General features: G+C 34.9%; 4 protein-coding genes and 1 long non-coding RNA gene across 5 annotated transcripts; 3 read left to right on the top strand and 2 right to left on the bottom strand.

The window, feature by feature from the left end:
* Positions 1 to 16,710: 16,710 nt before the first annotated feature.
* LOC115956244 lies at positions 16,711 to 20,281 on the bottom strand. The gene is given in 3 exon segments (XM_031074677.1): positions 16,711 to 16,842; positions 16,968 to 17,161; positions 20,230 to 20,281. Coding segments are annotated over 3 exon segments (378 nt in total).
* LOC115958451 lies at positions 19,996 to 21,284 on the bottom strand. Its single transcript, XR_004084536.1, has 2 exons — positions 20,999 to 21,284; positions 19,996 to 20,546 (listed from the first exon to the last, which is right to left on the bottom strand). It is a non-coding gene; the product is annotated as an uncharacterized LOC115958451 (long non-coding RNA).
* A 3,418-nt stretch (positions 21,285 to 24,702) lies between these two features.
* On the top strand, positions 24,703 to 29,214 carry LOC115957277 (adenylyltransferase and sulfurtransferase MOCS3). The gene is made up of 7 exons (XM_031075488.1): positions 24,703 to 25,396; positions 25,499 to 25,577; positions 26,234 to 26,272; positions 26,453 to 26,561; positions 26,984 to 27,102; positions 28,323 to 28,439; positions 28,592 to 29,214. The coding sequence occupies exons 1-7, from the start codon at positions 24,855 to 24,857 to the stop codon at positions 28,973 to 28,975; spliced, it is 1,389 nt and encodes a 462-aa protein (XP_030931348.1). The 5' UTR covers positions 24,703 to 24,854; the 3' UTR covers positions 28,976 to 29,214.
* Positions 29,215 to 40,304: 11,090 nt separating this feature from the next.
* On the top strand, positions 40,305 to 51,819 carry LOC115955075 (aminopeptidase M1-like). Its single transcript, XM_031073125.1, has 20 exons — positions 40,305 to 40,613; positions 41,849 to 42,247; positions 42,542 to 42,687; positions 43,404 to 43,506; positions 43,736 to 43,922; positions 44,005 to 44,098; positions 44,281 to 44,434; positions 44,554 to 44,658; positions 45,405 to 45,521; positions 45,623 to 45,736; positions 47,705 to 47,887; positions 48,040 to 48,322; positions 48,419 to 48,540; positions 48,620 to 48,714; positions 49,581 to 49,758; positions 49,842 to 49,956; positions 50,042 to 50,109; positions 50,200 to 50,274; positions 51,253 to 51,330; positions 51,524 to 51,819. Exons 1-20 carry the CDS (start codon positions 40,410 to 40,412, stop codon positions 51,728 to 51,730), a joined length of 3,027 nt encoding a protein of 1,008 aa, XP_030928985.1. The 5' UTR covers positions 40,305 to 40,409; the 3' UTR covers positions 51,731 to 51,819.
* A 4,446-nt stretch (positions 51,820 to 56,265) lies between these two features.
* LOC115956242 lies at positions 56,266 to 59,457 on the top strand. The gene is made up of 6 exons (XM_031074676.1): positions 56,266 to 56,379; positions 56,985 to 57,050; positions 57,135 to 57,646; positions 57,822 to 58,220; positions 58,402 to 59,068; positions 59,206 to 59,457. Exons 1-6 carry the CDS (start codon positions 56,266 to 56,268, stop codon positions 59,455 to 59,457), a joined length of 2,010 nt encoding a protein of 669 aa, XP_030930536.1.
* Positions 59,458 to 72,089: the final 12,632 nt, after the last annotated feature.

The following is a 72,089-nucleotide window of genomic DNA, read 5'->3' as shown; positions in this document are numbered from 1 at the left end:
TTCTTCTCCTTGCACGGACGGACTTAATAATGGGGCAGTAGTGAGATAGTCCTTCAGGTCTTGGAAGGCCCTTTGACATTCGTCCGTCCATTCAAATGCCTTCCTGAGGACTTTGAAGAAATGTAAACATTTGTCTGTGGCTTTCGAAACAAACCTGTTCAAAGCGGCAACTCGTCCAGTGAAGGATTGGACTTCCTTGATATTCTTCGGTGGCTCCATGTCCAATATGGCTTGAATCTTGTCTGGATTCGCCTCGATTCCTCTTTGTGAAACCATGAACCCTAGAAACTTTCCCGACAATACTCCGAATGCACACTTACTTGGGTTTAATTTCATCTTATATCGCCTAAGTGTTTCAAAGGTTTCCTGTAGGTCGTCCAAATGGCTTCCCTCGTCTATGCTCTTCACAAGCATGTCGTCGACATAAACCTCTACATTCTGTCCTATCTGTGGACGAAACATGTGATTTACCAACCTTTGATAAGTTTCCCCTGCGTTCTTCAAACCGAAGGGCATCACTTTGTAGCAAAACAAGCCTTGGTTGGTAATGAAGGAAGTCTTTTCCTGATCAGCTTCGTCCATCTTGATCTGATTATATCCTGAGAAGGCGTCCATGAAACTCAGTAACTGATGGCCAGCCGTAGAGTCCACCAACTGATCAATGCGTGGCAAAGGATAACTATCCTTGGGACAGGCCTTGTTCAAGTCAGTGAAATCTACGCACATTCTCCACTTGCCATTTGCTTTCTTCACCATCACAACATTAGCTAACCAATCCAGGTAATAGACTTCCTTAATGAACTGTATCGTGGTCAGTTTCTGAACCTCTTCCTTGATTGTCGTATCTCGCTCAGGGGCAAACACCCTCTTCTTCTGACGAACAGGCTTAAAAAAGGGGTACACATTCAATCGATGAGTTATTACACTTGGGTCGATTCCCGGCATGTTGTCATGGCTCCATGCGAAAACATTGATACTCTTTCTCAGGAACTGGATGAGGTCTTTTCTTGCCTTCTCCTTCATACCTGTTCCAATTCTGGTGAATTTCTCGGGATCATCTTCTTGCAAAAGAACATTTTCCAATACTTCTGTAGGCTCCGCAACAACCCTTCTTTCCTCAATGCTCATTGTTTGCACCTGTTCGTCCAGAGCCATTATGGCTAAATAGCATTCTCTAGCTGCCAACTGATCTCCTTGTGCTTGCCCTATCTCGTACTCTGTAGGGAATTTGACTGATAGATGGTAGGTAGATGTTATCGCCTTCCAACTATTCAGAGTTGGTCTTCCAATAATGGCACTGTATGAAGACGAATAGTCCACCACGAGGAAATTGACTTCCCTAGATATCTGATGCGGGTATGACCCTACCACTACTGGTAATGTAATGGTGCCTATGGGCTGCACCTTCATTCCTCCGAACCCTACCAATGGTGAGCAAACTAGACGAAGTTGATCCCGCCTAAGCCTCATCTATTGGAAGGCTGGGTAGTACAATATGTCTGCTGAGCTTCCATTGTCAACTAACACTTTTCTGGTTGTATAATCTGCAATAAGCAGAGTAATGACAATCGCATCGTCATGCGAGTGATGGATCCTCTCAGCATCTTCGTCGGTGAAGGATATGGCCGTCTCGTCCATTTGTCTCATCCTTGGTGATCGTCCAGAGAGCTGGACGTTTTGCACCACTTTGAGATACGTCTTCTTCAACTTGGAAGATTGCCCCATCGAGTTTCCTCTAATGATAATCCTTATCTCTCCTAGTGGGGGCCGGGACAATTCCTCCATTTTTCCTTTCAACTTCTCATCTCTATGATCCCTTCCAACGAAGTGCCTCAGCTTTCCTTGTCTAATAAGATTCTCAATCTGCTGTTTCAGGTCATAGCATTCATCTGTGTCATGCCCATGGTCCCTGTGGAAGCGACAATATTACTTTTATTGCGCTTATTGAGATCTCCCTTCATCTTCTCTAGCCATTTTAAGGAAGGGTCGTCTTTAATTTGCATGAGCACCTGATCAAGTGGAGCGTTCAAGGGCGTATAGTTCTAGCTTCTTCCCAAAGGACCCGTCTTCCTGTTATCTCATTCCTTCTTATCTTTTGTTCGTCCCTTCTTTGGACGAGGGCCTTATTCTGATTGGCGTGCTGGGTGCGCTTCCATCCTTTCAGCTCTTTTCCTCTTCTTAGCTATGATCGCATCTTCTACATTCATGAAGTTCTAAGCCGAATGGACTAGCTCAGCCATAGTTTGAGGCTCCTTCTCATATAGCTTGTGGATAAATAAATCAAAATTAATCCCGTTGTGGAAGGCCGCCAACAGAAGCTTGTCGTCTACCTCGTCCACACTAAGGGCTTCTCTGTTGAAGCGAGTGATGAATGACCGCAGGCTTTCGTTCTCCCCTTTCTCTATGGTCAGCAAGCTGGACGAAGAACGCTTGTGTCTTTGTCCCCCGATGAAGTTGTTAACAAACAATTTGCTTAACTCTTCGAAAGAACCTACAGAACTTGGAGGTATTTTGTTGAACCAAACTCGAGCCGGGCCTTTAAGGGTGGTAGGGAAGGCTCTACACATGATTTCATCAGGGACCCCTTGAAGGTGCATAGTTGTCTTGAAAGTAGCAATGTGGTCAAATGGGTCACACGTTCCATCGTATGAATCTAGGAAAGGCAGTTTGAATTTTGATGGTAGAGGATGACCGTTGATGGAAGCCGTAAAGGGAAAGTCAGTTCTGTAGACCAAATCTTCTATAGGATTCGTCCTCCTTATGTTCTCTTTCATTTCCTCCATGACTTTCTTCATTTGGTCCATTTCTTCTTTCAAGTGTGGTACCGTCCATGAAGTGGTGCCTCTTAACTGACTTCCAATCTCAGGATTTTCTCTGTCGCCATGACCTTGTGTTTGTCCTCCTCCTTTACGTTCCTCACATGTTTGTCTTCTCTGATTGATCTCCATTCTTAACTCTTGGTTTTGGCGAATCAATTTCACCATTGCAGCCGCCATAGATTGCACATGCTGAACAAACGTCTACATGACTGGTGCGGATTGGCAATCACGCTGGGGATCACTTGAAGCGCCTCTGCTTCCCTGACAGCCTGGGCTAGTAGCCCTTGACTTGGTCCTGACCATCCTAACCCTTTGTCGAGGAAAAGAAAGTTGCAAAACAATCTATTCCCATAGACGGCGCCAACTGATATCGCTCCGAATCAGTAAGGTGGAAGATCTGGCTTCGGTGGGCTACTAAAGTGGTTGAAGGCCTATAAGAAGCAAACACAGTCAAAGAGGAGACCGAAGAAGACCGGCTGAACCCCCTCCGATGAAAAAGTTAGCCTCGCAGAGAAGGAAGTTCCAAGTATTTGGGAATAGTGTTTCAGAAAAATCTTACATCTGTCGGGTTCAAACCGGTCCTTTATATAGGGATCCTGGGGACGATTATTTGTCCAATAATCTCCCCAAGATTTGTGGAAGCCAACGAGTCCGGAGTTAACTTCCTCAACGGCTACTGAAATTGTAACCGCTAACGGAAGTTAGGATTCGTTGAGATAGTTGCGGGTTTAGTAACCGCTACAGAGAGTCGAAAGTTCAAAGTATTGCGTATTCGTCCGTCTGGTGGAGGATTATTTGGTCGTCCATGGACATCTGAAGGTCTTCCATGGACGACCTTCACCATGGACGATGGAGACTTCACTGATCAAGAGTACTATTATTGTCCATGAACACTTTTACTTCTTCTGGGGTGATACTTGGTCGAACTCGCTCAATTGGCTCTGGACGAAACCTTTGGACAAACCAGAGTTAGACTAATTTTCTGCTCCCCTATCATATATATATAAATATAAAAAGTGAGCATAACCAAGGAGAAAGGGAGGAGAGAAAAAGAGGGGGGGGGGGGTAAGGTTCAACAAATCACTAACTAGCACCAATAAACCTAAACCTATGCCCAGTGTTTATCCTTTTTACTACAATTTACCAAGCATTTTTCAAAACACATCATCTAAACAAAACTTTATCCACCATTCCTCTCTAGTTAGGCAATCTATTTTGTAGAACATCATCACCATCTTGAATTGCTTCTCTCATCTTGCCCTCGGTTGTAAGTAATATGTTAGGAATATGAAAATAATAGTTGTAATCCCTAATTAGTTAGTTAGTTAGTTAGTTAGTTGAGATTAGGATGAGTTAGTTAGGATTTGAGCACATGTAGCTCATTTAACACATGGTCTAATTCATAGAGCACATGTTGAATTAACTAGCCAATTATCTTGAGCCATGTGGGCCAATGACATTAGAACTAGTCTCCTATAAATACATGATTGTAATTCAATATTAGATATCAATGAAGAATAAACCAATTTCTAAGTGCATTAGTGCATCTCTCTTTCTCTTAATCTATGGATGGTGACTACCTCGAGAATATGTCAGAAGAAGCGTTACAGCTTCTTGAAGGAACAAGTGAAAAGTTTTAGGTTGTTGAATCAACAAAAACTATCCTTGACAGTGAAGATGCAAATGACAGTGAAGATGCAAATGACAGTGAAGATGTGGCTGATCTTGAAGAGTTTCTTGATTTAAAGGAATTGTTGAGTTTTAATAGTCGATGCAAAGGTCCTATTACGGTTCAGGTTCAGGTTCACAGCACACCTCAAACTCTAGTAGAGACTATAATTGCATGTCCAGTTCAAGACCAAAGAATACTGGGCAGGCAACCGAGCCTCGTTGTGCAAAGCCTGAGTGTGGAACATCAAAAGAAGGTCTCTAAATTCTACAACGAACTTCTCATTTCCTTAGCTTCATGCAAAGGAGTTGAAGTTGATCTTGGCTATGATTGCTTTGATGGCCAAATTTATCTCATGCATGGCTATCTTGGATACGTTTATAGTGGCCAAGTTTTTATCATACGTGGGTACCACCATGCTTCTATAAGGTTCTGTCTTGGTGGCAAGCCCAATTTGCTGTTCCAAGAACGTTCTTTGGTTACATTCATGGAAGCCGACACCTACAATTTTCCTTCCCAAGACTTCATATCAGTAGATGGTATCCTAATTACTCAAAAATGTTTTCTTGGAGGTAGTAGTGCGATAAATTTCAGTAATGTGATCTCCTATTATCTACACATGAACGATTTCAAGATTATTGGAGATATGCTTCGATTTGGTTCCCATATTTCGCTACTATTGTCAAATGATGAATCTAGTGAGTTGGATCCAAAGATAAGTGGGAGCCACCTTGGTATGATTGAGAAAATACATCTGAATTTTTTTTCTAAATAACAATAAATATTAAAAAATTTAGTTAATTGTCACGTTTCAAAACAATGTTGAAAACTAGCATCTCGAGTTTCTAAAACTCGAGTTCCAAGATAAAAATCGAGTTTTTAAGTCTCGATTTATAAGTGGATTAGTTTAAAGGCGAAAAAAAATTAAGCTGAAAATCGAGTTTTAAAGACTCGATTTCCATAAATTGAATAAAAACGCCGCTATAGGTCTATAAAACGTCACTATAGGGCTTAAAAACGTCACTATAGGACTCCATAAATCTGTACTTAAGAAATTTTTTTTCCTAGAAAAACGCCACTATAGGGATTTAAAACGTCACTGAAAGGTTTAAAAACGCTACTATAGGTGAAATTTTTTTCGCATGAAACTCGAGTCTTAAAGACTCGAGATCTATGCGGCATTTCTGTAATATGGATCTCGAGTTTCTAAAACTCGAGATGCTACTTTCTTTTATTGTTTCAACCGTTGCCTAACTTACTATATACAATTCTAGTGCATTGCTGTTTTGCACATTACCTCAAATACATCTTCTAGAGCCTGGTATTAGTATAGTGGAGTTGATGCCTATCTTTGAAATTGATGCTTTGGAGTTACTTTGGCGGCCAAATCCTCAAGATTACATCGAGGGCTATTCGACAATATATTTCTTTACTCCTATTGGTCGTTGTACTATTGAAGTTGCCAACCCTTATATTCATAGCATAGATTCTTGCGTACTAGATGTAAATAACAATCCATTAAGCTCTATGGTGCAAGGGTTTGATTGTCCAAAAATTCAAGAATCAATGTTCCACTGGAAGTGTCCCTTTGTTGATCCGGTTAAGAATGAGATCGCTATGCTCAATTTATGGGCCTTGATTAACTGTTTTGTAGTCGGTGTGTTCGAAGTTGAGAATACCTTGGAGTATTGGTTTAGTGGCTGGTCTCCCCTCATGAAGATGTCAACTAAAACAACACCTTGTGGACAAGGTGTTTTCAAAGGGAGAGAAATGTTAGGAATATAAAAATAATTGTTCTAATCCCTAGTTATTTAGTTAGTTAGTTAGTTGAGATTAGGATGAGTTAGTTAGGATTTGAGCACATGTAGCTCATTTGACACATGGTTTAATTCATAGAGCACATGTTGAATTAACTAGCCAATTATCTTGAGCCATGTAGGCCAATGACATTAGAACTAGTCTCCTATAGATACATGATTGTAATTCAACATTAGATATCAATGAAGAATAAACCAATTTCTAAGTGCATTAGTGCATCTCTCTCTCTTAATCTCTCTCTTTCTCTATGGAGGGTGACTACCTTGAATTAAGTCAATTTACCTCTAATCCCTATCCATTCCCCTATAATTCCCATCAATCTCCATTAGGAACGACCGGGTTCCTAACATAATACCTCTCTACTTTCCCACTAATGCATACAACACTTTCTGTTTCTTTTCTAGTGTTATGCTCATTCGCCCTAAATGAGTGACAACAACAACAATAACAACAGGAGTAATAATTTGTTCCTAGTAGGGTTGTAGGTCAAATTAAAGAGCAAAATAAGCAAGGTTCAGGTAGTACAAAATTTTCATTGATATGAAGGCTTTAAAACCAACAAAGAAGCATTTTATTTCAAGTCATTTAATAATAGTACATTTCTATCCAACAAAAACTTAATTCACTAAAAATTTGATTCTAATATGCTTGGGAATTGGGATGATAAACAAAATTGTGTTCTGACTTCTGACATCGTTCATAAGTTCAGAACAGGATTTGGATTGCCTTGACATGTAAACTTTTGATATGACAAAAAAGCATATTTAGCCAGCAACCAACAAGAAAAGGATAGGAGAGAAACGCTGATAAGGATAGCATATGATAGTTATATTATCGGGGGTGTCAATAAAAATAACGTTAAATCTCTAACTAAACAAAGACTTTAGAACGTAACGGCGTTGTTGATTGTCAAAATCAAGCTGGTTTCTGTTTTCAAGCTTATTGAAACAAAAAATTTCAGGTAAAAGGCGTTTCAATTTTTATAGATGACAAAGTTTTCAAGAAAAAAAAATTAAAAATCCCCGAAAGTGAAACATAAAAATACATTTAAACATTATCAGGGAGGGGACTGGGGAGAAATCATTATTAATTATTGCACACTTTGTAAATGACAAAAGATTTAAAGAAAAAAAAACCAACATTCGAAAATTCCCAAAAGTGAAACTTAAAAAGACATTTCAACATTATTAGGGAGGGAAAAAACATTACTTATCATTAAATAAAGGGAAATGTTATGCTTTAAGGGCATTTGTTAATGAACCATTTTAAGAAAGTTTTTATGGAAAAAAAAAAAATAGGGTATGTTTGATAACTATTTTTTCCCCTTATTTTCTGTTTCCAAAAACAAGTTTCTATTTTTGAGACTAAAAAACTTGTTTGGCAACCCAAAATGGATAGAAAACAAAAATTGTTCTCAAAACTCAATTTGTGAAGGAAATTGAAAACAGACAAAAGGCTGTTTTCAGTTTCTAGTTTTTAAAGCCAATGAAAACATGAGTCTGATTTAATGAATCCATCACATTTAATGAGTTAGAGCCAGAGTTCGAATCCTAGTAACAACATTTTAAAGTATTTTCTATTTTTTTTTCAAAAAAACTTTTTTTTTTTTAATTTCAACTAACCAAACATGTTTTTTATTTCAAAAAAAAAAAAATTTCTTTCTATTCCCAAAAACAAGTTTTTGAAAATAGAAAACAAAAACTGTTATCAAATATAGCCTTAATGTTTTGACAACTTTTTAATTTTCCATAAAAGTGTTGTAAAAACTTTTCTAAAATGGTTGGTTAACAATTGCCCTAACGGCACCTATTAACATTGGCGGCTCCACGTTAGAGCCAGGGTAGTCACAAGACCACCCTGACCAGGAAAAAAAATTATTATTATATATAAAATTTAAAAATTTATGATTTTTTACCCTTAAAAAAAAATGTGTGACTACCCTAAATTTTTTTAAATCCAATGCAATTAAACTTTGGACAAATTTTAGCAACAAATTAACTTGGTTGTAGTCTAAGGTTACAACTCTACTCAATTTTTTTTTTTTTTTTTTATTGGATATGAATTTTAACAAATCCACAATTAGATTACATTTTTTTACTTATATCACCCATGCTTGCAAAACTTCAAGAATATAAAAAATCAATAGCTTATTTCATCAATCAATTGTATAAATTTTGAGTTTTTGTAGTCTAAAATTATAAGCAAAAAATAAGTTTATGGATCAAATAATAAATAACATCCTATTGGCATGAAATTTGACATTTATTTTAAGAACATAAAGAACATATAATTCAACGGTTAGATTTTCAAAATATGTAGTCATGTTAATTTATTTAATGAAATTTGTAATCTTACGCTATAACTAAGTTTGTAGTCAAATATTATTCTCAAACTTTGTTCTTCTTAATAATATATTGAGCCCTTACAGACAAAAAGAAAAATCCAAGAAAATTTTCTTTTTTATATAAAAAGCGGCTATGCTGCTATAGTGCTTCGGCACTGTGCAAGCATTGTAGCCGAAGCACTGTAGCAGCAACATTTTTTTTTTTTTTTTTGTCTTTTCTTTCTTCTTTATATACAGTGCTTTTGGTTTAGTTAATCGGCATAGGAGCTACCGTCCCTAAAGTTTTTTTTTTTTTTTTTTAATATTTATGTAAGCTGGTATATATATTGTTATACTAATGCAACAAATTTCACAATATTTTTACAATCATTGACCGGCACTATAGCTACAGTGCCCAAAGTTTTTATTTTTTTTTAATAATCGATTTGTATTTTTTTTCTTTTAAATATTTATGTAAACTGGTATATATATTATTATACTGACACAACAAATTTCACAATATTTTCATAATTATTGACGTGTCAATTTCTTACAAGTCAAAATAAAATAATAAAATATGAGACTGTGACCAACCGCAGTTAAAAATAAATATTTTGAGAAAATGTTACAACACTTATTATGTAATGCTTTTGTTTTATCGCGAATGCGCGTATGCACGGTAGCTATAGTGCTTTTGGTTTAGTTAACTGGCACTGTAGCTACAGTGCCTAAAGTTTTTTTTTGTTTTTTTTCCCTAGTAATTGGTTTGTGTTTTTTTTTAAAAATATATATATTTATGTAAGCTGGTATATATATTGTTATACTGACACAACAAATTTCACAATATTTTTACAATTATTGACGCGTCAATTTCTTACAAGTCAAAATAAAATAATAAAATATGAGACTGTGACCAACCACGACTAAAAATAAATGTTTTGAGAAAATGTTACAACACTTATTGTGCAGTGCTTTTGCTTTATTCAACTGAGTTTTTTTTTTTTTTTTTGGTAGTAATCATTTTTTTTTCTTTTAAATATTTATGTAAGCTGGTATATATATTGTTATACTAACACAACAAATTTCACAATATTTTCACAATTATTGACGTGTCAATTTCTTACAAGTCGAAATAAAATAATAAAATATGAAACTATGACCATCCACAACTAAAAATAACTGTTTTGAGAATATGTTATAATACTTATTGTGCAGTGCTTTTGGTTTATTCAACTGACATGGTAGATACAATGTCTAAAGTTGTTTTTTTTTTTTTTTCTTCAGTAATTGGTTTTTTTTTTCTTTTAAATATTTATGTAAGTTGATATATATATTGTTATATTGACACAACAAATTTCACAATATTTTCACAATTATTGACATGTCAATTTCTTACCAGTGGAAATAAAATAATAAAATATAAGACTGTGACCAATCACAACTAAAAATAAATGTTTCGAGAAAACGTTACAACACTTATTGTTATCACAATATTTTCACAATTGTTGAGATCTCAGTTTTTTATAAATCAAATAAAAAAATGTTAAGTCTACAACATTTTAACATTAATTTCTACAGTGCCTAAAGGATTTTTTTTTTTTTTTTTTTTTTTCAGTTATTGGTTTGTGTTTTTTTTTCCTTTTAAATATTTATGTAAGCTAACATATCTATTAACTATATAAAAGGAGCCAAAGGCTCATGAATAGTGTTTTATTGGTTTATTCAATTAGTGAGGTGCACTTTTTTTTTTTTTTCCTTCAAGTATGCCAGGTGGTTTGAGTTTTGTTTTCATTTTTGTTTTTTAAGATCTTTATATGTTTATTTTGTACTTGCAATGTAATTTTACATTGTAAATACACAAAAGTGGTTAATATTATACACATTTGCACAAAAAATGGTAAATATTGTACAAATTTTGTAAATGTGTACAAAATTTGACAATTATTTTTGTGTCTACAATATAAATTTACATTGTAATTAAGTACAATGTATAAATAGAGATATTGTGAAAATGTTGTGACGCATGTGTCAATTCCTTATGGGTCAAAATAAATTAAAATAAAGTAATAAAATATCATACCGAGATCTAGCACAACTAAAAATGTCGTAACATATTGTTGTTATTATAATATATTCACAACTAATGAGGTGTAAGTTATATGTCAAAATAAAATAATAAAATATTGAATTGGGATCTGTCACGGTCTTATACAAATGAAATTAACTTTTTATGACATAATTATCAAAATTCTTAAAATTAATGTCCCTTTTAATTAATATAAATCTCTATGTATTTTAAAGATCAAATGATTTATATCTTTATTTTGTGATACAAATAAAATTAAGAATGGATCCTAATCACTACTTTTTTTTTTCATGGCTAGCATGTGCCTTGCACGTGCTGCCCTAACTAGTTAATTAACTAAAATTTTTAAAAAAGATGTAACTTGCAGCATTGATAATGAGACTATTATGCAATGATTTCAAAATAAAAAAATTTGTAGAAGGAAATTGTAAGACTTTATTTATTTGGGTGTTTTTCCTTTTTCTTTTTTTTGCTTTTATTTTTGGTTGTTGTCAATATATGAATTTATTTTTTTATTAGATTTTATTTAATATATGTTTCTTCATGACCACCCTGAGAAAAATTCTCGGTGCTGCCATTGCCTTGTTAACATGACCCTTAAAACAAAGCCTAATATTCTGAATACTACTCTAATACCACTTTTCATGTTATTAACCATAGCAAAATAACATTTGCAATTAAAATAGGAATAACAAAAAAAGCTAAGAAATTGCTACTTGGACTATCACTCTTTTTAAGAACAAAGAGTACAGTTGTTAGGAAGGGAGTTAAGCTGCATCGACCTTAATCAGCTATCAATTCATTAAGACATACATAGTTACATACCAAGGCTCTTTATGAGAATTGTGAGTGGAACTCTGATACTAAAGCGAAAAAAGTAGGAAGCATAGTCTCTACATAATACAGCTAGTATAAAGACAACACAAAGGGATGGCATGCATCTTTGATTGTCCAAATCAAGCTGGTTTTCTGTTTTCAAGCTTACTGTAAACAAAACCTCCAGGTAAAAAGGCATTGCACTCAGCAACAGTTTTCAAGAAAACAACATTAAAAAAAATCCCCAAATTTATAGAATAGAGGGGAAAAACATTTCAACATTATCATGGAGGGGAAAAACGTTACTTATTTTTAAAAAAAACCTAATACATAGAATAACCTTCTTATACCACTTTCATGGTTACCAAACACAGCAACATAACTTTTGCAATTATAGTTGGAAATAACAAAATAGCTAAGAAAGTGCTGCTTGGAATGTCACTTTTAAGAAAAAAAGCATGCTGTTATTAGGAAGAGAGTTAGAGTGAGTTTGGTTCAGCTTTTTGAAACTAAACTTTTTGAAAAAGTGAGGTTTTCAAAAAGTACAGTATGAAACTGGGCTTTTTGAAAAAACTAAGTGTTTGGTAAAAACTATTAAAAAGAGTTTTTTGAAAAAATTGAATGTTTGGCTAATACTTATAAAAGTGGCCATTTGAGTTAAAAATTACCAAAAATGACAAGATATATATAAAGAGAATTATTTGTTTTAATTACCTCTCTTAATGCAAGTTATGGACAATATTTTCACAAAAATTTCACAAAAAAGTTTATATGACAAGTTGTTAATGGTAGGGAAAAAAAAAATAATGTCACTAGTAGGCCTAGATGAGAACTAATAACAACTTACTATATAAACTTTATTATGAAATTGTTATAAAAATATTCTGTCAATAGCACTATTTTTTTTTCCTAAAGAAAAATAGTACTAATTTAAAAAGTTTAGAGATATAATAAAATGTCACAATATTTTTACAATACTTTTTCTTTTTAGTTGTGGTCAATCCTAGTCTAATATTTTATTAATTTATTTAATTTTATTTTGACATATGAAATATTTGATACCTCAACTATTTTAAAAATTTGTTGTTTTTTAACACAATTATAATTTTTAGGAAAAAATGCAAAACGAACCCTCTAACTTTCACTATTTTTCATTTCAGTTCTCTAACTTTCAATTTTTGTCAATGCAAGATTCCATTAAACCTCAGTTATGGGCTGCCATTAATGTCACTTAAACGACATTTTCCCTTTTTTTTTTTTAATTTCGGAATTAAAAGAAAAAAAATCTGTAAAAAAAAAAGAAAAAGAAAAAAAGAAAACATTTAGGGGAGATCAGAAAAAACCCACCTTGGGAAGGAGGTTCTCGAAGCCTGTGGTTGACGTTGATGACGATTTCGAGCTCAATTTTGAGGGCTTCAAGGATGATGACGAGTCCGATATTGATGAGAAAGATAAGGTCCTCGGTTTTGATTTTTTGCCTACTTATAAAACGATGATGTACCCTTTCTCCATACAAAGGTCATGCATTTTTGCTACCTCTAGCTTTGACCACTTGGCACACCTCTCAGGCTACTAATCTCCATCGCCAAATATTGAGCAATTGAAAAAATAAATAAATAAAATTTGTGTCTGCCCTGTTTGTGTATTAAAGTAGTGGAAATTATTGTTGGTGGTTGTAAGTGCTTGGGTGGCCTTGTGTGAGTTTGAGGGTTGTCTCTAATTTCTCTTCTATGTTTTCTAGACTTTTGAAAGTGGGTGTGTGTTGGGAATTAATGATGAGCTACTTGGGTGTTGGTATAAGTCCTGGGAATGTCCTAGTGTCTCATAACATAAGCGTGAAGGTAGTTGATAGGAGAGTGAGGGTGGCAGAGTTGGTGTTAAGGTGTGTGATCTGTGGCCTTGGAGTTCTTGGACAACATTGACGACAATTTCAGGGGCCCTTAGATGTTTTTTTTTTTACAATTTTTTTTCTTTTAATTTCGAAATTAAAAAATTAAAAAAAAATAAAAAAAGGAAAACGACATCGTTTCAGTGACATTAGCGGCAGTCCATAACTGGGGTTTAACAAAATCCTACATTGACAAAAATTGAAATTTAGAGGATTGATTGACAAAACTAAAAGTTAGAGGACTGAAATGAAAAAAAAAAAGAAAAAGGTGAAAGTTAAAGAGTCAGTTTTACATTTTTGCCTAATTTTTATTTAGTAAATTTCCATACATCAAATCCGCGTGTCCCACTCACTACCTTTTTTTTTTTTCCTTCACTTTTTCCTCATCCACCCGTTTCTTCCCCCATTCCTATCAAATGTCTTTTCTTTTCCTCCACTCACTATCTTGTCTCTTCTTTAGGTCTTCTTCCTCACCCAAAATGCAGTTCTTCTTCTTCACCCAAAAGACAAGAAGAAAGAAATATATTACACCAAAAAAAAAAAAAAAAGGAGAGAAGAAGCCACGACTACTGAAGAAGAATCACGTAATAGAAGAAGAAGCCTATAGCAATAGTGGGTTTATGGGTTTATGTTGGAATTGAAGAATGTTAAATAAATTATTAGCAACGCGATGTGTTATACCATGTTATATATACTAGAGAGGATGTGGAAGAGGAAACATAGAATAGGGAACATTAAGAACACGAGGGTTACGTGGTTCAGCCTTAACGGCCTACATCCATAGAGGAATCCCTTAAGAGCTACATCTTTATTGTGTAAGAGTGTAGTACAATAACCTGTGTTACAATGAACCCTAACATAAGTATATATAGGCGACTAAACCCTAAACTACTAGTACAAGCAGGAGTGGGCTTGGATCTATTACATTGGACTAATATGTCTAATATATCTCTAATACCCTCCCTCAAACTCAAGGCGAAAGCTCAATGAAGGATTAAGGTTAGATAAGTATGAGAATATCACTTGGAGATGCCTTGAAGAATGCCTTTGAAGAAACCACAATGAAGAATGTGCCAATTGACCAATTTCGAAGTTTCAAATAAAGAACGGAGTCCAAAATCAAAATCTACGTGAAAAATTGAGCAATATAGGTCCTTTCAGAAATTTTTGACTTTTGGTCAAAGGTCAATGCAAAAAGTCAAAGTCAACAGATACTAGTCCAGGTTTTCGGGTCGGGTCACAGATTAGGCAGTAGAGCCGCTGACATCATCCTATGATGTGTCACTGGCGTGGCCTAGGGCGTGAGTGGCATGTTGACGTGGAATGAGGACGTCACCTGACGACATCAGCATAAGATTTTCGGTGCGTGACGGCGTGTATCGGTGCATGGTGGCGAGACAAATACTCAGGCAGCATGTGTGACGTCGTTTGATCACCAGATTCTCAGGCCAAGTAGATCGGGGGATGACAAGGCCTTTTTGGCGGCGAGTGTGGCTGAGATCCAAGCTAGGAGTCAAGAACCTTCGGCGGTGCGTGTGAGAGTTCCAAGAGTTGTTGTCTGTGAGTGGGGGTACATGCGGCTGCCATTGGAGGTCGGGTTCCTGGGTTTTGGTCGCGATATGCCGTGGAGCACGTATGTCTTGTTGGTTTTATCAAGCAAAGGCTTGATGTGCATATCTGATAGGGAGAGGCACGAATTGCTTAGGCTTGAGGATCTGGACACAGTAGTGAGCCATGGCAGCTATGAGATGTCGTGGTGTCTAGATTCAGCAAAGAAGCATGTGTGACTTCTGATGGTGGTGTGCACGTGATATTCTTCTTTACTTGCTAGAGATGTTTTGTTTGATGCCAAGAACGAAGTTTGGCTCTGATACCATGTTAAATAAATTATTAGCAACGCGATGTATTATACCATGTTGTATATGCTAGAATAGATGCGGAAGGGAAAGTATAGAATAGGAAAATTAAGAACACGAGGGTTACGTGGTTCAGCCTTGACGACCTATATCCACGGAGGAATCCCTTAAGAGCTACATCTTTATTGTGTAAGAGTGTAATACAATAACCTGTGTTACAATGAACCCTAACATAAGTATATATAAGCGACTAAATCCTAGACTACTAGTACAAGCAAGAGTAGGTTTGAGCCCCTAACATAAGTATATATAAGCGACTAAATCCTAGACTACTAGTACAAGCAAGAGTAGGTTTGAGCCTATTATATTGGGCTAATATGTCTAATATATCTCTAACAAAGAAGAAGCTTGTAGCAGTAGAAGAAGAATCATGGTTTTTTTTTTTTTTTTTTTTTTTTTTTTAATAGAGATCTTGGTAAAATTGGGATTTCAAAATAAAAATAAGAGTAGTTTAGGGATAATGCTAAAAATGACCAACGGTACATTTCAAACTTATTTGCGTTTTCAGTAAAGCTCCAAGATCCGTTTTCAAAACGCGATACTCTTTTGTATTTGGAAAAGCTGTATTTTGATAATGTGCGTTGGCAATAATTTACCAAACACACATTTTAGATTTTGGGCTTAGAAACGCGCGTTTTGGGCTCTAAAAGTGTAAACAAACGCACACTTAAGCTGCTTGACTTTGATCAGCTGTCAATTCATTAAGACAGACATACCAAGGCCCTGTATGAAAATTGTGAGTGGAATTCTGATACTGAAGCAAAAAAACGTAGAAGGCAGAGTCTCCCCATGATATAGTTACTATAAATAGAACGCAAATGGATGGATTGAAAAGATGGCAAAAAAAAAAATTTACAATCTAGCTAAATTACGTGGTATATGAAAGCTTCAACTCATTTTGTACAAACAAGGTTCAGTCTGTCTCCCAGCCATAATGAACAGTTTAAGAACCACCCAACAGTTTAAGAATAGCCCAAAAAATCTATCAACATATAGGAAAAAAAAAAAAAAACAGACACATATAAGATATATGATTTTTGGAATTAAAAATCGCAATCCACATACTTGCTGCTTCTTAAAAAAAGAACTCCATATAATGACACCTATTTTATAAATGACTTTTCATAGTGGAGATAGAATATCAAAGGCAATACACAGTGCATGAGAATTAAATGCCATATTGAACCTTTTGTATGCATAATGCCATAAACAGCAATTCATAAATCACATGCTTATGACTCCAAAGTAGGATAAAACGATATTATAGGGTTTACTAAAAGATGCAAATGATGCAACTGAGTTATTTATTAGAATTTGGAACCAAAAGCCATACGAAAACATTGAACAACTAACCTATGAAGAATGTTGGTGGCTGCTAAGAAGAATCAGTTGCAAGACCCGGGAGATGATTTACAACCAATGGGGGACACAACGCTCGATGGTTTGCCTCTTTCTGTTTGCGAGCCTTATACATCTCTTTTGTCTCAACTACAACCAATCTTTTCACCTTGAAATGGAACACAACACAACAACAATTTATTCCACAATGAACATAACCTACAAACCATATACAAAAAAACATGACAAAATAAAATGATTTCATTGCCAAACTAACTAAAAAAACACACCTGCTCAGTGTAGCATTCCCCTAAAAGTGGGCATGTTCCAGCGCATGACAGTGCGATTGCATTTGCGGAGACACAATGCCTCTAAAGTGCGGCGGTGAAGCCTCCTAGTGCCTGGAATTCCCCTCACAAGGGTTATATACACATTGGGGCTCCATTCAATTCGGGCACATGCTTTGAAAGCTTTGAAAGCATTCGTTTCTATCCACTAACACTGCCTAGTTGTAGCAACAACAAACACATTAACTAACTAACCTTTCTTCTTAACAGAAAAGAAAACATAAAAATGGAAATAATTGCTTCAAGAAGTGCATAAAACTTTTGGTACCAATATTTGATCAAACAGTAAGAGAAATTCTTGAGGGATTAATGAAACCAAAGAAATATGAAACAGCTAAGTATACCTATAAGGCAATGCAATTAAGCTGTAAACTAGTAGCCGGAGCTTTCAATTTCTAAGTCTCTAAGAAATTCCAACGCAGAAGTGGGGAAATGAAATCGCAGAAAAGAAAATTCTTCAATGAATGGGCCAATTTTTTTTTTTTTTTTTTTTTAATTTTGTGTGTGTGTGTAAACTAAATAGAAACATGAAAAATGAACATTTCAATAAATAGAAAGAAAGAAAGAAAAACTAAACGAGTGATGCTGGATTTTTCAGCACACACACCTTTAGGAGTTCCTAGGAGCTGATGATATACAAAGCAAATATTGGCAAGAAGGTTAAACGACGTCGTCTCTTGGTTCAGATATGGCCAGAGGGGTTTTCCTTTTTCTTTTTTTCTTTTTTTAATATAAATATATATATATTTTAATCATGTCGTTTTAAAATTATTGATAATGTGGATTAAACTATGAAATATAAATCCATCATGTGTTTAAATGGATAACACTGCCAAAATGGTTTAATTTGTTATAAAACTAATGACTTAATATATATATATATATATATATATAGGAATCATTGGTACTTGAAAGCAAAGTAGTCTAGCAGTCAGGAATCCTAATATGTATATAAAACCTTACAATGATAATGCGAATGTGACATAGATATTGCAGTGATATAGTATGATGTTGCAAATGGATAGTAGTGATGATGACAAGGAATGGTAATCTAATACTATATATATAAGAGTAGAAATCTTTTCTTGCAATTAATGAGGTGCTGCCACATAGGAAAAAAGGAAAAAAGACTCATCTAAAAGTCTGCCACCTTCACAATTAAAAAGCAATAAGTTATATTCTTTCACAATCTTAATCCTGTTTAATGGCTTGTTAATGATAATGGCAAACAGATCGTCTTGTTGATGCTAATGATAATAACAATGGGTTGTAATGGTGGCAATGGAACCATCGACAACAATATGACATTATTGAAAGTGTTTGCAGTGGCAAAGATGCAACAATGATAGTGGTAATATTGTAAAAAGTAACATAGTAGCAATGATGACGACAATAATACTTGTAATAATGTGAAAAGTAAAATAACTTCTTTAATGAATTGACACTTAGAAATTAAGCATTGGATCTTTATTTATTCATTATTTTGCATTATATGAATAGAAACGAATAAACAACCGACTATGCTGGATTTTCCAGCGTACATACCCACGCATGGGGGGAAGTAGGAGTTCCGGGGAGCTCAGCTTATACAAGAGCAAATATGAGAGGCCTTGGGCAGGAAGGTTAAACAACGTCATCATTTTTTGGTTCAAAATTATGGGCCTAGGTGGGCTCAAAGAGTTTCATTTTAAAGCCCAATTTTGTTGTCAAAACTCAAAAGTGAAAGAAAAAAGTCTGCGTTCTTTTTTTCTTTTTCATTTTTTTAACAAAAAAAACTTAATGCTTTGAACATAACCTTTTCCGAAATAAATTTTATAATTGTTGATGTCTTTAAATGTGAGTGGTGAACCTCCAGACACAATAGACATTTAAAATTGAAGGGTCAAATCATTAATATCAATCCAGGGAGATACTTCAAGTGATTTAAATCATAATTTGATCTTCAGTCCTATTCAAAGTGCAAATAGTATGGTATGTGTTGAGTTCCAACCATTGGGATCACATTGGCGGTCCCCAAGGTTCGAAGTCAAGGCTTACTCCATGCAGGACCTTAAGCACTGGACCATGGACCATGAATTTGAGTGGTTGATGGACCATGAATTTGAGCTGTGGAACAAAAAAATCCATGATTGTACCCAAAAAAATTCCCCTTTGGAAAGGGATGATTCATAAGCATCCCAAAATAATAATAGTTGATGATTACTTCTAAACAACAACCATATACAATTCACCTCGAAATGAGTATATTCAATTTCAATGATCGTAACAAGAGGTGGGTTTCGATTAACTCAACTATAAAATTTATATGATAAAGTATATTATTGTAAGAAGAAATATTTAAAATCTATCTAAATAAGAGGGGAAATTTTAATGGATTTAACTCATAATATCATGAAAATTATGAAATATTAAAAAAAAAAAAAAAAAAAAAAAACACATTGTCATATGATAATAATAAACTTAAGGGCATTACATTTTTCACAACTACTAACATATCTTACTATGATTAATGCATAATACTTACTAATTACTATGATTACTTAGTGCGGTGGTCACTCCACAAGTATAAATGCTTGTGGAGTGTTGGGGTCAATAGTTGGGGTTCAAGTTTCTAGGAGAGAATTTCATATATATATATATATACACTTAAATTAGGCTAGAGTATAAATTTTATCTTGTAAAAAAAAAAAAGGGCTAACATTGACCTAAACCAACAGAGATTATGTGGAAATCTATCACTATAATTTCCTTAACATTGACTATGCCTTACCACATTTTTCTTGTGTTTCATCACCAAAAAAACATCCTGTACCCTTTGTCTTAGTGTTAGATTCCACAATGATTGATTCTTCTGCCATTTGATTCATTCCTTTCCTAAAAATTTCTTGCCACGCAAGAGAGAGTAATAAACACCTACCTTACCCCTTTGATACCAAAATTTCTAAGCGAAGAATACTAATCATGGAAAAATAAAATTAAATCAATACATGATTTATTGCAGAGCTCAATTACGTAAATTGCATAAGAAAACTGTCTTGACTTTGAAGACGTGAAACACTTGCTGCCTTATTTTCAAACTCTACACAATTATCTTATTTTTATACAGGATGACAGGTAATTATTAAGTATTCCTGAAGTACAATGACATGATACTTTGTTCTCTTATATTCATAATGAATTCTACTAATTAAACTTATTATAAGATTTACCATGAATATAACAGAACGGATGAATGTAATAGGACGGAGTGTCATACTCCATGATTATCTAATAACTTTCCCTTCAAATCAGATATATATGTAGCCAGTAGCTAGCCGATCAGCTAGGCCTTGTTGGAAAATGCTTTGTCACACAAAGTAACCTCTTCCTTACCATCATATACCTTTTCAGCAACTTGACTAGCCACTCCTTGCTGGGCCTTCCTCAGCTTCTCCTCAGCCATTTTTTTGAATTGTCTAGCGGTTGAAGGTGCCCTCTCTTGTATTATTTCACGAGGATCGTTGTGCTTGCTTGCTTGGGCATAACTCTGAAAACGTTAATCAGACCAAAACACAATGAGCAACAACACTTTCTAACACCTTTAAGTTTGATTAATGATTTTTAGAAATCAAATTATGAGAGCATGGAAAATTCACCAACAGGTTTTGTTTTTTTTTTTTTTTTTTTTGAGATTACTTGGATGATGATCTTTACTTAAGAACTTGGGATCCATCATATTCTGGCAGTCTTGACTAATAGACTTGAATGATCCAGAATGGCAAGTCATGGAAGTAGTGGACAGACATATATAGAACAACAGACAAAAATACTAGACACTACCTCTTCTTGAATTCAAATTCTACCCCATCTTGCTTCATACATTTTACGCAAAGCACAAAAGGCATAGGAAATCAATAGCTACCCTAATAAGCATAAGAAGTACTCCTTCATCAAAGGCCAAAAATTGACCAAAGACAAGTAAGTGATAATAGTAGTTACCTTGATGGGCAGGTAGACACATGCTCTCAAGTGCTTGGCCAGGAATGGCCTCAAGGAAGTGTTGAAGGGGAAGAGATGGCCACTCATATTGGTTACCAAGCTAGATGTGCAGTACAGACTCAGAGAATAACAAAGTTGGTTCTATAATTAGTTAATTACAATTGATGAAGAGTGAAGAAAGTGAATATTAGTGCAGAGATGATGCAGTACACGTGTTTTCATGAGCTAGGATATCACTAGAAACGTGGTGGTGTCGCATAGATTTGCCATTTCAAAATTGGCATGCAATTGTTGCTAGGTTACATGTCTTTTTTATATGAGAAAAATGAGTAGAATGTGAGGATGCTCTTTTCCTTTGGGGCCCCTCAATAGACACTTTCTATTCTTCGCGTCTCTTCGGAAATTCCAAGAGCTATACAAACTGCAATAAGATACCCAAAAAGAAGAAATACAGACTAGCTTGTCGACACATTTGAGAAAAACAAATACCCTTTGGGAAAGTAAACGGACAGTTTCAACTTTCAAGTATAGCCAACAAAGTTAATACACCACTAAAAACAGTTTTGGTCATATAAAATAGAATGGCGTAGGAAAATAGGATAATAAACACAAATGCTTTCTGGTAGCCCTATTTAAAAACAGTTTTGGTCATATAAAATACAAAAATTGGTAAGTTTTCACTATCCATTTTCCATTGAAAACGAAGATAATATTTTTTTATATTTTTCTGTAATAGGTAATATAGAAAAGAAAAAAAGAGTCAAAAGCTAAATTACTTTTTTATCCTAAAAAAATTCTATTAAAATTATGATTTACTTTTTAGAAAATGGCTTTTACTTAAAAAAAAAATTGAAAAACAATTCTATCCCGTTCAAAACAAAATAATTTGGCAAATTATTTTTACAAAACAATTTTGTGAAATTTATTCCCACAATTTTAGGTAAACTACAAAGTATATTCCTAAAATTTGAGATTGCACCTTAAAGTTTACCTCCATTAGTAAAAGCAACTCCTCCGTGAGGAGTCTAAATCTTCTATCTCATGTATTGTGCCTCACTCCATACTCCACCAATAATATTTAGACAGCTGGCCTTTTTCTTTTGGTGAGATAATGCCTCTTTTTTTTATCTAAAGATAACGCCTTTAAGGTTAGGGAAATAGAAAATCAGTTGAGATAAATCTCATGTGATTAACTTTTTGATTTTTGTCCGTCGCTTTTTGTTTTTTGTTCTGGTTTTGTTTCTTCTATCTGTGGTCTAATCGTATTCCTTCCTTACTGCACATATCCAACCAATTTATGGGCTTAAACTCCACCATTTATTGAGACAAATCCGACCTTATCTCAATTGAAGCACAAAACCAAAACATATTAGTCCAAGCATTCTCAATAGATAGCCATCAACTAAGTCATACTTATCTGATAATGTTTGATAAAATAATGAAATTTGAAATTTAAATAAAATGTTATCTGTATATTCAAATCAAATTGTAATCTCTACAATAATATATATATATATATATATATATATATTTATATACAAGTAGACATGGCAAAACGGGTCAGAATTTTCTGATCTGACCAGAAAAATACTTGACCCAAATCCGATTTTTTTAACTCGAAGCAAAAACGGGTTGATCCGTGACCCGACTCATGTTTTTTGCAGGTCAACCCGACCCGACCCATGACCCGACCCGAACCCGAACCATTTTTTTAAAACTTTTTTTTTTGGGTAAAAAAAATAGTGAAATTAAAACAATATTGGTTTAATTGTTTATTGTAAGTTTTAAGGAAACAATTGGTACGTTTACATAACTGCATGCAAATTAATTGAAAGATAAATGGTTGAGCATTCTGTAATGAGTAAAGATTTTTAGATATCAAATGACAAAGTACATGTCAAGATAATCTGGTTACAATAGAGTTAAAAATAGATTTAAAATTATAGACATGTGTGAGACACATTCACAAGTGTGAAAATTGTAAAGCCAAAGTATCAAATTAGCATAAATTATGAATGCTTAGACCTATTTTTTAACAATTTATGTTCAAAATAAACAGCTTTTCAAAATAAATTATGATATTTCCTAAAGCGTGTGTTGCTTAATAATGATATGATATTTATAAAAGATACCATGTATAAATAAGCAATCAAACTTTAATGTATATCTCATTGAAATATAGTGCCAACCACAATTGATAATAGATTATAAAATTAATTTTCAAGATTGTAACTTTCTTTTATGCTTTTATTCTTTATCAAATGAGTTATCCAACAAGTCATTTGTAATTTTGTTTTGTATTTTGGAATGTTGATATTGTGTATAAATAAAACTTGTGTATTTGTTTTACTTATCTTTATGTTATTTTGTTTTAAATAGCAATGTTAGGATTTGTATAATTTTAAAATTATTGAATAAATATTAATAAGTTTATCTGAGTTCATTCTTGATATAAGTGATGAATTCAAAATAATGCATTTTACATTAAGTTATTTGTTGCATAACTTTCCAAATGGCAAATACATGTTGTTTTCTTTATAATAATAAAAAAAAAAAAAATTTTAAAAAATCATATGAAAAATACAGGTCAACCCAATCCAACCTGACTCGACCTATAACCCAATTGACTCAAATCTATTTTTAACCCGCTTAAAATGACTTGTTTTTGACCTGTGACTCGTTTGACCCGCAACCTGATTGACCCGACCTGAACCCGACCCGCCCGTTTTGTCATGTCTATATACAAGAAAGCAAGCTTCCCATCCCTAAACTCATTCAAGAATTTCAACAAACATGTATAATACAAAATCTAGCAACCCCAAATATTTACTGAATACAACCTTTACAAGAAAGAGAAACTTTTTTTCTTTCCACGTGTTTCCTAATGGAACAAAAATCAAGCACCATTATCACCATAAATAAGTCACTATATTTCTCTCCACACTTTACTCCCACATCAAACCCTAAAAATGTTCGATAACGAAAAAACTCGGAAAAGTTCTTTTCCACAAACCAATAGAAGCATAAATTGTTTTTGAAAGTACGTGCGAAAGATTCGAAGAGAGGGAGAGTTGGTGATTGGTAGTTCGTAGAGAGAGGCTGATGTATCTGTATCTAGTGAGTAATAAGGATGGAGATGAACACTTCAGATAATGAAGATATAGAATTGAGAGAACCCCCAGAAGAAAGCGACGTTATCTCACTAACAAGTTAAATGCATTATATCAGATAAAAAAGATGCGTTACTCAAATAAAAAAGAGGTGTTATCTCACTAAAAAAAAGAGGTCAGTTGTCCAAATATTATTAATGAAATATGAAGTGGAGCACAACACATAAGACAGAAGATTTGAACTCCTCCGCAAGTCATCTACATCGCCAATAAGTGAATTGTGATTCACTTGTGTCCGATGTGTATTTTTATTTATTTATTAAGAATTTCATCATATCATATAAATAAAGATAAATGATATGTCTATAACATTTTTACAACAAATTCTAAGTGACAAGTTGTTACTAGTTGTTATTGTTGGGGCAAAAAAGTAATCTTAGCGTTAGTTTGAAATTTGAACCAATAATAACTAACCACCTGTGATTTGTTGTAAAAATATTGTAAACATAACATCTCTCCTAAATAAATAAACAAAAACAAAAGCTATTTAACAAATGTGACCCTCTGTTCAGTCAAACCCTGACGTGGCCACTCAACAGTCCACCTTTGCATCAATGTACAAAAGAGTCAAAACCCTCCAAAACTCTCTCTCTCTCAAGTTAGGGTTTTTACGATTCTTCTTCCCGTAAAACCCACGCACACTTCCACGGAACCGGATCCTCTCCACCGACAACCCGAACCCGAAAATGGAACCCAACGGCCATGACGAAGCCTCTCGGATCCTCCACGAGCTCCAATCCCTCAAAGCCACAAAATCCGACATAGACCGCCGAATCTCCGCCCTCGAATCCCAGCTCCGCCACCTCAATCTCCAAAACGGCACCGTCGTCAAAACCTCCGCCCTCCCGAATCCAATCACAGCCGCCCATCACGATCTCACCCCGGAGATGATCCACCGGTACAGCCGCCACCTCTTGCTCCCGTCGTTCGGAGTCAAAGCCCAGTCAAACCTCATCAACTCCTCCATCCTCGTCGTCGGAGCCGGCGGATTAGGCTCCCCGGCCCTCCTCTACCTCGCCGCTTGCGGCGCTGGCCGATTAGGCATTGTGGACCACGACGTCGTCGAGCTCAACAATATGCACAGGCAGGTCATTCACACCGAGGCCTTCATTGGTCAACCCAAAGTGAAATCCGCCGCTACGACTTGTCGTTCTATCAACTCCTCCGTTCAAATCGTCGAGCACCACGAAGCTTTGCGCACTTCCAATGCCTTAGAAATCTTCAACCAGTATCCTCTATATTATTTCTTTGCTCAAATTCAAAGTGTTTCATTTAATTATATTGTTGAAATGTTAGTATCTGATTTCCGTGACTGGTAACATTTGGAAAGATATGATGTGATAGTGGATGCGACAGACAATGCTCCTAGCCGTTACATGATCAGTGATTGCTGTGTTCTGTTAGGAAAGGTAAATTAAGCTTGATGTAATGTTGTTATTGGATAAAATTTACATAAATGCATTGAATTTTATTGTTCTTGGAAAAGATAATAGTGTGTTGTACTTCATTGGTCAATGCAATCATGTGTTTGGTTTTAATTGGGAACTTAAATGTACTAAGGAATGATTTAGCAAAAAAAAAAAAAATGTACTAAGGAATGATACCTAAGCTTTACTATAAGGATAAATTGCCTGGCCTGTTAGGGTTGGATTACCCTGTAACTGACTCTGGTGGGTGGGGTCAGTTGCTTGTAGGAGTTTGATTAACAGTGAGGATTGTTGTACGGTGCAACTAATCTGAGTGAAGTTTTTCTACGTCATCAAAGCCAGTTTGGAGGAAAATTCCTCCAATCTGCTACATGGCGATTCATAATGCCAATAAGGCAATAACCAGCAGCCTTTATTTTTAGTCACATGACCTATTTAATGGGTCGTGTCTACTTGTTGAAATATTTGATAAGACACATGATTTAGTGCACATGGATGATTTTATGAATCACTACATGATGGTTTAAGGGAAATTCCTCAAAACCAGTTTGGAAGAAAACTTTGTCTTAGAGGGACTGATTTTGTGTGTGTGTTTTTCTGCATTCAAGTACTAATTGCCTCCATGTTTATGAATGCAGCCTCTTGTATCTGGTGCTGCTCTGGGATTGGAAGGGCAGGTATGCACTGCAGAAAGAAGTCATATTTTTCTCTAACATAAAAATCATGCGAAGTTTTAAGTAATAAAAATTATTCAAATTTTTATACTAGGTTATCTTTTCTACTTTAAATATAAATTTCAGCATGAATCATATTGTTAAAATTCCAAGAATAACTACATGATCAAACTCATTGTATAGCTCACAGTTTACAATTATAATGGCGGTCCATGCTATCGATGCCTATTTCCAACTCCACCTCCAACAGCAGCGTGTCAAAGATGTGCTGACAGTGGTGTCTTAGGAGTAGGTAAGCTAATGAATTACTGTATTCTACCAAGTGAATTTCTTATTACTAGTCTACAATTCTGTCTACAATGTCATCAAAATTTGAGTTTGTAGGTGGAACTCTATTTCTTTGTTATGCCCTGTCCTAAATGTAGAAAAAATTATAGTGTAAAACTTTATTGGATGCTTGTAAGGATTGAAACTCAAATTATTAGCTTGATACATCCACATGGGGGTACTGCTATAAAACCTGGATAAAAATGGGGAAAGAATTAAAAATAAGAATAATGAGCAAGTTTTTAAGATGAGGAAACTGTTGTAACACTAGGAGCCTCCTTGCTATTCATTTGACACTTAATTGATTCTAATTCTGTATTTATTTTTATTAATTTCTAAGTAGTTGAACTCTGCTCTGTTTCTTACATTCTGTTTATTAATTTTCAGTACCTGGTATCATTGGCTGTCTCCAAGCACTTGAGGCTATCAAAATTGCAAGTGTGGTTGGTGAACCACTCTCAGGACGGATGCTTCTATTTGATGCATTAGCAGCAAGAATACGTATTGTGTGTATCATGTTCTCCTTTAATAGTTCCTTCCAGTGGTTTACATTTTTCCTGTGAGCTCAGATTGAAGTCTAAATCTTGTCTTAGAAAATGAAGTGTTGTTAGGTGAGACAAGACCTTTTTAAGGATCAGAGAAGATAGGCAACCATTTGAGCAATTCTTAATATGGAGATGGCTGGACCAAATGTTATATTATCAAAGGATAAAAAGTATTTGTTTAATAAGTGACTAACTTGTAAAAAAACATTAAAAATTTGTAGACCTAGCTGGACTTGCATTAAACACGTGTCAAAGGTTGGGGGCCTGTTTCAGTAGTGACTTCATTCAACAGATGTCAAAATCAACTAGTAGTTCTGTTTGCTCTGCTGCTTATACCTCTAACCCCATTTCCTGCCCTCACCAGCCCCATAATATTTCTCTCTCCTTACATTAGAGTTTACCATCATTTTGATCTTTTGTAGTTAGAACACCTTACCTAGAGCCTCTAGGCTAGAGGACATTGATAAGATGTGGGTTTTTTCCCCTCCTGTTTTTAGCTTTTGCAAGGCATCTTAATGTGATATACTCTTACTGTCTCAACTATTTATATTAGCGGCTTGTAGTGGTCGGAATTTATAACTGGCACTTCTAGAGTGTCATCTTGATAACAACATCAGGTGTTTCTTGATAACATTTATGTTATTAAGAAGACATTTATTTTAGAGCAGTTATTATTAGAATCAGATTTTCTTTGGTATGATGGGAGTTGGTCTAGGTTAGGCCCTTAACCATTTTTTTCATATATAATATAAGTAATAGAAATTTTATTGAAGATGAAAAATACTCTATGTTCCTGATGATGCAAAGTATCTCAAAAATTTACAAGATCAAATATAAGATCTAAAAGAGTGTTGGATTTCAAAAATGGAAGTACAATGTTTAAAACTCCATGCCTAACTTATCAAAAAAAAAAAATTCCATGCCTGAGACCAGTCAAACAAAGTACGGATCAGCGAGGGATTTAAATTGATCAAAAGGTCTCACAACATCCTCAAATGCATGACCATTTCGTTCCTTCCTTTAACCCTTTTAAGTGGGCTGAGTTTGCTCTCATCATGATGTACTTAGTTTATTGCTTTATTGATTGTGTATATTCATATTAATAGATATTGGACATTTTGTGTTTATATTTTGAGCTTTGGCATTTATATATACATATTCATTTCTGACCTACGTTGCAGGTAAAGATTAGAGGAAGGTCACCACAGTGTGAAGCTTGTGGAGAAAATGCAACATTCACCCAGCAGCAATTTCGAGAGTTTGATTATGAGAAGTTTACTCAGTCTCCACTGACTCCAGTAATTACACTTTCTGTCTCTTCTGTTTTCTATTGATAATTGTAATTGGATGAGTAGGTTGCTTAAACTGTTAGTGTATATGTTTTGGCTTGTTTGCAATTTGATTTCTCTCTCATTTGACTACGAAATATGATATTTGAAACTTGCTGCAGTCACCTTTGAAGTTAAAGCTGCTTCCATCAGATTCCAGAATAAGCAGTAAAGAGTATCATGATAGGGTTGCTAATGGGGAAGCACATGTATTGGTCGATGTCCGACCAGCTCACCACTTTAAGATTGTTTCTCTTCCCAAGTCCTTGAACATCCCACTCCCGAGTTTGGAGGCTAGATTGCCTGAAATTTCTTCAGCTTTGAAGGAAGAAGAAGAGCGAAATGGAAGTTTGAGTGCCAAACTATATGTAATTTGTAGGAGGGGGAATGATTCTCAGAGGGCTGTTCAGAATCTGCACAAGTTGGGTTTCACCTCAGCCAGGGATATTGTTGGGGGTCTGGAGTCCTGGGCCCATGATGTGGATTCCAACTTCCCTACCTATTAGCGGGCATGCTCATGGTGGGCTGTCTTTAATGTAAACTTTTCTTTCTGGTTGTAGTTGTTTCTACATATATCTTTTTCTGTTCTTTTTTGGTCCAAATTTCTATATATTTGTTACTGACTTATTGTCAATGTCCCATAAACGAACAAAAAAGAAAATTACACTGGCAGTAGCTGTATTATTAACTAAAATAGTCTTTGTCGCTAATGTTAGAAATCTTACACTATTGTACCCTCTCTCTCTCTCTCTCTCAATGTGCCTGCATGTGGCATGGAAATGGATTAACTATTTTTCGGTGTTTTGGTGTGTACCAGAATTCATAATAGACAGCCAATCTGAACCAATGTTGCAGTCCTGGGCCCAGATTTTTTTTTTCTTTGCAAAGCTTGGAATAACCTTTTGTTTGATCCATGTTTATGTGAGCAAAGTTACTAGCCAACAGCTACTGATAAGATTACACCCAGAAAGGGGATAGGTTAGGCTTTAGCTATGAAAAACTTGTGCCCAAAGTTGTCCGTTTAGTCTGATGAAAAATGCTTAGAATTATTATCAATTTTGCAGCTGCCTCGATCATTTTTGGGAATGAGAAGTCGCAGGAATGTTACAAAAAAAATGTCATATCGCATCTTCCTTGTTATGAAATAGATAAATTTTGAACCATGTTCTTCATTTTGCCAGTCTAGGCAAGTGGTAACTTAAGTCAACTTGCCTGGCTGTTCACTTTTAACGTGGCCTTTGCAATTTAGGCTTGTGGTAATTTTGTTTTACACACCCTCAAAAACAACTGAAATCGTAATTTAAGTCACAATTTTAGTTGTTTTTGGAAAAATGTGTAAAACAATTTGTGTGCTACAAGTTTAACCCGTTTGTTTAAATAAATTTTTTTCCACAATTAAAATGAAACAACTTATGGGTTTTTTTATTTATTTATTTATTTATTATTATTATACTATATATAGAGGAAAATAAAAGGAAAAAAAGGGAGAGAGAAGGGGGTGTTTGGGGGGGGGGGGGGGGGGTTGCTGTTGGGGGTAGGAACTCAACTATTTTCAAATCATATTGAAGTAGCAAAGTGTGTTTGGCATAAAATTACTCACATAGAAATTACTAGTGGAATTACTTTTATTATTACACCAATCATAACAAGTCACATTAATAGTTGTGAAAAAAAAAAAATATTCTAGATTTATTATTGAAAGAAATACCAACTAGGGCCAGCAAGCGGCAACTTACTTGGTCACAAACTGATGAGTTGAACAGTGCAATTGAGACGTAAAATGGCATAGAATGGATCTTGTCATAATGGCATCTTGGCATAGAATTGAGACGTAAAATGGCATAGAATGGATCTTGAAATTCAAAGTAAAGAATTGGGATTTTGGTAAAGAGGAATGAAATAATTACCACTGCAAATTTGTTCTCCTTTGCAAGTAGGAGCTATTGACCAATCAATGAAGGAAAAAAAAAATCTAATATGAGAATTGTGTTATAGAGGGGAAGAGAAACAAGGAGAAAAGAGAGAAGAGAGACAGTTAAAGAGAGAGATCTATGGGAAGAGGAGAAACCAAAATTAGTGACAGTGAGGATATGAGGAGAGAAAAAGCAAAGGGAAGAGAGAAACAGCGAGAAAACTTACCATGAGAGAGAGAAGGCGCCAAAAAATTATGTTTCTCATAGCTATAGACGAAGATAATATTTATAAGAGATGCAACACGTGAAAGAAAGATTGTTTTCCAAAAATTTTTTTTGAAAAACAACCTATAGAAAATAAGCCTTATTTTTATTAGAGTTTTCCGTTGACCAAAGATAGTTTTCCATTGACCAGGTTTTTTTTGTACTACCAAACACTGGAAAATATGGAAAAATATCTTTACAGACGATTTTCCAGCGAAACAAACAGAGCGTAATAAATAAATAAATAAATAGTGCAACTCTACACATTCTCTAACTCATTAAATCCAACTCACCATGAACAACCTTACACATTTTTTAACTCATTAAATCCAACTCACCATTAATTTATCCTTTTTCCAATTCTCAACTCTTTATTTTCCCATTCAAAACCGTTTCACTCTTTTGCAATTCAAACCCTTCAATTGCCACTCCTATGATTAACTATGTTATTTTTAGCACTATAAATTTACAGTTGCTCTCTCTACCTCTACAAAAGTTGCCAAAGTGGCATCAAATTTGGAAAGTCCCTTTGAGGTTTGTTCTTTGCCTTCTTATTTTTTCTTTTCCCCTAACTTTAGTTTTTCCATTGGATTTCTAAAGCTTGTGGATGATATTTTTTTTTGTGGCTTGCCGACAATGTGATCTCTTTGGGGCTATGGGTGGCTAGGATTGGTTTGTCAGTTATGAGAAGGGTTTTCAAGAATTAGAAATCTCTACAACAACTTCTTACTTCATATTCATGTTGTACAATTTTTATTTTATATTTGTGTTTTACCTGTTCAATTTGTTTATCTTTGACATTTTATTTTTCTCACATTTGTCATATGTTTAACTCTATGTAAAAAAAGGAAGAAAAGAAAACCAAAGTTTAATGTATTTACCTATGATTGTTTTGAAACAATAACAAAGTATACGTTGTAATTACACTCCAATTACTGGTTTCATATTTTTTTTGACTCAGTGGTTCTTTTTTGTTGTGGAACCTTTCTCAATTTCTATTTGGCTTCAACAAATATTATTTGATGAGTCCATAAAAACTATTAAGGTCATCCATCTTAATGGACGATCATTGCATCATTAATAGGCCATCAAAGATGGATGAGTAACTGCCCAACACATTCAATAATGACCATCAAAGGCCTTAAACTCTCTCATCAAGACAAAGAATGTTACAATTAGGGTAATAATCGCCCTCATTTATGTCCAATAGCTACCTAAGTCACCTATAAAATGGACAATCTGCCTATTTGCTAAGGTACGTCAAAAAACTATTACAAAATGCTCTCTACATACAAAAGATATGGGCCGATACTAACTTGAGCATCGGAGGCTCCCCCATCGGGCACAACCTGGTGGTCTCTTCAATTAGTTCCTCCTTTATTTTGCAGGTCCTACAAGATAGTCAAGAGCTCCGGATTGGACAACTGACGATTTTGGCTTCATCAGTTTGGCGCCGTTTGTGGGAAAAGATTAGCCATTAACCTCTTCCTATGACAAAGGGTTACTCAATTCAATCCAAAGTTATAAAATACTAAATTGCTGCACTCATCCAAAGTAGCAACAAAAAATGCGTAGCCGTGAATTAGATAGACTCTATGGAGTTGAGTTTCGATGAAGATGTTATGGTCCAAAGGGACAAAATTTCCAAATACCCGTTTCGGGCAAACTAATTAGCATTTTGCCCTTCTTCCCAAACTAAATAGGGAAATGCCCCTCTTTTGAAACTCGACTTTTTCAAAATCAAGTTAAGCCCTATAGTGACGTTTTTAAGGACCTATAGTGACGTTTTTAAAGACATATAGTGGCGTTTTATAACTTGATATCCATGAAATCGAGTTATAGGCAATAAAATTGCCTATAACTCGATTTCATGGATATCAAGTTATAAAACGTCACTATAGGTCTTTAAAAACGTCACTATAGGTCCTTAAAAACGTCACTATAGGGTTCCAGAAATTTTTTATTTTTTTAACTCGATTTTGAGAAAATCGAGTTTTAAAAGATGGGCATTTCCCTAATTAGTTTAGGAAGAAGGGCAAAATGCTAATTAGTTTGGCTGAAAAGGGCAGAAGCCCATTTTGTCCTGGTCCAAAGTCCCAAAGTGGGCATACAATAATGAGGGAAGAGCGAAGAGGCTACCTCTCTCCAAAGAGCAAGGCCATGAATGAAGCAAATGGAGGAAGCAGTATTGGAAAGTAAGTACCCAAATTTTCTATTTACTTCGTGATTATCTTAAGTGCCTCCACAACGCATATATTGGCATGTTTAGGCTGTAATGGATCATTTATCCATCCATTATCCATGATTCATGCCCCTCATTAATTAACTCAAACAAAATTGCTTTGCTAAACTAAAATATAAGGCTATTCATAAACTAAATAGTGAAGCATATATTTAGTTAGAAAAGTGAAGAACATTTGGTGATATCTCATGTACGAGAGATGTACTTGTTCAAAAGGGGATGTAAATATTTGTACAATTGTGAGGCTTTAATTGTTATAGCCTACATAGATATATAATATATATGGTAAATAAAATGGATTAACCAATGGGGAGACCCACCGTTTCCTTTATAATATTCCTATTAGAGCCAAATTTTATGGCCTTGATATCCTATTTATGGCCATCAAAAATGTTTTATTACATTTCCTAATATAATCATATCATAACATCCTAGTTGATATGCACGCATTATGAATTTTCATATCACCACTTTTCTTTCCTAGTGTATCTTGCTAAGATAAGGAATAAAAGAAAAAAAAGAAAAAAAGGAGACATTGTTTTGGTTTCAAACTAAGATTCCTCAAATATCTTCTTTAAATGGTGAATAAGTTTCTGTGATGCCTATGCTCATGCACCATATGATATAATGCTTATGTTGTGTTTATCGGTCAAGGTTATGAATTTATGATATTCCAACATTTAAACATTGCTGTTAAGAACCATTTAAGGTAAAGACTCTCAACCTTTGTTTTTCTGCTAAATTTAAAGATATTAATTTTGAGTATTAAAGAAAAACGAAACCAAAATTTATCTCATAATTTTGGACATTAAAGAGGTGGAGTCAAATCTTACTGCCTTTCCAAATTTATAAACCCCAGGTTTAGGCATTAAAACCAAAAGTTATTTGGTTGCATTTTTAGAATTTTGAAATTTAATCTAAGGTTTTCAAAGAAAATAGTTAGTGAATTTCCTAATGGGCGTTAAGGATCCTCCTATGAATGCTCCTTGCGGCCTTCAGTCAAATAAATTAAATGTTATTTTTGTGATTGAAAAAATCGTAAATTTTATGCCAATCTATATAAAGATATTTAGAATCAATATCTTGAAATTTTCTACCATAGAACGAACAAAGTTTATTGTTCAAAATTTTCCATGTATATATACATGTTGCCTTGACTTTGAAAATAGAGCACGAAAATTGTTCCATTTATACACAAATCTCACCACACAGTTTCATGAAAACTTTGGTGGTATCTATATGTCTGTGCATCATACTTTCATAAATTGAGCCATAATTTTAATGCTCAGTACGAAATAAATTACATTTTATTTATGCACATACATATTTGTGTTACGTAAACACACTAAGGGATACTATGCTAAAGACCATGTCATGGACACATCAACATATACCGTCCCTAAGCCACAACAAAATTTTATACATTTGTTGTTAATAATATTTGTGAATTTCTTACTTGACAATGCTGCTCCAAGTCTAACACTTTGCACAGTAAAAGTAGTAGACTATTTACTGTACCTATATTCTTAAGTTCATAAGCTTTAGAATGAGAACTTGTCAAAAAGAAACAGCCAAGAAAAAGATCAAAAACTCTTAAGTGGAAAAGGGGAATACAACTAAAGATTGTGAAAATTCCTTTGACATCACAAATGGCAAATCAAGCCCTAGTAACTTTGAAGCCAATACCAACCGAACAAAGAAGAGCTCATTGAATAGGAATCAACTTAAAAGGATACCAAAAGTCCCACACACACATCCAAGTCACTTGTCATGTGCGCAAAGTGGCTCCAAGCAAAGCATGCATGTTCTAACATCCTTGCAAAGGTGGGCTCAGATATGCAATTTCTAAAAAAGTCTCCAAGGTGATAGGTAAATAAACCTTGCTCACTCTCTCTTGTTAACTTAATTTCCAAAACTTGATTGTAATGTGTGTAGCGTATATATCTTAAATTTAAGGCATCGCATAAGTTGCTAACTAAATGTGGGGGAAAAAAAAATCCAAGGAAATCATATACTTTCCTTTGGTCTAGCTCTATAATTACTGAGATTGTAAGAAATGTGAAGTCAAATTATTTTTAAAATATGCCCTGTTGATGCACTAAAAAGTGGAATCAAATATCATTATGGTTTTACTATAATAGTATAGTAGAACGTGATGAGTTGCATTATTTAACGATTTAACCCTTTTTATTCTTTAAATGTCTGCAACAGTTTGTTATTTTGAAAGTTAAATACTTATATGATTTAGTAAGGTCGGAATAGAGAAACTTGAGGTCTAGAATAAAAGATTTGCAACACCCTTTTTTTTAAATATTCATGACGGTTTCTCTAGTTCATATCTTACCAAATTATTGCACATGATATTACAATATCAAACACTTCTTTTCATCTTAAAATCATTTTTGATATATGTTGGGAAAGTTGAGATCCAAAATAATCAACATATTAGCTTTAACTTTGACACTTTAAAGAAGCATGTAGCCAATCTTCAGTCTTCACAAATCATACTATACATCTAGAATGCACTTCGTCAAATGACATCCATAATTGTATAGCATGCAATTGAATATTTGTATATTGTCATTCCTAACAAAATAAAGTTAGCACTATTGAAGTGACTTAAGTGTACAATTAAAGAAGAGAGAAGAGGAAATTGCTACTTTGAATAGCAATGACCATGGTCGTCAAAGCACTCCCAAAAAAAAAAAAATTCTTGAAAAGAGAAGAGCTCGTCATCTTAAAAAGTAAGAGCTTGTCAAGAAGATCCCAGCAATAAAAAGATTGAGGTATATGACAAAATAATATCGTCATTTAAGGTAACACATTTATCTCGGTCTCTTTTATATTCATCTATAAAAATTTACACCTAGTAAGGTTTCATGCAAAAATGTATGCATTACTAGACGAATAACAAAAGAGGTAAAACTCTAGAATTACAAGGAAATAAGAAAAAGGTTCACCTAGGCTATTGATAACTTATTATTTATATATAAATTATTCTAAAATTCTTGTTTAACCAAGTCTTGGCAAGTGCATGTGCAACTTAATGCAGATATCAACATGGCCTCAAGAAGGTCCAAAATGACATAGCGTTAAGGAATCTTTCCAACAAGTGACAAGATTCCTTAAATGGATGTAAGTCACTAAAAAATGGCCAAGTGATAAGATTCCACCAAAACGGATGTAAATCACTAACGAAGTCTAAGTGACAAGATTCCTTAAATAGATGTAAATCACAAAAAAATGGCCAAGTGGTAAGATTCCGCCAAGACGGATGTAAATCACTGACGAAGCTTAAGTGACAAGATTCCTTAAATGGATGTAAGTCTCCAAAAAAAATGGCTAAGTAATAAGATTCCGCCAAGACGGATGTAAATCACTGATGAAGCCTAAGTGACAAGATTCCTTAAATGGATGTAAGTCACCAAAAAATGGCTAAGTGATAAAATTCCACCAAGATGGATGTAAATAATTGATGAAGTCTAAGTGACAAGATTCCTTAAAAATGGATGTAAGTCACCTAAAAAAACAGGGACAAGATTCTGCTAGACCGATGTAAATCACTAAAAAGTCAAAATGACGAAGCTCTGTAACTAGATGTAAGCCACCTAAAAGTGGCTAAGTGACTAAATGACTAAATATGCTTAGACGAGTGGAAGTAGATAAGGATTCTCACGCAAACGCAAGTCACATGCAAATCAAGAATATCAAATGAGACAACCAAAAAAATGAATGAAAGAAGAAGCATCAAAGTGATAAAAAATGGTCATCCAAAGAAATCGCCTCACTCTTCAACAAGGCTAAAAAATGACCGTCCAAGGAAATTAGCTCACTTTCAAGATCAAGTTATGATCCCTCAAATGTCCAAAAAGACCTTCAAAACGTAGATACTAAGAAGTCGTCACAAAAATACTACCATTCTTGAAGAAGAAAGTAGTTGAAGATAAAGAAGTCCGAATCTAAACAAGTCAAGAATATTCCCAAAGCCTGACTAGCATAAAGCAAAATCAGACTTGGGAATGGGGGGTAGTTGATGAGTCCATAAAAATCGTTAAGGTCGTTTATCTTAATGGACAGTCATTGCATCATTAGTAGGCCATCAAAGATAGATGAGTAACTACCCAACACATTCAATAATGACCATCAAAGGCCTTAAACTCTCTCATCAAAACAAAGAACATTACAATTAGGATAATAATCACCCTCATTTATATCCAACAGCTACCTAAGTCACCTATAAAAGGGACAATCTGTCTATTTGCTAAGATACATCAAAAAACTATTACAAAATGCTCTCTAGATACGAAAGATATGGGCCGATACTAACTTGAGCATCGGAGGCTCCCCCATCGGGCTCAACCTGGTGGTCTCTTCGGTCAGTTCCTCCTTCATTTTGAAGGTACTACAAGATCGTCAAGAGCTCCAAATTGGATAAGTGACCCAACTGACGATTTTGGCTTCATCATTATGTTTAGCATAATTTTTCTTATTATGTGCAACACATAATAATTTGATCTTGCAGTCTCATCGATAATAAAAAATCTACCTCAAAAGTTTGGTCACGAGGAAATAGAAAATCTCAAAACATGATTAATTGGAGGTTTAATTTTTATCTGATTTTGATAATGCTAAATGTAGAATTTGGTTCTTGCAGGGTTTAGGATCATTGGCCTAGATACATGAGAGGACGCACCACTAATTCCTTACAAATTACTTCTCAATACAATTTCTTTCAAATTCATTAAAACTTCATGTACTAATTCTTGAATACCTATCATGGTAGAATATTCATGTGGTATTTTCTCAGATTTTGCTCGTGTGATACATGTTCCTTCTATTTCTCCAAGCAAAGCTCTTTGCACGGCAATGCCTATTGTATCGGCTTGACCTTTCATAAGTGGAGAAAATTCAATCAAGTGGATCCTTAATAATAATAAAAAAATATTAATTAATCAATATATAATTTTTTTTTAAATAAAATGAGTAGTTATTTAGTTTATAGAAGTCAAAGCCAAAATCCATAGAATGGATTTTGGCTTGGTAGCATTTGATAACATAAGATTTAATTGTAAAAATAATTATGCGGATCATTTTTTATTTTTTTGCCGACATTCCCGATTATTAATCAGTAAATAGAACCTATCCCATTTTTACAGTGTGATGGTTGGCTGTTCACGGATTAGCTATACCTACTATTTCTTTTTTGGGGTCAATATTAGCAATGCAATTCATACAACGATAAACCTAATTCAAATTATAGATCTATAACACAATCAAACCCGAACGAACAAAGTGCTGAATTGAATCATACCAAGCCGTATGCTTTGGAAGAAGCTTGTACAGTTTGGGAAGAGGTTTTGATTGATCAAAAAGAAGAATCCACTTCAACCGATATGCCCTTAGGCACGGCCATACATAACATAGAAATCACAATCCTACTACTTCTAATCCTGGGGTTTCTGTGCTTGAAAAAAAAAAAACTTGGGACGTATAGCTCAAATCATCGATCCGGTATTGGATGTAACTCCCCCCCCCCCCTCCTCCCCTCCCCTCGGAAAATGCCTAATATTTACAATGCTCTAGTAGTTAAGGGTCAAGATACTGCCTTAAATGGCCAAAGACATTTCTAAGGAACTTTTAGAGAAGAAAGAAAAAAAAAAATTTCAAAAGTTCCGGTATTATATATAGTATAGATATGTATAGACATTTTTTTTTTTTTTTATTCTTCATTAATTTCATGATTTAGTTATTAAAAAAAAAAACCAAAATAATAGAACAAAAATGGAAAATACTTTTAAAAATAGTTCAATTTTTAAGGAGAGCAAATTATTTTCAATAATTTTTTTAGAGAATAAATAATATAATATAGCATATTACAAAATAATTATATATTCCCACGCATCGCGTCGGTTTTCGACTAATAATTTCTAAAAGTTCAAGCATATTATCTATTTTTGTCATGCTATGTTGACAAGTGTAGTATTTTTGTCAACGTAGGAATTTTTTTTCTAAATAACAATAAATATTAAAAAATTTAGTTAATTGTCACGTTTCAAAACAATGTTGAAAACTAGCATCTCGAGTGTCTAAAACTCGAGTTCCAAGATAAAAATCGAGTTTTTAAGTCTCGATTTGTAAGTGGATTGCTTTAAAGTGGAAAAAAATTAAGCTGAAAATTGAGTTTTAAAGACTCAATTTCCATAAATTGAATAAAAACGCCGCTATAGGTCTATGTGGCATTTACACACTAGCGTAGCAAGTTTTTTGGACTCGAGTTCTAATATGGATCTCGAGTTTCTAAAACTCAAGATGCTACTTTCCTTTATTGTTTCAAACGTTGCCTAACTAACTATATACAATTTTTTTGCATTGCTGTTTTGCACATTACCTCGTCAACGTAGCATTTTAGTCCATTTCAGTCTAATTAGAGAAATACTTTATCCATAACAACTTATTATCTAAGATTTGTTGTGATAATCCGTTGCCTCTTTTGTTATCCCCTACTTTCTTTCTTTTTAATTATCAATTTGGGTATGATCTTAGAGTTGGATGTATGTTTTGGGTTGAGTATCCTTTGATTATTTTTATATTCAAATGAATGAAATCACTTGATTTAAAACTTGATTAAAACGATATTTTTGGGCTAAACTGATTATGGAGCTATGTCTTGTTAGTTGCGAATCTATTATTTTTTTCAATTTAGGTATGATTTCGGAGTTAGGTACACAAATAATCAATTCATGTGATATAGAACTGAATTTCTTAGAATGAAGTTTACAGAAAAGTATTGCTTAGAGGCATCTACTAGTAGTAGTAGTAGTAGTAGTACACTAGTACGCACTCAGAAAAACGCAAAGCAGCCGATTCTACAAAACCTTTACGTCCTTCCAATTTCCATTATTCCCCTTCCCTCACGTGAGCTACACGTATGGTTTCACTTTCACCCAACAACTTAGGACTTAGGTTGTGCAGATACAGAATTCCAAAGTAAACTGATTCCTTGATAATTTTGCAAAGTAAGACTTTGATTGTTATTGCGTGACGATGGTACAACCGTAGTCCCAAAACCAAAAGGCAGTTAGCAACGAGCAAAATTGAAATACAAAAAGAATGCTATTAAAAATATGTACAATATTACAAAATCTTGTTTTTGAAGATGTAATTTCGTAAGAATGAAAATATATAGAGGAAGAGGAGAAGGATGGAGTAGAAGAAGGACAAAAAATAAATTCTTCAAAGATGAGAATTGGATAAGAATGAGAATAAATTAAGAAAGAGAAAAGAATAGATTGCTTTCTTCTTTCAATGTCCTTCAATCTCTTCTTCATTCACTCAACTGCAACCGCTCGTCTATTTAAGATTAAGAAGCTCTGTCTGTCTATCCTTACAATGGTAAATTGGTAAGGTAGCCTTCAAATCATTAAAAAAAATCTCTGGCTCTGAAATTGATACATAATAACATCTGAGTTCATATATTGTTTTCTCCAATTGGGTTACTCTAAAAAGGAAAAAGAAAAAAGAATGGCATTCTTACTGCCAGTGGCCTGGGAATTGAGCTGGGAATTGGGCCTCTTAATGGGAGTCGGCGCTGCCGTAGCAGCTGGATCTATACTCCGTAATACTAACAACGGTGGATTCCGTAATATTAACAACGGTGGATTCCATATCCCTCTCATCCACAGAAACCAGCCCACCACGCAGCCAGTTCCCGTCCAGCACAAGATGGTATTTTTCTCTTTTTTTAACAAGTTATTTAATTATGTAGCATCTTTTTTTAAATCAAAATCAAGTTTAAAGTAAACCTTGATTTCGCCAATGTCGAGTGCCATGTAGTAACCACTTATGCGACAAATTAAAGTTTTAGTTCCAAATCGATCATTCCACGTTAGTAATTACTTGAATAAAATTCAACTTTGGTGAAATTAAGTATTACTTTGAACTCAATTTTAGTAAAATCAAGTTCCAAAAAAGACTATATAACTAAATAACTTATGAATGATACTTTTTTATAATTCACAAAAATCAATCTTTTTTGCAAAATAGACCTATTATAGGCTAACGTTGTTTATACTATTATATTGCCTACAATGATATTAAATACCTCTTTTTTTTGAAAGAAACAAACACACACACAAAATATTTTATTAAATAAAAAAATAAATAAAAACCCCACACACAAATTTTTTTTTTTTTTTATTTTTAAAGAGGGTTATAACTTATAACCAAAAAAAAATAAGCATAATTCACATAAAATAAAATATATATATATATAAATAATAAAATAATAAAAAATAAAAACATGAATCTCACATACACACACACACACACACATATATATATATATATATATAAATCCAAAACTAAGAAAAAATCTAATTAAATTTTAAATTAGATTTTAATTGTTGCCTAATTTTGCGACTCGTGTGCTATTTAAGTTTTTTTAATTTTTGTTCTATGTGAGTTAATGATGTACAAAAGAAGAAGGGTCTAATATAAATAAACCATCAAAAACCCATTAAAACAAAATAAAATAAAGAGTAAACTCATGTATATATCCAAAAAAAAAAAAATAGTAAAACTCATGTATATATCTATGACTTAAAAAATGTAAACTCTTATATTAAATATAACTCGAACTATAGTTTTTTTTTTTTTTTTAATTGTACCATGCATATACAAGACTTATACACTATAGTATAAACTAATAAAAGAGAAAACTTGATACACATAAATAAATCTTGTAAATAAATTACTTTGTAAAAGATTATCTTAATACTAATATTGAATCATCACGCAATGATTTGCTAAAGAGAAATCATCCAAATGCATCACACATATTTTCCTTCTACCTTCTCAAAAATATATTAATGCATTTTTTCCTTTCTCACTCATCCATTTTTCTTTTCTTTTCTTTTCTTTTTTTCTATAAATATTACGGTTCTTCTTCTTCTACTTCACAGTCCGAAGTGGAAGAAGATGCAAATGAGGATTCTTCTAAAAAAGAAGAAGATGCAAATGAGGATTCCTCTGAAAAAGAAGAAGACGAAATTAAAAAACTGAGGAACGAAATTGTAAAGGAGGTCATCGAAGGTATTGCAGAGGAAGCCTTAGAGGTCTCAATGATGGGACCACCCCAAAAAAGTATAGAGCAATTCAAAGGGCAACCTCGGCTTCCGAAATTCGCAGTCCCGATACGCTACAACATACGGCTGAAACCGGACTTGAACGCATGCAAGTTCGCCGGGTCCGTGGCTATCGAGCTCAACATCGTGGCAGATACCAGCTTCATCGTCCTCAACGCCGCTGAACTCTCTGTTGATACCGCCTCCGTATCTTTTACCCACTCTTCTATTTCTAAGGTACGTATCAGGATATCATATCATTTATTATTATTTTTTTTTTTAAGATTAATATAACTGCATGCATGCTTTAACTTATTATAAACATTCTAAACCATAAATTGTTAACTTTAATTAGTTTAGTTTTAGTCGCTGTTGCTCAGCTCTTGCTTAGCTTAGCTGATCAAATACTCAACCTTTTTATTAATTGTGAGTTTGCAATTATCATATTCATGGGCGAACCAAACGCTATGTCGTTTAAATTAAAATGCTGAATATATGAATGCATATATTAAGTTTTGGATACTTGGGCAGGTGTTGAAGCCTTTAAAAGTTCACGTTGTTGAAGAGGACGAGATTTTGGTTTTGGACTTTGCTGACACCCTTCTCATCGGGATCGGTTTTCTCACTATCCACTTTCAAGGAACTTTGAACGACAAAATGAAGGGCTTCTATACAAGGTACACATTTTTGCTGCTAATAACTAAAAGTTTAGCCACACAAATTTTTTCATAATTTTTCTTTTTTCACAACTACTTACTTAATTACTCTAATATCATTGATGCATAATAAAAATGATGTAAGTAGTGCCAACTCTCACCTCAACATATTTCTATGTGAAAGTTATATTGCTCCATTCACAACTTGTCAATTCTCATCTTAGCAAGTTGTGCATGGGCTTCAGTCAAGATGTGTTTGCACTGGTAAAGATGTATATGTGTGTGATGACAAAAAATGGTTTCAAAAATATTCTTGGGAATGAGAATCATTTTTATAAAAGTATGTTTTGCATTCCACATGTATAATATCAACTAGGATGTGAATCACTTAAAATTTTAAGTGATTTTTTTCATCTAGGTAAGTGTTGACTTCAGTTTTTTTGCATTTGATAAACACAGTTAAAAATTATATATAAGTTCTTTCAAGTATACTTAAAATGATTAAATTTTTTTTTTTCCAATTCTATTTGAGATTATCAGGCTGGCCTTTAAACATAACAATTAAAGGTTTAAGTTACTGTATGTACTCTCTTTAATGGGATTGAACCTATATATATATATATGATTTCACCCTTCACCATTTACTTATTAATGGAGCTAAATGCGTTCTGTTTTCTGCTAAATAAGAATTTTATTGATAATGTGTATATATTTTAAATTGTTATTTTGCTTTCCAGTACATTTGAGCACAACGGTGAGAAGAAAAATGTGGCAGTTACACAGTTTGAACCAGTTGGTGCTAGGCGATGCTTTCCATGTTGGGATGAACCTGCTTGCAAGGTGTCACAATCTCTCTCCCTCAGTTAATTTAAGATCTTGTACTTCTTTTCCACTTTTTTCTGAAATCAAATCTTATATCCGAACACACTTCATGCTAAATTTTAGAAGCTAGTGTTTTGATTATTGTGACTAAATTATTTTTGGATTGGAAGTAGATCTGTTTGATTCTATTTCAAAGGAATGCAAACAAAAGCTTATTTGGCCTTCTTTTTGGGCATGAGTGTTGCAGGCTATGTTCAAAATCACATTGGACGTGCCATCCAAACTTGTAGCTCTTTCCAACATGCCAATTATTGAAGAAAAAATAGATGGGGATCTGAAGACAGTTTCATACCAAGAATCACCAATAATGTCTACATATTTGGTGGCAATTGTGATTGGCTTGTTTGATTATGTGGAACATCTTACATCTGATGGTAAAACAATAAACCATGTTCACTGTTTCTCATGGTATCATGATCCTCGTTCCTGATAGTGTAATCTTACATCACTTTACAGGAGTCAAAGTTCGAGTATACTGTCAGGTTGGTAAATTAAATCAAGGGAGATTTGCATTGGATGTTGCTGTTAGGACACTTGAATTGTACAAAGAGTAAGTTTTACTGTGAATCACCACCAGACTATTCATCACGAGACACAGTATACACGTCTTAAGCTAAATAATGAATTTAAGTGGACACTGGATCATGGTTATTGGCGATCCCTTAAGTTGTTACATTTTGTTGCTTATGCTGTATTATTTGAAATTCTGATTAACCACGAAAATTTCTGCAGATACTTTGCAGTGCCTTACTTTCTTCCCAAATTGGATATGGTTGCAATCCCTGATTTTGCTTTTGGGACCATGGCAAATTATGGTTTGGTTACATGCTGTGAAACGGATTTGCTCTATGACAATCAATATTCCACGGCTGCTAATAAGCAGAGGGTAATATGCATGCTGTGAATGCTGCTTTTTTTCTTGTTAGAATTTCGTTTGGCTAATATAGTTTGGAGCTACTGTTTTAATAGCACTACACAAAATGTTTAATTATTATTTTTCTCTAGGTTGTGATCGTCGTAGCCCATGAACTAGCACATCAGTGGTTTGGCAATCTTGTAACAATTGAATGGTGGACTCATTTGTGGCTGAATGAGGGGTTCGCAACATGGGTATTAATTGCATTGGGTTGCAATAGATCCAAACTGAGCTGTTTATTATAATTTCAAGATTGGTTTATTTAATTATGTTTTAAACTTGAGCCAAACTCAATTTTATCAGCAAGCTTGATAACATGCTCATCCTTACGCCATTTATTTTGTTTATTAAGCTGAAGCTTGTTCGCTTATATTTATGAAAATACATGCTCACTTATATTTACTTATGTTTTAGGTGATATCGATCAGGTTCCCTTCTAGACTACTTTTCTTCATTTATGGCCCTATAAAAAATTAAGTTCATCAAACTTGTATTCACACGCAACTTTTTAACCATGAATTAGACCATTTATATGACCAACTGCATTAGTCAAAAAACCGATAGTTTTATTTATCTTTTAAGTTATGACCTTATTTATAATTTTTTAAAGAAAGTTAATTTAAACTATATATTTTATTTTATATATATATATATATATATATATATATACAAGCCAAGCCTCAGGTTCATAAAGTTGTCCTCTAACTTTATAATATGATTGAACTTGACTTGTTTATCAATCAAGCCTCAAAGGTTGGCTTGAGCTTGGCTTCATTATTAAAATAAACTAACATGAACATTTTTGTCTGGAATGTAGCCCCAAGCTCTTCGTAAATGGTTTTGTTTCTTTACAGCCAGCATGGGTCATGTGACTATATATTTTTCTTTATTGATTGCATGCTTGTAAATTATATATCGGTTATTATTTGACTGTGTTCAGGTTAGTTATTTAGCGGCTAATCACTTGTTCCCAGAATGGAAAATGTGGACTCAGTTTCTTGATGACTATACAGAGGGTCTTAGGCTAGATGGGCTTGCCGAGTCCCATCCCATTGAGGTAATTCTGCATATGCTGTTTTTCTTTTCTTGGTATAATTGCTTTGAGGAATTAGTATTATTATTTTTTGAGTATATCTCAATTTAAGCATACATTTTCAGGTGGAGATAAATCATGCAAGAGAGATTGATGAAATTGTCAACGCGATAAGTTACAATAAAGGTGCTTCTGTTATCCGGATGCTACAAAGCTATCTTGGTGCTGAATGTTTTCAGGTTGGTGTTAGATTTTTTACTGGTATAAGTTTCTTGTCCCAAGTAAAAATATTTATTATTATACAAGAAACTCGGTTCCCTCTACCCCAATTTCACATGAAATTTATGTCATTAAAACCCTTCATAAATTCAGTCTTCAAGAAAGATAACAATAGGAATTTTCTTTTTGCGAGTTCTGAAGAGGTTAGAGAGGTTTTGTTGAAAGTTAGTTGGATAGTATAAAAGAGGTTTAGGAAGTCACCATTAATGTGATGAATGGTATATAATTAATATTTTGAAAAGTGCTCATTTCTATTTATATATAGAAACAATGGTGATACTCATCTAGATAAGAAACACTAGAAAGCATATCTACTTGATATCTTGTGACATAGCCTCAGCTCGATTAGCTTCTAGATTCTTTCTTGGCTGCCATGTATTACGTTTATTTTATTTTTTGATAAGGAATAAAATTCATTGAAAAAAGAGATAAGAAAATACAATGAAAACAAGGCACACAGGCCGTGTGCTATAGAGGCAACAAAAAATATAAACTAAATAACAATGAAAGTACAAAAAAATCAAGCAAATCAGGCATAGAAGTGAAAGTAACAACACTCGAAGTATTTCCCATTCAAACAAAGTCTGAAAGAAGAAAAACTTCAACTCATGAATCAATCTTAAATTCCCTTCAAAAGTATGCTTATTTCTTTTCTTCCAGATGACTCACATGAGACAATGAGGGATCGTACTCCAAAGTACCTTAGTTCTGTGTCCGTTGAACTTGCCTGATCAACTAGCTAAAAGATCCACAACACCATGCGTCATGATCTAATGAACCCTAAATAGTGAACACTATTCCGCAACTCTTGAGCTAGAGGGCAATATAAGAGTCTCCATGTTCCTCTTACACATACAACACCAATCCTCCACCACCACTTGTCACCTTCATAAATTATCAATGGTCAAAATTTTCCCCAACACAGTTGTCCAAAGAAAGAAACTAGCCTTTGTATGCATTTTTGGTTTCCACAAAGGCTTCCATGGAAATGATAGCAAATTTGCAGGCTGTAAAACCCTATAAAAAAAAAAATCAGACATCGAAAACCCCCTGAGGAGAGTTTCCAACATATTTTATCCACCCCATTTAATATAAAATATCTAGAATATATGAGGTCCATAAAGGAGATAACCAATTCTAACTCCCAATCTTTATCCACCCCATTTAATCTCAAATATCTAGAATATACGAGGTCCATAAAGGAGATAACCAATTCTAACTCCCAATCTTGAATCAGTAGAATAAAACTAATAATCCAAATGGTAGTTCTTCTCTAACAATGATAGCAACTCAGCCACTGAAGCGTACTTATCATTAGCAATATTGTATAGTTATGGAAAGATATTTTCCAAGGGAAGTCCCTCACACAAAGGATCATGCCAAAATTTAATAGAAGAGCCATCCCCCACCTTAAAGATGATAAAACGGTAAAACTCATCCCACCCCTTCCTAATATATATTTCCACAGACAAACCCCATAAAGGCCCCTGCACACTATTAGCACTCCAACACCTCCCCCACTCCCCCAACCAAAAATGCTGCCATATTTCGTGTCTATTACCCTTCTAACCAGGAATTCCTTTACATAGCATATCTCCACAGCCATTTCCCCAACAAGAACTAATTAACAAGAACCAAACCACAAACACCCAATCCCCCATTCTGAACCGTTGCACAAACGGTCTTCCCCTTAAGTCTTGGTTCTTTTAAGGTCCATCTTTGTCAACCAATCATTTTCTGCAGTACATGAGACAATTTTTAAAATCTATTAATTGGATTAAGAAGCTCATTTGTAAAGTATTTCTTATGTAATCGTATGTCAGACGTTAGTTAATAATCTTTTTTCTTGCATCTGTAAACACTTTTTCTCCCAGGGTTTTAAGTAACTGTTTTGCCCTCTTTTTTTCCTGATTTGTGTATGCAATCAGAGGTCACTTGCTTCATATATAAAAAAATTTGCTCGCTCAAATGCAAAGACAAAGGATTTATGGGCTGCACTTGAGGAGGGATCCGGTGCACCTGTGAACAAGCTAATGAATTCATGGACAAAGCAAAAGGGGTACCCAGTCATCTCTGTCAAAGTCAAAGATCGAAAATTGTTGTTCGAGCAGGTTTATTGTGTCTGGTCTCGTTCACCCTTTATTTCTTGAAATAACATATCTTAACCCAGATGTATACCAAGTTGTGTTATTTTGTAATGAGTTTCACTTAATAATATATTGAGAACTTACTGACTTCTAACAAATGAATGTAATAATGGCAGTCACAATTTTTGGCAAGTGGTTCTCATGGGGATGGGCAATGGATTGTTCCAATAACATTATGTTGCGGCTCATATGATGTGCAAAAGAATTTTCTACTGCAAACAAAGTCTGAAACTCTTGATATGAAAGAGCTCCTGAGTGACGAAAACAATTTAGCATCTACTTGGGTAAAACTTAATGTCAATCAGACTGGTTTCTATAGGGTTAAATATGATGAGGACCTTGCAGCTAAACTCCGATATGTAATAGAGAACAAATACTTATCTGCAACAGACAGATTTGGTATTTTTGATATTTGTACTCATACCTGCTTTTATCTCATGATGGTATGTGTTGATGGTAGAAAAGAGCACTTACCACAACTTATTCCTTTAACAGGCATCCTGGATGATTCATTTGCCCTTTGTATGGCTGGCCAGCAGTCCTTGACTTCATTGCTTACTTTGATGGGTGCTTATAAGGAGGAACTTGACTATACCGTGCTATCTAACTTAATCAATGTAATGTTCACCTCTTGTCTAAGACTTAAAGTATATTTCAGTTGTGCGCTTAGTCCTAATTCTGATACCTCTATTACAGATAAGTTACAAAGTTGAAAGAATTGCTGCTGATGCAACCCCTGATTTGCTGAATTTCATTAAACTATTTTTTAACCTTTTCCAGGGTTCAGCAATGTAAGTTGTCCTATATACCAATAATTGAAATACATATGGTGGTCCTTGTTTATAAGTCATTCTGGTTGCTCTGCCTGCCGTTTTTTCAATATAAGTGATATCTTTGACTTTGATTGTATTCCATTTGGTTGAAAAAGTCCCATAAGATGTTAACTATTAAGGTACTAGAATGTATGACAATACATTTCCTCAGATTTATAGCCAATAATACATATATGACATTTTCTGAATTTAAGTCAATCTTTTTCTTTCTTAAATAGAGATGCTTATAGCAAATAAATAGCAGTCAAGAGCTATTTTTTTCATTAAATCTTGGAGATTAATGTAAATGTCTCAGAATGCAAAAAAGAGAGCTTTAAGGAAGAAGAAAAAGTCACTTAAGGATCGTTGTGATTCCTCTTTCAAGTTTTGTAGTGATAGACTCTCAAAGTTTTTTCCTCAGGATCTAAGATGTAGATATTTCTTGCATCATGTGGCTGGCAAATAGTATATGCATATTTATTTCTTTTATTTGGAGATACTCTATATATGCGTAGTAAATATAAAAATTGTCATACATACTAATAACTATATTGAATAAATCTTAGAGATCATGCCTAAAGTTGTGTAACCTGTATAAAACTATCTTGGAAGCATATAGGATGTCAGAAAATGTTTTAGGGTAAGGGGTCTTTGGGAGGATGGTTGCAGACCACCACTGAGTTCTATCAGACCTTATATGCTAATGGAAATCCAGTGTGTACCACTAAGAGTCTTATAGCTCAGCAGCATTGCTTGCTCTCCTTTATGAGGAGAATCGGGGTTCAAATTCTTTTTTATTTCATTCTTCCATTAATTTTTTCTTTGATGTTTGAATTTCTTTGCAGGAAGCTTGGTTGGGAGCCTAAGACAGGTGAGAGCCATCTAGATGCAATGTTGAGAGGAGAGGTTTTGACTGCCCTTGCTGTGTTTGGACATGATCTGACACTAAAAGAAGCAAATAGACGTTTCCGTGCATTCTTGGATGACAGAAATACGCCACTACTCCATCCTAACATAAGAAAGGTTGGTAAAAAAACCATTAGTTAATCAGTAGCATTTCTCCTTCTACAATACCTATCAACTTTTCTAATGAGTTGTGGTTGCAGGCAGCATATGTTGCTGTAATGCGTGAAGTCAGGACCTCAAACAGATTTGGTTATGAATCTCTTTTGAGAGTGTACAGAGAGACTAATTCGAGCCAGGAGAAAACACGCGTTCTAAGTAATAACATATCATTATTTAAAATGTTGCAAAATATTTGAATCTCTCTAGTATGGTGGTGACATGTCTCTTTTTGTGCTTGTAGGTTCATTAACTTCTTCTCCAGATCCCAACATAATTGTTGAAGCTCTCAACTTTTTGTTGTCTTCTGAGGTAGGTCAAAATTTTTTCACACATGTTGATAAAGAATGGTCTGATGTAGCTTGGGATGTTGATGCTGGCTTTATTTCCCATTTGATCTAGGTTCGTACCCTAGATGCTGTTCTTGGACTAGCTGTTAGTAGGGAAGGACGCGAAACAGCTTGGACATGGATGAAGGTAATAATCCATTAGTAACGTAAAATGCAAAAAAGCACATTGCATTGAAGAATTTTAAACGTTCATTTGCATGCACTATATCCATGTAATACATTGATCAGAATTGTCTTTAAACAATTAAGAGACTGATCTAAGATTTTGCCTGTGGATTTGAGGAAGACAAAGGGATTTAAGCATATAGGAGGACAGGGCACTTTCCTTCTTTCATGTAGGAAAAACATTCATCGTGGTGCACCCAGTAGACCTTAGACCTTTTCCCCCAACTCCAAAGAAGACGAAGTTCTTCGAAGAGCTGCAATTGAACCTTTAAGATCCCTATTCCTAAGGTGTTGCCTAAGTTTTTGTGATTTAAGGCTCAAGTATTTGTGGAATCCCATTTGATTGATCAAAACGTGATAATGAAGCTCCTGAAAGTAGCAAGTCCTGATGACTTACATGCTTAAGGTGGACGGACTAAATGGATTGTACCATTGTAGGGGCTTTAGATTTTGGATATGTCAATATCAAGTTAAGCCACATCTATATCAGAATTTCTGGTTTTAACACAAGTACAGTTTTAATTTATTTTGGTCAAAAAATTCCATTATGCTTCTATTACAATTCTTTTTCTAGCTTATTGTTGTTGGAATCTTTAGGTATAACTTGAATGAAAGGGTAAATTGTTTTTATTTACTTTGATACTGAACCCCTATTATTCTATCCTCATGTTCATCACTAGTACATACCACTTTTCAATTTATTTTGGTCAGAAATTCCATGCTGCTAGTCTATAACAATTCTTTTTCTAACTTATTGTTGCTGAAATCTTTATGTATAACATGAACGAAAAGGGTAACTTGTTTTGATTTACTTTGGCACTGATCCCCCTATTATTCTATTCTTGTGTTCATCAACAGGAACATTCATAATTCATCACTGGTACATACTACTTTGTTATCTAATGCATTTTTTCTGCTCTTAAATGTGATTGAAAAATAGGATAACTGGGAGCATATTTCAAAAACCTGGGGTTCTGGAAATCTAATAACTCACTTTGTCAACTCAATTGTCTCGCCGGTTTGTCTCTCTCTTTCTCCTTCTCTCTTCTGTTGTTACTTGTTAGACTCACAAGTATCAGTTTTTGTCCTTTGTGTCTCAATTAAAATTTTAGAAAATTTAAATTCAAATGCATTTTATCAGTTATTGTTATTGCTTATCTTTTTTCTTTTTTCTTTTTTCTTTTTCTTGTTATGTTATATCTATCCCCCAGTTTGCTTCGTTTGAGAAGGCCAAGGAAATAGAGGAGTTTTTTGCGAGCCGTACTAACTCCAAGATTGCTAGAACCTTGAAGCAGAGCATTGAAAGGGTTCATATCAATGCAAATTGGGTTCAGAGAGTTCATAATGAGGAACATCTGGGTGAGACAGTGACAAAATTGCTTATTCAATATGGTGAAATTAAGTGTGTAATACTATGAAGAACCAATAAAATGATTGGTTAATAAAGGGCTTATAGGCAAGAAACTTTGTTGTCCTTAGACAATATTTGCCGCCACAAAAATTATGCTTAATGGTTATTGCAAATTTCTCCCAATGATACAATTAAATTGATAACTCTTCAAGTAGCACTCTTGAGAAAATTCTTGTGAATTATTCCTATACAAATAGTGAAAAAGTACTCATATATGAGTATATGACTATGCATCATTAATTATTTATAACCAAGGGCGTTATAGCCCTTCAAAAGGCGCCTTTGGAGAGACACTTTGGATGGTGTTAACATTCACGAAACATACTTGTCGTTGGAAGCACCTTAAAACCATTATCTAATAAATTTTCGCAGAGAAACTGCTTTTCCAAAACTTGATCGATCGAAATTTACACTTGGATCAATATAGCTTAAGAGCTCAATAGATCGACACAACAAGCTGTTCAGGTAGGTGTAAAAAAACAGGAAAATTAGGAAATCAACCCACTCAAGCTTCAATCAATCACCATGAATTAAGCTGACTAGATTGATTGAGATAGGAATCGAGCCCTCAATCTGTCTCTTCAACGACATTATCTCCATTTTTAACCTTTTCTATATTATAACCTACTTTGTATATATGTATATCCAATATGTTTGACAATTTATTATGCACTAGTCGCAGACCCACGTGTTGCGCATGATAATATTTTTAAGATGATCTTATTAAATTCAGTTTTTACAGTTTGGAGTCTTTGGACTGATTTAATAAATAGTAATGTATTTCATAATCATATTTTCATTTATTATAGGAACAATCATAAATGTAACATATACAATTTTTGTCATACCAAAATGAAAACAATACAATTTTTCTCAAGAATTCAAAATGTAGCAAAAATATTAATTTTTTAAGAAAAATTATTTATAACATTTTGTGTATCATTAAAAAAGTATATAAATTTTGGAAATTATTTTTTTTAGTTTTAAACAAACCTTTTCAATTCCAATTGTATCCATCATACAATCAAAAACACCAAAAAAACGTATCAAAAAAAAAAATTCAACAAAAATTACAATTCAAAAAAAGAAATGGAAAAATAAAAATCACATCAAAGTCAAACTTCTTCTTTTGAAAGTGTAGAACATTTCAAAAGTGATGTGATAAAGCCAAATATCCAATGCAAAATCAAATTCAAAATTTTTAATAAGATTTTAAAGTGACGCAATAGAAATATGTCATTATCCTCATCAGTGAAACCGTCCGGAACGTTGCTCTCGATGTCAAACCGCATCTTCTAACCTCAGCTTTGCCTAGCCGAGGAAGCATTCATCTCCGGATCACTTCCCTAGAACATAATGCCTAAATCCCTTCCTTTATTTGTCAGTGCTTACCTCTATCCCATGTCTATCCATCCTCGGACTTATGAGGTGTCCTCGGATTGGGCCCCCGGCACAATACATCTTACTAGGCCTAATATCCCTACAACTAGCATAATCTAATCTAACATCTAATCCAACATATGAAAAATGAATAAGCAAATAAATAATTTTAAACACAAAATTGAATTTGTTTTCTTAAAAATCTCAAAGAATACACAAATGAGATAAGGAATATGACCAATACAAAATATTCGTAAATGCTTGAAACAATTACTTGGGCATCTAAAAATATCATATAATAAAAACATAACAATTTGCTGATAATTTGTTAAACAAAATATTTACAAATTGTGAAAGGAAACTGTACAAATACCATCTTCTTCAACTGCATTAATTGTACGTTCTTCATCATATCGTCCAGACTATCCTGCTCTTTTCCAAATTAACTAAAACCTGACAACAACACAAAATATGGACATATTATAATATGATTTTTCCCTAAATCTAGTCAACAACATTAAAACTATTTTGTGTTGTAAATAAAATCATAAAAAAAAAATAAATAAATAATTGCATCAAGTAACACATAAATTAGTCAATGATAAGACAATGGGAGTACAAAACTCATAAAAAATCCAATAAAAAATGAGAGAGAGGACGAGAAATAACCTTTTTTATGTGGGAAAAATATGCATAAAATGGGAGAGAGTGACAAATTTATAGTAAGAAGACGAGAATAAGAAGAGCCAAAATAAAGGAAGATTAAGAGACAAAATTATATGTAAAGTTAAAACCGTCTAAGAGAAATATGTACAGATAATACTTACTAACATCAAAATCAAAGTAGGTGAATATGTAAAGTTAAAACCACTTAAGATGAATTTGTAAAGTCAATGTATTTGTATATTTAATATTTTCAAAAAAATTAAAGGTAAAACCAAATATGAAAAACAATAATGATGTGGCAATGACGTGGAGGATGAAATGGCTTAATAAGAGCGTAGCAACAATAAATGCTACACTTCATCTTTTAGATATATATATAGATATAGATACGGTGTTTCTCTGTTGCTAAGAAAGTTGGCTATTCTCCACCTTCTCTTAGGCTGTAGAATTGAAGTCCCTTTCTTGGAAAGGTGCTAGTGGTTTCCCTGTGATAACAACGTTATCTCTAGGGCTTGTGGTTTTTCTTTTTGGGGTTGGGGAAACAGAGTGTGTTCTATCTTTCTTAGCCTCAATTTTCCTATACTATGGAGTCACTTACATTAGAATGGAACTGGCTTTCTCTCTCTGAGAAAGAGGGCCCGGGTTTCCTACTCTCCAATAGTTACCAGTCCAACAACTTTACTCTTGCAGCGAAATTTCTGACAAAAAGAGCATTGAGTGTCGATGTTGTGATCAAAACCTTCAAGCCATTGTGGAGGTCCTAAAACGGCTTCAAGGTTAAGTCTATGAGAGATCATATTTTACTTTTCATCTTTGATAACAAATCTGAGGTAGATAGGGTGATCAGTAGTGAACCATGGAGCTTTGACAAGCACATGGTTCTATTTCAACACTATAATGGGGAGGTGCCTAACCGTAGCCTTCTCCTTGATAAGGCATGTTTTTGGGTTCAACTCCATGATATTCCTGTCAAGTTTATGAATATCGAGGTCGCAAAAAAACTATGTGATGTCATTGGAGAGGTGTGTGAACCATTAGATGAGGTGGACTGTGATGGGGGTGGTTTCATGAGAATCCGAGTATCTATTGATGTCAACCAACCATTGTGCAGGGGACAGGTTGTCACGCGCGAAGATGGTAGTCAATTCTGGGTGCCATTTAAGTATGAAAGGTTACCCAATTTGTGTTATTGGCGCGGATGTCTTACCCATAGCGACAAAGATTGTGCTATTTGGATCAACAGCGAAGGGAGCTTGTCTAATGACGCAAAGCAATTTGGTCCTAGCTTGAGAGCTCCTCCTTTTTTCCCATCTTGGAGAAGCGTTGTCTTGGTTCTAGGCATATTCTCGAGCTCAAAGGCAAACACGAGGAAACCTACGGAGGAATCTTCGCCGAAAACGTCAACTCCTGACATGGAAACGAATGGTGGTAATGAGTATTTAATGCAGAGTTTGAATGCGGTGTCAGTTACAAAAAAACCTCCTATTAACTCGGGACCGATTATGGAAGAAGAGGCAAATAAGGAAGGAGTTAATGAGGCATGCAAAATTTGTAGAAGTCCAACTGATCCGGGTAACATAAATCATGCAATCAAATCGATGAGTGAAGACACACAAGTTACTGAATTCAAACTGAAAGCTAATGAACCCCACGTGCCTCCCACTTCCACAACACGTGACCCTAATAACCAAAACACCCAATCCCACGAAAACAAAGCCAATCCTCACGATACCCCTAACCTCTACCAGGACCCTACCTTAAACACTCACCCTCAAACAGCAACCTGGAAACACATACCCCGTAAAAAATCTACCCAAAACTCATCCCAAGAAATCCCTCCCACAAAAAAACGCCACTCCTTTCCTAATTATGAACTGTTTAAAGGTCCCTCAAAATGACATTTGGCATCTCAAGATGTTTCTAAAATCCATGATGCATTGGCGGAGGCTATCAAATAGCCCTGCCAACAGCCATAAGTCTTCTATGCTGGATCTGTCGTGGGCTTGGGAACCCACGTACAGTTCAAGAGCTCAGTGACTTAGTCCGTGTACAAGATCTTGCAGTTGTGTTTTTGGTCGAAACATGACTGGAAGAAGCTAGGCTTGATAGTATTCGCGATAAATTACAGATGGGGCATAAGTTTGGAGTGTCCAGAATTCATTGAGGTGGTGGCCTTGCTCTGTTCTGGAAGTAGGATATAGATTTAAAGGTGGTCAATTCTTCTCCAAATTTTATCGATGCAATTTTCAATATGGGTAAAGAGAACTCATGGCGCTTTATAGGGTTCTACGGTGCGCCGAAGACCCAAAATCATCATCGTTCCTGGAGCTGCCTCCAACAACTATTCCCAAAATTTTCCCTACCTTGGATTTACGCAAGTGATTTCAATGAGATTACAAGATCGCATGAGAAGGTTGGGGGAAGGCTGAGACCAACAAATAGATGCAAGAATTTTGAGATGTGCTTGATGAGTGCGGCTTCGCCGATCTTAGATTCATGGGAAATAAATTTACTTGGAGTAAGCACTACCCTGATGGATACATGGTTTGGAAAAGGCTTGATAAAGCTGTGGGCATGTGTGATTGGCTTACAATGTTTCCAGCTTCTAAGGTATGCCATTTGGAATGTGGAACCTCCGACCACAAACAGATTGTTGTTCATCCAAAAGGAATTCTAGAATGAAAACAAAAGCCATAGAGGTTTGAGCAAGTATGGCTGAGTGAAACGGGTTGTCTTGATGTTATCAAATCGGCTTGGCCTAGCACGAAAACAAGTTGTTACATGGAGGATGTTATGGTGAAGGTGGACAAATGCAAGAACCGACTTCAACATTGGAGTAAAACAAGTTTTGGGAATATTACAAAAGCCTTGAATGAAAAAAGAAATGCATTGAAGAAGGCTAAACCGAGGCTCAAAGGGGCAGCAGCTATGAGAGTGTCCTTAGTCTGAAAAAGGAGATCACAGAGTTGTTGGCCAATAAAGAGAAACTCTGGCAGCAGCGTTCTAAAGCTCATTGGATCTCATCGGGTGATAAGAACACAGCTTTCTTCCATAGGAAAGCATCACAAAGATTTAGGCAAAACCAGATTGATGGCCTCCGAAATCAAATGGGTGAAATGTGTTTCGGTGAAAATAATGTAGTAAATGTTATTATTAATTATTATCAATCTTTATTCACTACATCTAACCCATGTGAAATAGAATATGTACTTCAGTATGTTCCACAGATGGTCACCAATGAAATGAACACTATGCTATTAGCTGAATTTACAAAAGCTAAGGTAGATATCGCACTCCAGCAGATGGCCCCTTTAAAAGCACCAAGTCCAGATGGTATGCCCCCCATATTCTACCAACATTTTTAGGAGAGCATTGGGGATGATGTGGCCAAGGCTGTTATCTCTTGTCTGAATTCAAGGGCGATACCAGCAAGCTTAAACCACACATATATCACTCTCATTCCAATGGTCAAGAGTCCGGAGCATGTGACTGAATTCCGCCCAATAGCTTTATGTAACATCCTGTACAAGCTAATTTCAAAAGTCTTGGCGAACCGATTGAAGAAGATCCTACTTGAAATAATTTCTGAGTCACAAAGTGCCTTCCAATTTGATAAGGCTATTAGTGACAATATCCTGGTGGCATTTGAGACTCTCCACCACATGAAACAGAGGAGAACAGGCAAGACGGATTTCATGACTATGAAGCTGGACATGAGCAAAGCGTATGATAGAGTAGAATGGGATTTTCTTCTTCTACTAATGGAAAGAATGGGCTTTCAAAGGAGATGGATTAATCTCATTTCAGCTTGTATAAGCACGGTGACGTATTCGATTCTTGTGAATGGCGAACCCAAGGGTAATATCCCCCACAAGAGGTATTAGACAAGGCGATCCAATATCTCCCTACTTATTTCTATTGTGTTCGGAGGGACTAACAGGTCTTATTAGACAAGCTATGTAGGAGAAAAAAATTAAAGGGTTCTCTCTATGCAAAGGAGTCCCAAAGATTTCTCATCTATTTTTTGCAGATGACAGCTTGCTCTTTTGTAGAGCTCAAATGGGAGATATCCAGAGCATCCAGAATATTTTTGAGAGATATGAGAGGGTCTCAGGGCAACAGGTCAATAAATCCAAAACTACTCTATTCTTTAGCACAAATGTCTCTAATGCCACAAAACACGCTATCCAGGAAGCCCTTGGCGTGCCTGAAGTTAAGGAGTATGAGAAGTACTTGGAGTTAACGGCAGTAGTGGGGAGGAACAAAAGAGCATGCTTGAATTTTATCAAGGACCATGTGTGGGGAAAAATACAAGGTTGGAAGAAGAAATTATTATCGCAAGCAGGTAAGGAGATTCTCCTCAAATCTGTAGTCCAAGCCATACCAACCTTTGCCATGAGTTGTTTCAAATTACCAGTGGGGCTATGTAAAGATATTGAAGCAATGACAAGGCAATTTTGGTGGAGACAACGAGGAGATAGGAGGAAAATCCATTGGAGGAAATGGGAGGTTCTATGTAAGCCAAACGGTGAGGGTGGGATGGGTTTCAAAGATTTGTGCAGATTTAATGAGGCAATGTTGGCAAAACAAGTGTGGCGATTGATACATGATACAAATTCCCTCTTCTATAAGGTGTTCAAAGCGAAGTATTTTTCCCAATGGTTCAATCTTTGAGGCAAAGCAAAATTCGGGCTCATATGCATGGAGAAGCATCTTAAAGGCAAGGAAAGTTATTTCTCATGGGGGGTTGTGGCGGGTTGGAGATGGTTGTAATATTAGAACTTTTGGAGACCCATGGCTGATGGATAACAATGAAAGCCGAGTTAGTATACCAAATAACTCTTTACTTGAGAACAACACGGTTGATGTGCTTATAGACCAACACACGAGGGAGTGGAAGGTCAATCTAATTGACTCAGTCTTCACCCTTGATGAAGCAAAACTTATCAAGGCTATCCCGTTGAGTTCACTACCCCAAAACAATTTTCTGTTTTGGCCTTTGGACAGCTTTGGTAATTACACAATAAAGTCAGGTTATAAAATGCTGAGTGAGGAATGTCACAATGATGAAGATGGCCAAGCAACTCGTGGAGTTAGTAACTCAGTTTGGAAAGGAATATGGAAGATGTCCACTCCTGGAAAAATCAAACACTTTCTATGGAGAGCATGTTCAGATGCTTTGCCCACTAAATCAAACCTACTGAAGAGAAAAATCCTTGAGAAGGATACATGTCAGTTCTGTGCAAAGGAACCTGAAAACATCTCACACGCCTTATGGGAGTGCGAGTTGTTGCATCAGGTGTGGCAACCAAAATTCAATTGGGTGGACAGATCCCAAGTTTCTCGTAGTTCTTTCTTGGCACTGGTGGGATTAATTCAAACTAAACCTCAACTCCTCAATCTATTCACCACAACAGCTTGGTCTATATGGTGTAGGAGAAACAAGACTGGCTCAATGAACCAATGATGCCCGTTCAAAAAATTGCAGTGGAAGCCCACCATTATCTTGCTACCTACAGGTCTGGGATTAATATTATGCAGAAAAAACAACCCCAATCAAGGACTAGATGGTACCCTTCTCCACTTGGTAGGTACAAGACCAACTTTGATGGTGCTGTGTTTGAACAAATAGGGGAAGCAGGGATAAGAGTGGTGATTAGAAACTCAGCTGGAGAAGTAATGGCTTAATTGTCTGAAAAAATTCCCCTCCCATCCTCGATCGAAGCTGTGGAAGCTCTAGCAGCCCGTCATGCAATCAGATTTATGCAAGAAGTTGGCATTACTGAGTTAATTTTAGAGGGAGATTCCTTTTCCATAATCTCGGCTCTAAAAAATGGGGAGAGGCTGAATTCTGCTATAGGTCATTTGATAAAAGATATATTATCTTATGTAATCTCCAATAGGAGTTTGTCTTTCTCTCATGTTCGTAGGCAAGGGAATGTGGTAACCCATGCCTTAGCTAGAAGAGCTAGATTTAATAGTGATTATGAAGTTTGGATGGAGAATGTTCCTCCAGACATTTCACATTTGTTATTAGCTTATTTACCAACCAATTGAATAAAAAGCAAACGTTTGATTCTCAATATATATATATATATATATATATATATATATATATATGATATAGATACGGGAAAGTGTTATTCAACTTAAACTTCCCCTTAGTGTAGTAATCTCAAAGTCCCAAGAAGTTAAAAGGTGGTCATTGCTTAAACCAAAACTCTGTCTTAGAACTAGAGAAAACACACACATGAAGATGTCCCTAAACACCAAAAATTCACATCTTGTTAGCAACCTATGGCCTTGTGCTACTCCCTGAATTCATGAGCATTTACATGAGAAAACCAAACTCTTGTTCAAAAGCAAGACCACTTCTATTCTTCTATATGTTTCTATTACACAGACATTTAACTTGTAATTAATTACATTAAGAGTATAAAACTCATCCTTTAAACATAATAGACAACACTTATCCATCCTAATGAGACCATGAACTTAAGTGCCCAACTAACCACTTATCAATAGCATGTTGTTAGCCATACAACCTCTTTCAAATGAATCTATTAAAGGTTTGGGTTTCTGCTATTGGTGATTCTTTTAAAAGGGTTTTAATCTCATTTCAATAAATGTTGTCCTTACCAAATCTTGAGACAATGCTTTGGTGAGAAGATTTGTCTAGTTATTACTTGAAGATTGAGAGTAAATTGGTCTTTTAATACTACATTTTGTTAGACTCTGTATGTTTCAATGTTAATGTTTTCTAGAAAGTAAGTCATTTTTTAACAAGTATTTTTTATAAATTATCTCATTTTCCTATGTTTATTAGCAACTTAAATGAGTTAGAAAACTATCTCATAATTTCTCTTATTTTGTTTGCTGTGACATTGAGTTGTTTTCCGCACAAAAAATTAGTATAAAAAAAAAAAAAAAAACAATTAATATTTTGACAACTTTTTTCATTTCCCATAAAGTGATGTCAAAACTTTCCTAAAATATATTATTAACCATTACCCTAAGGGTACCCATTAGCGTGATTCTTATAAATTTAGCTACTCATAATAACTGAAATAAGACACAAAAATAAAATACTAAGCATTAAACTAGACAAATAAAATAAAAAAAGAAATATTCAGAATACTAAAAAAAAGGGCCACAGAGGAAGCCACATGCGGCTGCCTGCAGCTCCAGCCCCTAGCCCCCTTACTTTTCTGTTTGCTCATATTTATATCACACAAAGACACGTGCCTATAGCACTTAAAAGAGGGAAGCCGTATATTCCTTATACAAGTCAGACAAGGAGTTTATTAATTGTAGGCCACGCGTCCTGGACGTTAGACTAGGGCTTTAATTCTCTTTCTTTAATTTTTCATCTTTCTTTTCTTTTATTCTTTCTACACCTCACGCCTGGACATTAGACTTGGGCTTTCTTTCTTTTTTTTTTTTTTTTTTCCTTATGCTTTTTCTTTGCTTCACTGCATCTGTTCAAGGTTTGGCTTGACTTTGGGCCCATCGGGTACCATTTAACTTCCAAATGAATAGCTTCTTCAATGAATTTTCTATTCCTTCTCTTCTACTAATTCTCTTTATCATGTAAATCCTTTATCACCTGTAAAACAATGATTACTTATAATCAGTCACAAATTAACATAATAATGAGGCCAAAGATGCAAATATGAGGGTATTTTATTGTATATATTTCGTGCACATCAGCCTCCCTGCTATTCATTTGACATTTGATTGATTCTAATTCTGTATTTATTTTTATTAATTTCCAAGTAGTAGAACTGCTCTCTTTTTCTTACATTCTGTTTATTGATTTTCAGTACCTGGTATCATTGGCTGTCTCCAAGCACTTGAGGCTATCAAAATTGCAAGTGCGGTTGGTGAACCACTCTTAAGACGGATGCTTTTTTTTTAAAGCCCAAAAGTGGGCAAAGCCAACATAGGGGGAACTACCCATCAGAATCCTCACAAAGAACCCGATGAGATGGGTTGAGGTCCTTAAGTTGAACAAAATGATGCCCAAAAGGAAATAGAATGGGCTTGGGCATTAAAGGCTCTATAATAAAAATTAAATACAACTTGAGAAAAGGAGGGAAGGAGGAGCTGAATATCAGAGGATGATTGATCTAAGGTCCCAAAAAGGAGTGGAACTAGGAGCTTTAATTGACTCAGTTACAATCTTAGCATCGCCTTCAAAAATGACGGATGGAAGCTCGAGGTTAGCTGCTGAAGAAAGAACAAGGCTGCTTTAGCTTCGGCCCAGGCAGGGGAGGAGACAGATTCTTTAGCTATGAAGACTGAGATAATATGCCGATTGGAGTCATGACAAACTGTAGAGGGAAAGGAGGCACTCGAGGTGATGGCAGCATCGAAATTGAATTTAACCCAACCAGGAGGAGGAGGTTCCCAAGAGGAGGTGGTGGGCTGCAACTTCAATTTCCAAGCGTTAGAATGGGTGGAGAAAGTTTTGTTAAAATAGCAATGTCAATAGGGGAGGTTGGTGGTGAGCTATCAAAAACCAGTTTGTTGCAACTCCACCAAATTTGATCACATGTTATAGCAGCCAAGAGAGTAAAGGTGTAGGTATCCTAGGGGTTTAAAGCAAGATGTGTGAATGGGTTAAGGACCAGTTGAATCCATTCAGGAGCCGATCTTGGAGGGATGTTGCTAATGTTGAGGGGGTGGGATAAGTGTCTTCATATGATGTTGGCAAAGGGGCATTCAAAAAATACGTGGACAATGGATTCTTGGGAACCATGGTAGCGAGGACATATTGAGTCCATATCATGGACCCTACGGCAAAGAAATTCTATTGTGGGTAAGGAATCCCAGGCAATTTTCCATAAAAAGAGCTTAAACCGCTCATTAATCTTCAAAACCCTTAACTTGGACTAGTCTTTTTTGGAAAGAGGACCAAATGAGTGAATCTTGCTTCTTGGTCAACTAAGTAAGCCAATTTAACCAAGAACTTACCACTTGGATAATTTGCCCAAATTGTGGTATCTTCAATGGGGGAAGTAGAGAGAATAGATTTGTTGGATGGAGGAGGCAGTTTGCTAGTCAAAAAGTGCATGGAGTAAGTCACGGTTCCATAGCCTGGTACCTGGGATGATAAGCTTGGCTACTAACTGGATGTCCGATGGGGATGGAGGATACGAGGGGATGAAACCTTGGAGAGAAGGTATCCATGGATCGTTCCAAATGTTGACAAAATTCCTTGAGCTAATAAGGTGACAGTGGCCCAATTTTAAGAGGGGGACAAACTTGATGATACCATGCCAAACAGGGGACGAATTGGTTTTGGCTGAGACATTTAGCAAGCTGTGACCTCTTAAATATTTAGACCGAAGAAGGTTTGCCCATGGTTTATCAGCATTTGAATCAATGGTCCAACCTAAGTTGGAAATAAGAGCCTTGTTAAGATCATGGGCTCTTCTAAAACCGAGGCCGCTAGAAGATTTAGTTTTACAAATGGAGTCCCAAGCTTTTGGATATAAGTTGTGGTTGGAATCAAAGAACCCCCAGAAGAAATCACGAAGCCTTGCATCAATTTGGGCACAGGTGTTCTTAAGTAGTTGGAAAGAGGACATCCAATAGGTTGGAATGGATGTGAGGACTAATCTGATGAGGGTGGAGTGGGCGGCCTAAAATAAAACTTTTGCCTCCCAGCTAGTGTTCCAACTATTAATTTTATCAATGATGGCGTTGAAAGGTGACTGGTTCCCACGCTTGCTGTGGAGGGGCAAGCCAAGATACTTGGAATTTGGATCCAAGAGTTTAAATCCTGTTTGATTGCAAATTTCAGCTTTGGCTGGCTGTTGAACGTTGGTGCTAAAGAAGATGGCAGATTTGGCGGTATTGACCGAAAGACCCGACCATTCATGGAATTGGTTAAGACAGTCTTGGATAGCTTCAATATCTTATGGGAGTGTGAGACAAGACCTTTTGAAGGATCATAGAAGATAGGCAACCATTTGAGCAATTCTTGATATGGAGAAGGCTGGACCAAATCTTATATTATTGAAAGATAAAAAGTATTTGTTTAGTAAGTGACTAACTTGTCAAAAGCAATAAAAATTTGTAAACCTAGCTAAACTTGCATTAAACAAATGAGTCAAAGGTTGGGGTCCTGTTTCAGGAGTGACTTCATTCAACAGATGTCAAAATCAATTGGTAGTTCTGTTTGCTCTGCTGCTTATACCTCTACCCCTGTTTCCTGCCCTCACCAGCCCCACAATATTTCTCTCTCCTTACAGTAGAATTTACCAGCATTTTGATCTTTTGTAGTTAGAACACCTTAACTAGAGGACATTGATAAGAAGTGGGTTTTTCCCTCCTATTTTGGGCTTTTGCAAGGCATCTTAATGTGATATACTCTTACTGTCTCATCTATATTTATCTTAGAGGCTTGTAGTGGTCGGCATTTACAACTGGCACTTTTAGAGTATCTTCTTGATATCATCATCATCAGGTGTTTTTTGATAACATTTATTTTACTAAGAAGACATTTATTTTAGAACAGTTATTATTATAATCAGATTTTCTTTGGTATGATGGGAGTTGGTCTAGGTTAGGCATTTAACCCTTTTTTTTCATATATAATATAAGTAATAGAAATTTTATTGAAGATATAAAAAAATACTACATGTTCGTGATGATGCAAAGTGTCTCAAAAATTTACAGGAAGATGAAAATATAAGATCTAAAAGAGTGTTGGAATTCAAAAATGAAGTATAATCAGCTCACGTACACAAGTGTTCACAATTTTCAAGTGTTTGTCTATTTTTAATACGTGATGATAACTACAATTAGGGCTGGCCCAAGGCCTAAGGCCACAAAAAATATTTACCCTTTACAAAAAAGGCCCCCATCCCATTGTAAAAGGCCCAAAATTTTAAAAAAGATATGAATTTTTTCAAATAGTTGAGCACTTTTAATTATTAGTGATGTTAGAAATATCACAAATTTTACTATAGATTTATAAATTGACATGTTACCAATCACAAAAAAAGTATTTTAAATATTCATCAATTACATTATTAAAGCTCATCAACCACTGTTATTGTCATATTATATTGTGAACATTTTGTAGTATCTTTAGCATTTTCCTTTTTTATTTCTAACAAGGCTTTAAAAAAAATTACAAATGTGTTAGATCATCAATGATGATTAATCTCCTTTAATAGTTTGAAACTTTCATATTTGTAAACTAATCTACTACAAAGCCACATATCAACTAATATCTAGATTATACATTAGATTATAAATGTAATTAACTATGTATTGTCATATATCCAAGAAAAATTAATTTTCTTTTTAAAAAATAATATATTTTTTCTTTTTGTTAAATTTATGCTTCAACTATGATATTCAATTCTCTATATGAAATTAACCTTAGTTTTAGTTAGTATTATTCATTAAATTATATATTTAATACATTAAATTAACCTCTTTTTTTTTTTTTTTTTGAGAAAGAAATTAACCTCAATTTAATTAACATTAAATAATTTTATTTAATTAATATATACATATAAAAGCCCCACATAAATCCTTCACCTTAGAGCACCCACAGTAGATGTGGAATATGTGCCAAATGCTAAATATTTGGCACATATCCCACACCAAACACAAAAAATAGCTCCCTAGCAGATGTTGCATATGTTGCATATATTTGGCACATATACCATTTTGTGTCCGTACCATTGCAAATTTGCAACGGTACAGACAAATGTGGTAAACCAAAATAATGTATTTTAATGTGTAGTAAATATTATTTTAATGTATAGAATTGAATTATAAAATATCTAATAAATGAGATGTTGTAAAATGATATGGTAAAATAATAAAGTAGGCATTTGGTGTGGCAAAATGGCATAATTTTTGCACCAACTGCTACGGATGCTCTTAGACCCCAAATTAGGTTGGACCGGCCCTTTCTACAATGTGTAAAGCTCCATGCCTGAGACCTGTCAAACAAAGTACGGATCAGCGAGGATTTAAATTGATCAAAAGGTCTCACATCCTCAAATGCATGACTATTTCGTTCCTTCCTTTAACCCTTTTAAGTGGGCTGAGTTTGCTCTCTTCATGACGTAATTAGTTTTTTGCTTTATTGATGGTGTGTATTCATATTAATAGATATTGGAGATTTCGTGTTTATATTTTGAGCTTTGGCATTTATATATACATATTCATTTCTGACCTACGTTGCAGGTAAAGATTAGAGGAAGGTCACCACAGTGTGAAGCTCGAGGAGAAAATGCAACATTCACCCAGCAGCAATTTTGAGAGTTTGATTATGAGAAGTTTACTCAGTCTCCACTGACTCCAGTAATTACACTTTGTGTCCCTTCTGTTTTCCATTGAAAATTGTAATTGGATGAGTAGGTTGCTTAAACTGTTGGTCTATATGTTTTGGCTTGTTTGCAATTTGATTTCTCTCTCTCATTTGACTAAGAAAGATGATATGTGAAACTTGCTGCAGTCACCCTTGAAGTTAAAGCTACTTCAATCAGATTCCAGAATAAGCAGTAAAGAGTATCATGATGGGGTTGCTAATGGGGAAGTACATGTATTGGTCGATGTCAAACCAGCTCACCACTTTAAGATTGTTTCTCTTCCCAAGTCCTTGAACATCCCACTCCCGAGTTTGGAGGCTAGGGGGATGTTTGATATATGCACTTAAAAACATGTGTTTTGTTTTTTGAAAACATTTGTGAAAATACGTGTAATATTGTTTAAAAACTGAAAATTGTTGTTTAAAATGGTGTACCAAACACCCCCTAGATTGCCTGAAATTTCTTCAGCTTTGTTCAAAGAGCTGTTCAAAATCTGCACAAGTTAGGCTTCACCTCGGTCAAGGATATTATTGGGGGTCTGGAGTCCTGGGCCCATGATGTGGATTCCAACTTCCCTACCTATTGGCAGGCATGTTCATGGTGGGCTGTCTTTAATGTGAACTTTTCTTTCTGGTTGTAGTAGTTTCTACATATATCTTTTTCTGTTCTTCTTTTTTGTCCAAATTTCTATATATTTGTTACTGACTTATTGTCAATGTCCCATAAACGAACAAAAAAGAAAGGGGTAATTACACTAAAGTTACTTGTAGTTTGACCTGAAATCACTTTGTTTACTCGTGGTTTAAAAAGTATCACTTTGTCCACCAAGGTATCTTCCTTTTGTTTTCCATAACCCACCTTTGTTAAAATTAAGGGTAAATAGGTATTATTGCTTAAATTTAATGTCTCTCTTCTCCCAAAACCAAAAAAAAAAAAAAAAATAGCACATGTTGAGGACCATTTTTTCGGCCCAAGTGACATTACTTTATTCGCAACCCATGCCACATCAACATATTATTGATTTTTTGGGTAAATCTATTTAAAACCCAAAATAAACTCATATCTTATTCAACTACATGGATTGGGCTCACATGGCCCACGAGATCCTTACTTTAAGAGGTGGATTCATGGTCCACATTTCCTCTTCATCAATTAGGATCATAACCCCACGACATTATCAACATCAACATATAGATTGGGCTTAAGCAATGAATCAAAGCTCACGGCCCATATTACCTCTCTTACACTCATGGCAAGCGGCTTCTTCAACAAGAGCCCATATTTACACAAAATGATAACAAAACCCGAGGTACGTCATCTCATCTTCGGCTTATGACCCAAGCTCATAAGTCTCTTTGAGGAAACTTTGGGAGTCATGGTTTGGAGGGCCAAGAGGTATGTTCAGTAAAACTCCAGCAGTTTAAAGTTGATAAAAGAAACATGTTGCTTGGCGTGTCTTCTCCAACTCCCTAAACTCTGACGAGTCTGTATATAGTGAGTAACATATAGTAAGCATCTTCACATAGCACTTTAAATGATAAAATTCCCCATTGCTTTTTTCCTAAAACTTAATATTCATCATGTGACAAATACTCAATATCTCCAGGCATCTAACTGCGGGATAACTGTTCATTCAATCCCCAGCTGTTGCTATACAAATTTAGAAATTTCATCATATTATTCTACATAAACTACATTACTTCTTTCAGCTAAAATCCAACTCAAACACATGGCCTAATCTGATTGGCTATCTTTAATCTCCAACTATATACAAAATATTCATGATATCTCTGATACCCAGCTGCTGTTTGCCACAATCAGACCATATATGTCTCTACTAACTGCCAAAGCAAAGCATTAAATACTCTTCTTACTTACCAAGATTATGTCACAGCACAATGAGACCTTGACCAAATCTCTAAAACTTCCTTAGCCTTCAACCAACCCTTCTATTATTTGCTAGAAATGTGTTGTAATGGAACCTTGGACCAAAAACACAAACACTCGAAAATGAAACATTTCCAGCTGAACCCCAGCAGTGCATTCAGCACTTGACACCTAGCTGGAAGTGATATCATCAGCCATTTAATGCTAAGATCCCAGCAACCAGGTGTTATACCTAAAATAGCAAGATACTCTTGAAAGATATCTTACAATTTTTCAGCCAAATCCATGCAATAAATGCTAAATGACCTCTCCAGCAGTCTAAAATCACCCATCTGACCTCATTGGCTTCTGCCCAAAGTAAACAGCTGTCTTATGACAGCTATCTCATGATAGCTGTCACAGTTTTTCCTAACAACTGGAACAGCTTTTTCATGACAACTGTCACAACTTTTCCTGACAGTTGGGACAACCTTCTCAGAACAGCTGTGACAACTGACCCAGTAGCCTGAACATTACTGATTTTTCCACATTTGGCTAAAACCAAAACCAACTATTAAAACTACCTTTCTCTTGCCTAAATACCTTCCTTTTCTGTTGCTCTTTCCCTAGTAGCTCTTACCCGAAACAGCAAGAATACCTTAAAGCTAAACATACCATTTTTGGCCAAATCTTAAGATGGATTCTCTGAAGATTTATTGCTATTTGGGACGGATTTTGGCTGATATTATTTGCTAAAATACCCCCTTAAACTCAGCTCTAAAGGGACCCTTCATCAACACCTCAAGAAGGGGACACCAATGGAAGAACAACTCTCTCATACACTTCCCTATTCTTTCTCCCTCTAATAATCTTCTGAAACTCTTAATGAAGGTCTGAGCTTATGAGTTTTTTAGTTTCCAAATTATGAACTAAACTCTTCAGCCCTTAGCTCATAAATGCCTTCATAAACCTTCATACAATCCCAGCAGCTTTGCTAAACACACAACAATACTATTACCCTCATATACTCATTATTTCACTCTCCATATTCTGAAAATACATATATCTTGCTACCCATATCTCTAAACATCTCTTTCTTCACCTCTCGTACACAATCTCATACACACTTACTACACCATTACATATAACACATCACAACTCTTCTAAGCTTCACTCTCATACTCTCTCACTCTGAAATTCTTTTGTTTTGCTACCCATAAACACATCTCAATACTCTTCTACATCTATCTTACTGCTCCTATCTCCAAATACCTAAACACATCTCCATACTCTTCTCTTACAAAATATTTCCTCTTGGAAAGCAATCTCTACAACTTCTCCAACGGTTATAATCTAATATTTTTACTATCTTTAACCTCCATATCTCTCATACTTCCATATATCATACATATTACAAATACTACATCTCACAAAACATCTATATCTTTTAACATCTCCACACTTCTCAATAGATATCAAACACTCATACTAAAAGCCATTTTCATGGAAAGCATGAACTTCTATTACTAAAGTTCTTCTCCTAGAAAGCACCAAGATCTCATATCAAAGCCCTTCTCTTAGAAGACACAACTACTTCTTACATAAAATCCTTTTCTTATAAGGCACAAATACTCCATAAAAAAACTCTTCTCATGAAAGGCAACACTATTCATAACTTCACAACAACTAAAAGAGCATTATCAAGGGAAAAACTCATTTAAGTGCATGATAAAAGAGGCAAGCTTAACTAGCCCCTACACACAGCTGGACATACTCTCTCTCCCTCCAATTGCACCCATTTTTCCCCATCAATCTTGAAGTTATCATGACAAACTGCCTCTCTACCGCTAGGGTCACTCTACCAGGATATTATCAACTCACAGAAGCTGTACAACTGGGGCTGTAAACCATCAAAAATAAGTGACCTTGCTTCCTTATCTTTAAATTTACATCATTGAGTATATGATTACATCACATTTAAATACATATTACTTTATTCCAACTACTATTATAACTATTAACTAAGGCTTAAACTCATTTAAATGCATGATAAGAGGGGCAAACTTAACTAGCCTCTACCGCTGGCATTCTGCTAGAATCCTATCAGCTCACTGATACTACATAACTGGAGCTATAAACCATACAAAGATAAGTGACTTTACTTCCATATTTTTAAATTTATATCATTGAGTACATGATTACTTTACCTCTAAATAAATATTACTTTATTTCAATTGTTATCACAATTACTAATCAAAGCTATCATATCAAATGCATATTATATATTTATTGAACCATTATCGCAATTCTTAGACTTTGGCTTTAATGATTTTATAGGCTTAAAAAATACGCCGGTAGCCGTTGGACCACGTGGCCCAATGTTGAGTTTCGGACGCAACTCCCCAAAAAGAACCCGGGCCTAGTAAAGTCATCCCTCCAATAGACCACACGTGGCTGGGCATCTGAAAAAAGCCCCCGAATAGCACAAAAATGCAAGAGAAAGAAGATCAAAAAGTGGTATTTGTCTCTCTCTTCATTCACACAAATCTTGAACATAAAGAACATACCCAAAAAAAAAAACCAAAATCAACCTACACAAGATCATTGACTTAATGACTCAGATTGCCCAATTTCTAAGCAAGAATAATGCACCTTTCACAGCTAACATTTACCCTTTCCTAAGTCTTTATGGTAATAGAGTGTTTATGCCGCTAGAGAGAATCTTAATGCTTCTCAATTATTAGAGTGTTTTTCTTTCTTAATGGTACCGAGAATTCATTCCTAAGTCTCCCTGCATCCAAGAACTGCAAGAACCTCCCTAAAAACAACCTATATGCCAGTATCACCACCATTGATATCGAAATCCGAAGCTCCGACTGAAGCTGCTCGTCATTCACCACCCACGAGCTCTGCGTCCTGTGTATCTCATCGAACATCTGGTTGAAACACTTGAACCTCTCTTTCAGAACCGGCTTCGCCACTTTCCCACGGACAGGGTTCAAACCTCATGGTTTAGACAACCCAGTAGCTTATTCCACGTCTCTCTCTGGTTATTCTTGTGGTACTGCCTCAGATCCAACGACCGCTTTTGGCACCACATGTCACCTATCATCGAGTAGATCTCTGCTGACCCATTGATCTTCTGCAAGATAGTGTCCATTGTTCATCATGAAGATATTGCTCAATGCAACGTCTTTGTACAGCTTGGCTTTCCCTTCTAGATTGGTGTCCAACAAATCCATCACAATCATCAATTGCACAGCAAAGGGTGTTTGGTTGTCCATTCTCTTGTGTAGGTTGATCTTGGTTTTTTTTTTTTTTTTGGTATGTTCTTCATGTTCAAGATTTGTGTGAATGGAGAGAGAGACAAATACCACTTTTTAATCTTCTTTCTCTTGCATTTTTGTGCTATTTTTTGTTTTGGGAGGAGAGAGACATAAAATTTGAGCAAAAATACCTATTTACCCTTAATTTTAACAAGGATGGGTTACGAAAAACAAACGGAATATACATCAGATAAGTAAAGTGACACTTTTTAAACCACGGGTAGACAAAGTGATTTCGGGCCAAACCACATGTGGGTTTAGTTTAATTACCCAAAAAGAAAATTACACTAACAATAGCTGTATTGTTAACTAAAATAGTATTGTCGCTAATGTTTGAAATCTCTCAGAGTGTGTTTTTTTCCGTGTTTTGGTGTGTATCAAAATTCATAATTGCTTAATTATGCATCACAGCCACTCTAAACCAATGTTGCCCTGGGCCCAAATTTTTTTCTTACAAAGCTTGGAATAGCCAATTGTTTGATCCATGTTTATGTGAGCAAAGAATTAGTCTGATGGAAAATGCTTAAGGTTATTATCAATTTTGCAGCTGCCTCAAGCATTTTTGGGAATGAGAAGTCGCAAGAGTGTTACAGAAAAATGTCATATCGCATCTTCCTTATTATGAAATTGATAAATTTTGAACCATGTTCTTCATTTTGTCAGTCTAGGCAAGTGGCAAGTTAGTCAACTTGCCTGGCAATTCACTCTTAACGTGGCCTTGGTAGTTTAGGCAAGTGGTAACTTTGTTTTACATAGTTTTACACACCCTCAAAAGCAACTGAAACAT

Source organism: Quercus lobata, chromosome 8 (assembly GCF_001633185.2).
Source record: "Quercus lobata isolate SW786 chromosome 8, ValleyOak3.0 Primary Assembly, whole genome shotgun sequence".
NCBI classification, from domain to species: Eukaryota; Viridiplantae; Streptophyta; class Magnoliopsida; order Fagales; family Fagaceae; genus Quercus; species Quercus lobata.
The sequence above is the reverse complement of the archived record's forward strand: the minus strand, read 5'-3'. Positions and strand labels throughout refer to the sequence as shown.

What these genes read in the sequence shown, in the direction of transcription:
- LOC115956242 (XM_031074676.1), top strand. Translation starts at nt 56,266, where the DNA reads ATGGGAAATAAATTTACTTGGAGTAAGCACTACCCTGATGGATACATG. An exon ending in GATATTGAAGCAATGACAAG is followed by an intron (nt 58,221 to 58,401) that starts GCAATTTTGGTG and finishes CTCTTCTATAAG; the next exon opens with GTGTTCAAAGCGAAGTATTT. An exon ending in AGTGCGAGTTGTTGCATCAG is followed by an intron (nt 59,069 to 59,205) that starts GTGTGGCAACCA and finishes TATATGGTGTAG; the next exon opens with GAGAAACAAGACTGGCTCAA.
- LOC115955075 (XM_031073125.1), top strand. Translation starts at nt 40,410, where the DNA reads ATGGCATTCTTACTGCCAGTGGCCTGGGAATTGAGCTGGGAATTGGGC. An exon ending in CCCACTCTTCTATTTCTAAG is followed by an intron (nt 42,248 to 42,541) that starts GTACGTATCAGG and finishes ATACTTGGGCAG; the next exon opens with GTGTTGAAGCCTTTAAAAGT. An exon ending in TGCTATCTAACTTAATCAAT is followed by an intron (nt 48,541 to 48,619) that starts GTAATGTTCACC and finishes CCTCTATTACAG; the next exon opens with ATAAGTTACAAAGTTGAAAG.
- LOC115957277 (XM_031075488.1), top strand. Translation starts at nt 24,855, where the DNA reads ATGGAACCCAACGGCCATGACGAAGCCTCTCGGATCCTCCACGAGCTC. An exon ending in GCTGTGTTCTGTTAGGAAAG is followed by an intron (nt 25,578 to 26,233) that starts GTAAATTAAGCT and finishes TTATGAATGCAG; the next exon opens with CCTCTTGTATCTGGTGCTGC. An exon ending in TAGCAGCAAGAATACGTATT is followed by an intron (nt 27,103 to 28,322) that starts GTGTGTATCATG and finishes CCTACGTTGCAG; the next exon opens with GTAAAGATTAGAGGAAGGTC.